General features: G+C 38.9%; 2 protein-coding genes across 2 annotated transcripts in view; one reads left to right on the top strand and one right to left on the bottom strand.

Moving 5' to 3' along the window:
• Positions 1-30754: 30754 nt before the first annotated feature.
• LOC135213897 (trichohyalin-like) lies at positions 30755-32599 on the bottom strand. Its single transcript, XM_064247993.1, has one exon. It carries the CDS (start codon positions 32597-32599, stop codon positions 30755-30757), a length of 1845 nt encoding a protein of 614 aa, XP_064104063.1.
• Positions 32600-69179: 36580 nt separating this feature from the next.
• The window catches only part of LOC135213686 (peripheral plasma membrane protein CASK-like), a 416049-nt gene continuing 413139 nt past the window's right edge, over positions 69180-72089 (top strand). The window contains exon 1 of the mRNA XM_064247775.1: positions 69180-69220. Coding sequence (XP_064103845.1) covers positions 69188-69220 — 33 coding nt within the window. The 5' untranslated portion in view covers positions 69180-69187. The remainder of the gene's footprint in view (positions 69221-72089) is intronic.

The raw sequence follows: 72089 nt of genomic DNA, 5'->3' as shown, positions 1-72089 counted from the left end.
ATAGACAGTAATGTTAAGGATTCGGTAGTGAGTAGTTTTCGCTGATGACACAAGAATAAGTAGAGAAATTACTTGTGATGAAGATAGGAACGCTCTACAAAGAGACCTTAACAAAGTATATGATTGGGCAGAGGTAAATAGGATGGTATTTAACTCTGATAAATTTGAATCAATAAATTATGGAGACAGAGAAGGAAAGCTATATGCATATAGGGGACCTAATAATGAACAATCACAAATAAGGAAGCAGTTAAAGACCTTGGTGTGATGATGAATAGGAACATGTTATGCAATGATCAAATAGCCATTCTGTTGGCAAAATGTAAAGCAAAAAATGGGAATGTTGTTACGGCACTTCAAACAAGAAAAGCTGAACACATGATTATGTTTCTTTATAAAACATATGTTCGTAGTCCACTTGAATATTGCAATATGATATGGTACCCACACTATCAAAAGGATATTGCACAAATAGAGAGTGTACAAAGGTCCTTTACAGCTAGAATAGAAGAAGTTAATGACCTAGACTACTGGGAAAGACTACAATCCTTAAAATTATATAGTCTAGAAAGGAGAAGAGAACGCTACATGATAATTCAGGCATGGAAACAGATAGAAGGAATAACAGAAAATATCATGGAACTAAAAATATCAGAAAGAGCAAAAGCAGAGGTAGATTAATAGTGCCCAAAACTATACCAGGAAAAATAAGGAAAGCACACAGAACATTAATCCACTACGCACCAGCATCGATAATGCAGCGTCTATTCAATGCGTTGCCAGCTCATCTGAGGAATATATCAGGAGTGAGCGTAGATGTGTTTAAGAATAAGCTCGACAAATATCTAAACTGCATCCCAGACCATCCAAGATTGGAAGATGCAAAATATACCGGAAGATGTACTAGCAACTCTCTGGTAGACATTAGAGGCGCCTCACACTGAGGGACCTGGGGCAACCCGAACGAACTGTAAGGTCTGTAAGGTAAGGTCTCTCTCTCTCTCTCTCTCTCTCTCTCATTGTTTTTGTACGAATCCCTCAATCGGAGACATTGTAACTTTTGTGTGAGTAATGTTGTGCTGTGTCTTATTTGAATGATTTTAATTGACCAAATAATTGTTTTTTGCTTTTCTATGTTAGCATAAATATTTATTGAATCATTGACAAATTTTGTAAGATCACTGATTGTGAGAGCAAATGTCCTTTATTTCTGTACCGACGGAATTGACTGGCAGTATTCCTGTGCTAATTCCATATCGTATATGTTAATAGCGATATATACTTTGTTTTAATGAATGGAAACTAATCATTTTTCTTATCATTGTAAGTTTGCCTTCATCGTGTTTACCCTCTCAGAACTGTATACGTTTTTGCGCTTCCTATCATGACCGACTTGATGTCCTGGCAAAATTCCATCATATTTCATTATATGAGTCTCTCTCTCTCTCTCTCTCTCTCTCTCTCTCTCTCTCTCTCTCTCTCTCTCTCTCTCTCTCTCTCTCTCTCTCCTATGGTCGATGTCGCCTAATATTTCCAAGTCGGCACTTTTTTCCGAAATGATATTCAAGTAATATTGAAAGTATTTTGTATCGTCTCACTTTCTTCGGCCTTGTGGCGTTTATTTTGCTCATTTTCACTTTTCGTCAGTTCGTTTTGGTCTCATTCCGCCCGGCTGTCCAACTTCATTAACCCTCCCATTGCTCTGGTGTTCACATATGAAGGAAAAAATCACTCGGATGAACCTCTTGAATTTGATAAATTATTTCTGTGCGTGCGTTTTCCTCCTCCTCCTCTTCCTCCTCCTCCTCCTTCTTCTTCGTAGAAGTTTGTGGACAGTTGGTTTGGTGCAACTCATCCACTGATGATTTATATAATTCCTTTTATATTATATATAATATATACTTTTTTTCATTCGTTATCAAAGATCTACATTAGTCATTCTGTATTAGTATCTTGCTTGTAACATGGCACTTAATTTGTGATTTTATTTATTTATTTTTTGGTATGTTATTATATCTGTATTTGTAACATCGTTCTTTCGACGAACTGTGTTCCTTTTCTTTGTAACTTTATGCTTTGGCTGTAACTTCACGTTTTGATGTATATAACATAAACCCTTTCCTTGCTACCTGGTTGCTAGTTCCCTCTTTCCACATTTTTGTCCGTCCTCAGATCTCAAAACCTGCTGAGGCTAGAGGGCTGCAAATTGGTATGCTGATCATCCACCCTCCAATCATTAAACACGCCAAATTGCAGCCCTCTAGCCTCAGTAGTTTCTATTTTATTCAAGGTTAAAGTAAGCTATGATCGTGCGTCTGGCAATGTAAGACAGGTCACCCCCGGGCCGTGGTTAAAGTTTCATACGCCGCGGCTCATAGTATTACAACGAGACAACCGAAAGGTAGATCTGTTGACGATGGCATTGATTATACGCTGCACAGAAAAACTCGTTTGGCATTTTTCACTCGTAACTTCACTGTACTCTCAAGCTTTGTTCTCATCACATCAGTTGTCCCGCTCGTATTTCACCTTATTGGTAACGTCACTTCTGCGCGGTAGCTTTTCCTCGTCACTGTTGCTTTGTGACATCAGTCCTGGTGGATAACATCACTTATTCCATGTAACATCCATTGGCTCTTTGTGTGTGTCTGTAACATCCCTTTCACCTGTCTCTGTTGAACTTTTAATGTTGACAATCAGATGAATACTATATTTGGTGGCATTTCCCTAAACATCACTTATTTTTCCATGGATAACTAAACATCCATGGTCTCTTTGTGTGTGGGCCATGTAACATCACCCTTTCAAAACTGTTCTCATCGGCATGTAGTTACATATCCGTAAGGGGAAAAAACAGATTCTGAATTAGTGTGTGAGTCACCTTTAAACTTTTTATAAACGACTTGACAGTCGTGCCGTGTTTCTCTCTCTCTCTCTCTCTCTCTCTCTCTCTTTCTCTCTCTCTCTCTCTCTCTCTCTCTCTCTCTCTCTCTCTCTCTCTCTCTCTCTCTCTGTAGCTGCGCATATACATTTCTTACATACATTCTACCAGGAATTAGGAAATTGATATGATGATTATGAAAGCGTGATTACTCGAATATGTCTTGCTCTGTGTGGGCAGTATTTACAGCCTTTGCTTTATGCTCGTATATGTGTGTAAGTGAATATATATGTAATATAAATATAATATATATATATATATATATATATATATATATATATATATATATATATATAGATATATATATATATATATATATATATATATATATATATATATATATATATGTTTGATTTCAAATCACGAAGAATAAAAAAAAACGTATTTATGATTCGAATAAAGTTACAGCCCCGAAAGAAAATTGAAACACTGGAGATGCTAAGCACTTCGTCTTATTACCAACACACACACACACACACACACACACACACAAACAAAAGTTAAAAGTAGTTTTGTGTAAAAGTCTACGGTTAATGAGCGCTGCGTTTAACTATAGATAAAATCCAGACCTGGAAAATCACACTATTTACTAGACCTGCTGACGTTCATCCCGCCGAAGCCTTATGCTCTAGGTGCTGTGTCCTGAAATGTAGTGTGCAGAATAAAGGTAGGCTGGATTTAGGCCTGGATCGACATCACAACGTCCCAAAAGGTCTGGAACTTTCGGTCTCGACGCGTGATCATTTTACCGTTATTTGTTCTGGTATGCCAACGCTATACTAGATAATGTATACGTTCTGTTAATATATACGTCTATGAATGGTATGAACATAAAGAAGAGATATTTAACATGTATGAAAGGGCACTTGTAATGGAAGCTTTCGTGGTATTTTTATACCGGTGGCGAAGCTGGAGACGATGATGCAGAAATCTTCGTCTCTTTGCTGATATATCCAAAGTCATTGTCTTAATCTAAAAGAGTTTTAACTCCCATGCTTCCGTGTCAGTACTGATTATGTTAGGTATATCATTTATTTTCCGAGTGTCAAATAGATTTGTCTGATTTTTAATAGATTTATTCTTACGTGGTTTAGTATTTTTTTTTTTTTTTTTTTTTTTTTTTGGCTCTCTACCTGCGGGGTCCACGTAGTGTGGTTGTGCCGTCAGTGCACCTCATTCGGTAGACTGTAGGCATTACTTAAGGGTCTTTGCAGCGTGCCTTCGGCCCCTAGCTGCAACCCCTTTCGTTCCTTTTACTGCACCTCCTTTCAGTATCCTCTTTCTCCCATCTTACTTCCCACCCTCGCCTAACAATAGATTCATAGTGCAACTGCTTCGAGGTTTTCCTCCTGTTACACCTTTCAGATCTTTTACTGTCAGTTTCCATTTCAGCGCTGAATAACCTCATAGGTCTCAGTGCTTGGGCTTTGGGCCTGAATTCTATATTGTATTCAGTTCAACCTGCAGGTTTGCAGAATGTTCTCCCTGCCTCTGTGTTTCCCCAGCCTCTTATAAAGTGGCGATTCAGTCACTTCTTTCGTGGTTGCATTCTCTCTCTCTCTCTCTCTCTCTCTCTCTCTCTCTCTCTCTCTCTCTCTCTCTCTCTCATTCTTTTTCTTCAAGCCGGGTACATTAAGATATTAAGGTGGCCCGTCCCAGGAGCCCTCACATCAGAAAAAAATTGCATATAAATAATTTATTTAGACGTGCTCATTTGATTTAATTTTCCCTTACTCGAGGAGTAGGCCTACAAACTACTATGTTCTTCTTCTTCTTCTTGCTGTTGTTGCTCTTGTTGAGGGGGTGAGAAAGATTCAGGAATTTTTGGATAGGATATTAATGATTTATTTATAAGAATGAAAATGTAAAAGATGAATAATTTGCCTGTTAAACAGTACAGAACAATTATTTCTAATAAAATATAGCTTATTTATTTTAGTTTTCGTTCTATTTGACCTTAGATTTTAGCACGTGCCACGAGCACTTTTTGACCTTAGATTTTAGCACGCCCCATGAGTAAGCTAGAGGTCGAATCACGCCTTGTTTTTATGCGTGACTTCAATAACTTCATTATATCCCTCATTATATACAGTCGGTAATTGAATATTCATTCAATTTAGGATAGAGATTTCTCCTGGGCATTGAGGATTTGGGTGTTTGCTCATTTCACGTAGTTAGACAATCAAAATAGCATTGCACTTTCTTCTTTAAGCCTTATGACTTAGACGCCATACTATGCCCAATGGATCTGTGTTATGCAACGTAGATCGTGAGTTGATTATTCTTTGGAAAGATAAAGAAATAAAAAAAAAAATACTCGTGACAGTCATGGAATCAATATTGTCTTTTGTAAATTCTTGATAAATGTTATATCTGATACCACCGAGAGCCACCCACTTCAAGAAAATTAGGTGGGGAAATATACTGAAAACATCGAGTTGTAAATATATTGACACTGGAAATGTGAAGTGGTAAATACATTGTTCACTCACGAAAGGACAAACACAAACAGCGAGGAGAGCGACTTGTTTGCTCAGACCTCGTGTGTGTGTGTTGTTTGTGGATGATGGAGCCCTCCCATAATCTCTTGTGATAGCCTGTATGTGCACAAGTACAGTCTTAATCTAGATTCCAGATCCTTATAGAGATTAATGGCACCCTAGGGGGGCCGGAGTTCCGAAGAGGTAGAATATCTCTGGATCCTGCTTCACTTCCTCATCCCCCAACCCTCTCCCCCTGCCCCCTCCCTCTTCCTCCTCTTCCCATCACCCACGCACTTTCCTGTTTGTCCTGATCCCATTCTCCTACGCCTCCTCTTCCTCTTCCTCCTCCTGGGGCGAGGCGGAAGACGGTTTGTGGCTGTGATGTTAGATCTTGTCTCTCACGGGCGTGGAATCATACGTCTGATTGTGACGTTGTTTATCTCACTCCTTCTCGTTTCATTCACGTTTTTCCCTGTTTCCTCCGGGTCTGGGCTAGTATATAGGGCGTCGAGTCGTCCTTCGAACTGGCATTTGATCTTGTAAGGTAATAATGGTACTACATTAGCTCCACACATCTGTGTTGTTGAGCGCTATTGGGAAAGACCAGGAATTAAACCATTGTACTGTATATTCTCTGGTTTAATAATTACAAATTTGCTGTAAGTTAGAGAGTTAAAAGCGTCCACAGCCCTTACAACGGTACGCTTTCCTTATTATTATTATTATTATTATTATTATTATTATTATTATTATTATTATTATTATTATTCAGTAGACGAAACCTATCCATTTGGGAAGATCACCAAAGAGGCCACTAACGACTTGAAATTCAAGCTTCGAAGAATATTAAGAATATTAGGAAGAATTAAGAGGAAGTAAAGGGAAATACAGAAATAAGAGACCCCACATATTTAAAAAAAAATATATATTTATGAATTGATAAATAGATACAAATGTATTAAAATACAATAAGAAATTATAGAGTAGTAACATCATCGTATTTTCGCCTGAACTTCTTGAGTTCCAACTACAATACATCCTCAGGGTAGCTATTCCTTTCGAGGATTCCCCACCACCCCTTGCACCCCCCCCCCCTCATCTCTGAGGATTCTTTTACCGTTCTTCTCTACCCATTACCCATTAACTTCCCCCCTCCCCAACCCCCTTTTTCAGCGGGTTAGTTTTCACTACCGGCTAGTGGAGGACGTAAGTCTTGGATAGTACCCTCTCCAGGTCAATAGGGTCTAAGGTTAAAGGTATTTGGACTTTTAAGAGTTGTTTGGGAGGGGGGTGGGGTGGATGGGGCCGCCTGGGAAGGGCAGGGGACTGCTGTACTTCTACGAATGGACCAGAAATGGCAGGAAAACCTTAATGCTTGTGAGACATTGTGAGACCTTCTCTCTGAGTGCTTCCGAGTCTTCATTATTATCCTGCTATGTGGCAATCCGTAGTCGTTAAGCGTGTTGTTTATATGAGAGCTCATATATATATATATATATATATATATATATATATATATATATATATATATATATATATGTGTGTGTGTGTGTGTGTGTGTGTGTGTGTGTGTGTGTGTGTGTACTTAATTTTTGCAAAGATATTTTGGATATCCAAAACCATTTCCGACCAGTATCCTGGGGCAGAGGGCCCTACTGATATACTGACCTACGGCAATACCCCTATACATTGCAAAAAGTTTTTTCCCATACCAGAAGCAAATAACCTATATGTTCAGCACTGAGAATTTTGCATGATAAGCGAATCGAAAGGTTAGTCATCTGTCAATGTAATACTATATACATACATTTACATATATATACATTAAGCTACAAATATCGTTTAATATCCAATTCGCTCTACCTCGGATTGATATATTTCATATCTGTTAACTAAGGGAATTCGTCCTCCGTGGATTCGAACCAGCGCACAGAAGAGAAATCAGGACTTCAGTGACGAGTCGGTAAAGACGTCACTGAAGTCCTGATTTCTCCTCTGTGCGCTGGTTCGAATCCACGGGAGGACGAAATTGTTATCAACTAAAAAATTTCCCTTCGGTTAACATATATGAAAATATATCAATTCCGAGGTAGAGCAAATTGGATATTAAAGGACATATGTAGCTCGATGTATGTAGATGGATCATGGTGATGTGATAAAAGTTCGTGGATTTACACTATATCTATCTATCTATCTATCTATCTATCTATCTATCTATCTATCCTATCTTATCTATCTATCTATCTATATATATATATATATCTATATATATATATATATATATATATATATATATATATGAATACTTCACCACATCACCATGATTCATATAAATCATTCGAGCTACAAATGTTCTTTAATATCTAATTCGTTCTACCTCGGAATTGATATATTTTCTTATGTGCCGAATTCCCCTTCGGTACATATATGAAAATATATCAATTCCGAGGTAGAGCGAATTAGATATTAAAAGACATTTGTAGCTCGAAAGATATATATATATATATATATATATATATATATATATATATATATATATATATATATATATATATATATATATATAATCTTGTTAGCACGTGATTCATTTATCACACATATCCACAGGTGAAAAATAAGAGACGGGATGTAGGTCCCGACGAAGGACTGATGGACTGTATATATATATATATATATATATATATATATATATATATATATATATATAATATATATATTATATATATATATATATATATATATATATATATATATATAGTCGTTCAGCGGAGAAATTATATAAGAATCTTCAGAGGGTGTCCATGATACCAGTTGTAAAATGATGAAGTTTATTATGAAACGTTTCGCACATAAAACATCTGTGCATCATCAGTCTGCAAGGAGCAATAAGACAATTAAATAACATATAAAGCCATAAAACACAAACAGAACTCACATGAATAAAATGGTCTTAAAATTAATCCAAAAAAAAAAAAAAAAAAGTACAAAGTAAAAACAGTAAAAAGAGAGAGAACACCCAAAACACTAACCGTCCATGAGGAGGAGAGAAGATGGAATGACCTGTCGTCAAAGGCAGGTGACGACGTTAACTATGCCAGGTGTAGAGTGGCTGAAGAAGTATTACCATTCAACGAAGGAACAAGTTTCTTAATATAATAATGACTGCGAAACGTTTCATAATAAACTTCATCATTTTACAACTGGTATCATGGACACCCTCTGAAGATTCTTATATATATATATATATATATATATTAGATAAGGATTTTTAATTTTTAGCTTTGACGGTTGTGGGAGTAAGTAATCAACTCGAATTATAGATTGCGAATTGCACGTAATGTGAAAAGCTTTTGTTGCTTACTCGATAGGAATCTCTCCTCTGATTGCCTCATTACGGAGGGCTTCTGATGTAAGCTTCGTTAATGGATTCTGATTTGCTCATCACCGATGGATTCTTTCTAAACTTCTCCCGGAATGCAATATTCGATTTTTCTCGTTTTGAAAGGTTTCAGTTTTTTTGTTTTTTTTCGATCGGCGATTGATGGATTTCGCAGATTCCGCTGGAGGGCGAATTCTTTGCTTTAATGTAGTTTATGTATGTGTATATATATATATATATATATATATATATATATATATATATATATATATATATATATATATTTCTTTTTCTTTCTAGTTCTCATAAAGGAAAACTATTGAGATGGCTATTTGTCTGTCCGTCCGCAATTTTATTTTGTCCGCAATTTTCCTGTCCGCCCTCGGATCTTAAAAATTACTGGGGCTAGAGATTGCTGCAAATTGGTACGTTGATCTTCCAACTTCCAGTCATCGACCATGCCAAATTGCAGCTCTCTAGCCTCAGTAATTTTTATTTCATTTAAGGTTAAAGTTAGCCATGGATCGTGCATCTGGCAGCGCTTTCCGAACGCGTGGGACGCTCCCTCACTCTACCGCATTCTGGGAAACAACTGAAGCGCTACATGTGCGTACAATGCAGGCCACCACAGCGCCATGGCTGAAAGATTCATGGACCGCGGTTCATGCAGCATTATACCGAGACTACCGGAAGATACATCTGCTTTCGGCGGGCGTACGCTGTACAGAGAACTCGATTGCGCCTAAAAAAAATTCTACCAATATTTGACTTGTTTAATACTGTGAGATAATATTTGAAGACATTCCTCACCTTCGTAAAGCCATTAGGAAATATTGATTTATTTTTTTTAGAAACCAAAACGAAAAGTACGACAGAAAAAATTCCAATAAGTCTTTCACAAGTTTTCTTGATTGTTTTTCCGATTGGAGAGTTATGGCGGCTCATTTGTCTTTACACGCCGGCTTATCCTGTTCCGTTTTTATTAGCTCTCTCTCTCTCTCCTCTCTCTCTCTGGGGTGTCAAGTGTGCTTCATTTGGAAAAGTATTATTTAACAGCTGCGGATTTACGTACTACCATAGTATAGCTGGTGCCAGCCGTCTGAATTGCTCTTCTTGTGTGTATACATACGTATATATGTGTGCTTGTATGTACGTATGTATGTGTGTAAAAATACCTTTCATGTTAATCTAACAAATTGATCTTGTGTGTATACATACATATGTATATGTGTGCGTGTATGTACGTATGTCTGTGTATAAGAATGTCTCACGTTAATCTAACTGTGATCATAAACACAGATATCCTATATGTATAGTTTGGTTTTTCTTGCAAACACTGTTCTTATGGGATTTTTTTTCAACTTCACACACACATTATATATTATATATATATATATATATATATATATATATATATATATATATATGAAGTTCTCTTCAAATTATACTGTTGTATTATAGTAAAAGACATTCATATATATATATAAATATATATATATATATATATATATATATATATATATTATATACATACACATATACACGTATTATTGTTGTTAATTTTGACCCTTACCAACTCGTCTTACCTGGGCTTGTACTCGTGAGAGAGAGAGAGAGAGAGAGAGAGAGAGAGAGAGAGAGAGAGAGAGAGAGAGAGAGAGACCCGTCGCCGTCATATAATTCTTTACAAAAATTTCTCATTTCCCAAAAAAAGTTGTGAACACGGGTGGTTCTCGAAATAGGTCTTGAGCCGGAGAAAGTTCCTCTCAAGGACCTCTCTTGATTTGACAAAGTTGCATGAGAGGTCTAGAAGAATGAAGGGTTTTGTCGCCATTGGTCTCTCTCTCTCTCTCTCTCTCTCTCTCTCTCTCTCTCTCTCTCTCTTCTCTCTCTCTCTCGTCTCCTCTCCTTCTCTCTCTACATGAGGGGAAACTTCCAGTTACTTATGTTGTGTTGCCTTGTTATCCAGGTTTTATCACATTTTAACTGCCTGGTGTTTTGTGAATGATGTTCGCGGGCTCATAATTGCTGTGTTAAGTCTTAACGTATTTATGTGTACTATACCTATGTTCTGTGTCTATTAGTGTAGTCTTGTATTTCGTTTTTTTCGTGTATATATATATATATGTGTGTGTGCGTGCGTGTAAGTGTGTGTGTGTGTGTGTGTTTTGTTTGAAACTTAGTGTCACTGGAGTGTCGTAGATTGACGAGACTTTTGCCTTTTATATTCTTTAGCCCTTTTTTATTCTTTGGCCTTGTATTATTCTTTTGTCTTTTAATATTCTTTAGCCTCTTGTTATTCTTTTGCCTTTTACTTTTCTTTTAACTTGTATTATTATTTGACTTTTATTATACTTTTGCCTTTTATTATTATTTTGACTTTTATTATACTTTTGCCTTTTAGTATTCTTTTGCTTTTTATTATTCTTTTGCCTTTTAGTATTCTTTTGCTTTTATTATTTTTCTGTCTTTTAATATTCTTTTGCCTTTTATCATTCTTTTGCCTTTTAATATTTTTTGTCTTTTTTTATTCTTTTGCCTTTTATTATTCTTTTGCCTTTTATCATTCTTTTGGCTTTTAATATTTTTTGTCTTTTATTATTCTTTTGCCTTTTATCATTCTTTTGCCTTTTAATATTTTTTGTCTTTTATTCTTTTTGCCTTTGATTATACTTTTGACTTTTATTCAACTTTTGCCTTTTATCCTTCTTTTGCCTTTTATTATTCTTTTGCCTTTTATTCTTGTCACCTACCCCTTATTCGCCTGTCCATGAGAAATTCTTATCGCTTACTCGGGGAGTAAACCTACAAACTACTTTGCTGCTGTTGTTACTGTTTGTGGGGGGGGGGGGGGGGTGTAGAAAAGGTCTATGGAGAAGCCTAGAAAGGTCTGAAAAAGGTGTTAAAGATACAGGAATTTTAGGATAGGATATTTATGATTTATTTATTGGAATAAAATGAAGAAAATAAATAATGTGCATATTAAACAGCACAGAACAATATTATTCTTAATAAAATATAGCTTATTTGTTTTAATGTTCGTCGGCGAAACTAGGCGCTATTTGAACGTAGATTTTAACTGGCGGTCGCATCACGCCTCAACCTTATGCCTCTAGCGTACCTTGAGGAATGCAAAGGGTTATCGGAATCGCCCCGCCCCCCCACCCCCAAATGGGGGCCAAACTTCGGTCGGCCGAAGCTGTAACATCAAAGGACGAGAGAGAGGAAGAAGACGATGGTTTCAAAAAGGCTCCGAAAGGATTCTTTGATGCTTCCGGAGTTTGGGAGAGAGAGTCTTGAAGACTCTGGACTTTATAAAGAAATTTTAAAAAAGGAGCCGATAAGGTTATAGAAATACGCAATAAAAACAACACCGGATACCGAAAGATTCTCAAGGGTATTCCTCCTCCTCCTCCTCCTCCTCCTCCTCCTCCTCCTCGCTCCTCCTCCTCCTCCTCCTCTCAGGTAGCTACGCTCTACATGCGTTTCTTATAACCGAATCCACAGGCGAAACAGAGGCTACATATAATTTGGGTTATCAAACCAGAGGATGTAAGTTACTCACTGTACAGTGTTGATACAGACGAGTGGCGAGTACTGTATATGTTCATATTCAGTCATGAATATTCACTTGTACACAAATGGTTCATTAAAATAAATGCATCTCAATAAGTAAAGAGTCGTAATTGTGTTTGCATTAATGCATGAATGTAAATTGTATTCATGCCCAGCTAATGAATAGACACTTGCATACAGCTATCGCGGACGGGTGAATATCAGATCATAGTTATTTTAGGTGTTCACAATTATACATTTCGCGACAGTTTTGGACAAGGGCTCTTACGTAATGATGATGAATTGTTGTAGTACCTCATAAACGTGTGTGTGGTGTTTGGTGTGTGTGTGTGGGGGGGGGGGGGTGCCATTACGGGCATACGCACGATTATGGACGAAAAAAAAATCCTATTTTTAAATTGTTCAGGAATTTGTAATTACAGATTACTATATTGATGGATAATAAAACATTGTCTGTGAGTGCTCGAGGTATGTCACCATACCAAGGGGAGAAGAAAACTTGTAAGGTTAAAAAAAGAAAAAAAAAATGCGCCAATCGAGTTTTCTGTCCAGTGATGGCCTCAGCCACTGCCCCCAAATCTCTCAGCCGCGGCCCATAAAACTCAGCCAATGTCCGGTGGCCAGAAGGACGATTATGGCTAATTTTAACCTTGCTAAAAATAAATAAAAAAACTACTGAGGTTAGAGGGCTGGAATTTGGTATGTGTGAGGATCGGAGGGTGGATGATCAACTTAGTAATTTGCAGCCCTCTAGCCTGAGAGAGAGAGAGAGAGAGAGAGAGAGAGAGAATTCAGTAGCCGATTTTGATTTTATTATAGTTTAAAAAAGTGGATATCAAGATAAATTTTATTCGATTTTTTTTGTGAAGTACTTTGTTTGAGTTGCTATTGCAGGTCTGTGCACACAGGCATGCTCTCTCTAGCTCTCTCTCTCTCTCTCTCTCTCTCTCTCGTCTCTCTCTCCTCTCTCTCTCTCTCTCTCTCTATATATATATATTATATATATATATATATATATATATATATATATATATAATGTGTGTGTTATATACATATAATATGTATATGTGTGTGTTATATATATATATGTATATGTGTGTGTGTATATATATATGTCTAAATATACGTGTGTGTTTGTGCGTCTGTTACTAAAGCCGGAAAGCTAATCTCCTGCAACCAGCCTCTTTAAGCGAAAAACACACAAGAGTTGTGTGTAGGTATGTAGTATATTAATCACTGTAAATTTAATCATTCATCTTAGTAGTGATATGTTTCCCTGTATCCCACAAAGAGCGCCTCAGTTGAGGAGTCAGAGATGTGTATTCCTGGTGATAGAAGTTCGCTCTCGACGTGGTTCGGAAGTCACGTCAAGCCGTTGGTCCCGTTGCTGAATAACCACTGGTTCCTTGCAACGTGAAAACACCATACAAACAAACTTGCATCCCACAAGAGACAAGGCGAATTAAGTAGAGTACCTGTGCTAGTTATACCTGGCCGAGTTTCCCCAAAAGTAGATCAAGTAGATCCCCTTTCCCGCGTCTGCCTCGACCACTTGCCCCTACTTACTTCCAAATGAAAATCTATTGCACCGACGTAATCAAATTTCGTCCACAACTCACTCGCCCGGGACGCGAAAAAGAGGTGGTAACCGCAGTGTATACGAGGCTACGGTTACTTTGGTCGTTCTGTAATTGTCGCTGGTATAGTGGTCAGTGTCGTGGCAGGCCGCTCGTATGTGGCGGGTTCGTGTCGCCCCCAAGGCGATGAGGAATCACTGGCTCCGTATCATGGTCGGTTAGTGCTGTTGTTTGTGGTGGGAGGTTGAAACCGACATTCTTTGGTGTGCATGATCCTTGTGAATGGGTTTCTTCTACTAAAATGATAATACTAATAATAATGGAGAAACAAATCAACAGTTACGTAAATGTACATGTATTTAAATTTAAACTGTAAAACTTTAAAGATAGCTTACGGGAATCCTTTCGGTTCCCCTTATCATTCTGATTGATAAGGGGAACCGAACAGATTCCCGAAAGCTATCATTGCAGTTTTAAAGTTTTAAATTTGAATATATGTACATGTTACATAACTGTGGATTTGTTTCTCCATTTGAAGGCTCGTGCTACTGTGAGGATATTTTAAATAATAATGATAATGGAAAAAGAATCCCACAAGATTATTGTGTATAACTTGTTTGCTTGTGAGTATTTACATAGTATTTGTGTTAATACTCCAGGACTTTCTTTTTCCATCTTCAGAAGAAAACTGAGAGAAATTGTTGTTTGGTTCAATAATAATAATAATAATAATAATAATAATAATAATAATAATAATAATAATAATAATAATAAACAAGTGCATGCACATGACACGCACACACAAGGATTAAGATATTGGCTCTCAAATACTCATGCAGTGAACAAGACTTAGATGTGAGCATAAAGTATGGCTTCTAAGAAACCAATAACACATAAAGTGCAGTGTATGGAATTTATTTACTGCCGTTCCATATAATACTATAATGCCCCACTTACATGCAAATATTCTCCACCCCGCAGTCGCATGCTTGAAGGGCCCGCCATTGACTTGTAGTGTGAGGGCACACGGAAGTGCACATAGATGACCAAGAGACACACACACACACACACACGAAAGGCAGGCTATCCCTTGCGGTCTCCAGAGCGTTAGCAGAGGGTAGTAAATAGTAGGAAACCCTACCATAAATGTCTAAGGGGCAGGTGCGTGAGTCTGCCACAGCCTTATTTGCTTGCTTGTCAACTCTCTCTCTCTCTCTCTCTCTCTCTCTCTCTCTCTCTCCAGCTGAGAAGTCTTCGTCCTTTTCCTTCACAGAAGGCAATGCCACACTTCTCTATTGAGTCTCAAGTCTAGCAGCTGAGGGCAGCAGCCTTCTCTTTGTAAACAAAAGGGACGTGTATCCGTATTTCAGTGTAGTAAGAGCGATATTTCTTGGATAAACAATGAACCCCACAGTAGACTTGCCGTCGTCCACCAGTCTGAGGCTGACCCCTCTTGTAAGTATGGAGATGACAGTTACACATTGTACGTCAGGACAGTGTGTTACTATGTGAGATCCCTCCTATGACAGTCCTTTCCAAACGGTGAGAGGACACGGTCCAAACGGTGAGAGGACTCGGTCCAAACGGTGAGAGGACACGGGCATCATTCTAAGGACGCCAAAAACCTCTCGAAATCGAATTACAGTCAGTGTTCAGAGGAATGAAATGGTATACCACAGTAGGATGAGTGAGTAGAGAGAGAGAGAGAGGGTGAGGGGGGGGGGGGGGGGGGTCGGCTGTACTCAAATTACCGCTGTGTAGGGTCGTTGTGGCAGTGGACTCTCGAATTTAATGATGTCCACTTCGGAGGTTTTGTCAAGTTTTGCTTTTGTTACAAGTCTCCTTGGTGGCCCTCGGAAATGATTTGATTTGTATTGTAGATTCACATCAACCGTGCATTTGATGTCTAGGCCAGTCCTTTACGACGCTCCTGATTGGCTGTTGATAAGCCTTATTACCCAAAGCCGTATGACGATGGACAGGCCAAATGAGTTTCTCTGAAGAAATTACGACTTTGTACCAGCAATTCGTATCTTTCCTAAAAACATACGGCAGTGTAGTTCTTACTCACTGATAAAGACATACGGCAATGTAGGTATTAACCTCATCAGTAAAAACATAGGGCAGACTACCAAGCATCTCATTATCAAGCTAAAAAAATAATAATAAGACAGCATACAAAAAAATACGGATTTATTAACAGTCAAGCAAATACTATAGTAGATTCATGTCAACCGGGCATTTGATGTCTAGGCCAGTCCCTTACGACGCTCCTGATTGGCTGTTGATAAGCCAATCACAGGGCTGGAAACTCTCAGTCTCACTCGAGAGTTCACATGGGTAGGATCTATGTTCCACCTCTCCTGAGGGATATACGTCTTTCAAAATTATCCCTCAGGAGATGTGGAACATCCATCCTGCCTATGTGAACTCTCGAGAAAGACTGAGGAAAGTTCCCAGCCCTGTGATTGGTTTATCAATCAGGAGCGTCGTAAGGGACTGGCCTAGACATCAAATGCACGGATGATGTGAATCTACTTTTTTATAGTATGTATTCGCTCGACTGTTAATAAATCCGTATATTTTTGTATGCTGTCATATTTTTTTTTAGCTTGATAATGAGCTGCTTGGTAGTCTGCCCTATGTTTTTGCCGATGAAGTCCATACCTACATTGCCGTATGTCTTTTCAGTTAATAAGATCATTTGTGCACACTGCCGTATGCTTTAAGCTAAGATACGAGCTGCTGGTACAAAGCCGTATGTTTTTTTTTCAGTGAAACTCATCTGTCCATCGTCGTTATGGCTTTGCGTAATAAGATACATTAAGATACATTAACTTCGACACTGCCATAGGCTTTTGAGATAAGAACTCGATTTCTCCTCGCTTTGACGACTCTGTATGTTAATGAAAAATTTAAAAATATTACGCGAAGTCTATGAAAATCAGCAATTGAGATCACACGAGGCCATTTTGAGGGCAGTGACCGAGTGATTTAGGCGAAACATGAAAGGAACTTTTCCAAGCAGATTCTGGAAGAGAATGACGTCTTGGAGATTAGGGGGAGAGCGTCCTCTTGACAGGGATGGTTGTCATGGCAACTGCCAACGACAGTCAAAAGAGGAGAGACTGCAGGAATTTAGTGATCGTGAAGGGACGAAAACCGATTGTTTGTGTCAATTCTAGGGTTGGACATTGATTGAGGGAACTGAATGTTCTATTTTTATGATAAATTGCCTAGCTGTTTTAACTGTGAACGAGAAATGGTATAGGATCATTCCAGATATCTTGGCTGAACTCGCACTTCGAAGGATTGTTTGTCCGATTATGATTTTAATATATAGTTCCTGGTGTGTACGAATGCCGACGTTTTATCCATGCTTAAAGGGAGCAACTCGGTGTGAGCTCCTTTTTTTACTATTATTTTGAAACTTACACAAAACATTCATCTATATGCACAGAATACCTCGGCCAAATTTTGTCGTCCGAAGTTGTGTAGTTTTTATTTTATTTATTTATTTTTCGTATTTTTATTTTTTGCTATTTTTTAAAAACTATCTCCTCCCTCATTTATGGATCGATTTAAAAAATTAAAAAAACCAGCATAAAGCTTATAGTATAGTAAATAGAAAAATCCTGAAAGTAGGTCTGTTCTTGTTTTTTTTTTATTCCTTTTTTGCTTTTTTAAAAACTATCTCCTTCCTTATCTGTGGATCAATTTAAAAAAAAGATAAAAACCAGCATAATGTTTATGGTAAATAGAAAAATCCTGAAAGTAAGTCTGTTCTGTTTTTTTTTTCTTTTTCCTTTTTTGCTATTTCTAAAAACTATCTCCTCCCTTATTTATGGATCAATTTAAAGAAATTAAAAACCAGCATAAAGCTTATAGTATAGTATATAGAAAAATCCTGAAAGTAAGTCGGTTCTACTAAGCTCTTACACGCACCATAATGAAACTGTCCCTTAAAGAGAGGAACCCTGTCCCTCTCTTAAGCTTCTGACTACTCTGTGACGTGTGACTCTGTACCTACCTGAAGATGGCACCAACCCTTTCGAGGTCTCGAGGGTTTTAAACATCTCACGGCACTGTACCCCAAAGACGGGGAACCTATTCGCCTTTCTTATTCATCGAGTGTGCTTGTGAATCCCCTTCTCCTCCCCCTCCCCCCTTGGATGAAAATTGCAAAAGAGGCCCCGCTTGCTTGTGGCTTGCAATGATGGAACTCTCTCTCTCTGGGAGGACACACACCAACCTGGTCGATATTGGACATGATATGGAATGAAGGTTACCTACCTTCCCCGGCGTATTGTTAACACGTCCATGTGCCACCCCGAGCGATACATGTTGCAAACGGTTGGGGGAGGGGGAGGCGGCCTGTAGGGATAGGAAGGGGAGGGGTTTATTAGGGGCCGGGGGGGGGAGAAGGAGGTGAGAGGGGATGTTATTTGGAGGTTCAAGAGGTCAGAATGGCTTCGTCTCCATCCGCCTTTCCATGTGGATTGTTGAAAACGGTGGGGTGGGGGAGGGGGGGGAGGGGGGGGGGCTGTAGGGATGGGGAAGGGTGGGGTTTATTTGGGGGGGGGGGGGGGGCGGAGGGGGAAAGGGGATGTTATTTGGAGGTTGAAGAGGTCAGAATGGCTTCGTCTCTATCCGTCTTTCGATGTGGATTATTGTCATTGTTTTGTGATGGGAAATTTATTAGTATTATTGGTTTTATTATTGTGCATGCTAGATAACTTAAAAAAGCTAAATATTATCATTATTATTATTATTATTATTATTATTACTATTATTATTGTTGTTGTTGTTGTTGTTTAATCGTTTTAAAAAGATAGCATTGATATGTGAGGTATATAGCGCTTTGACGACGGCAAATTATTATTACAGTTGGAAAGGGGTAAATTATCGTTATTTTTGTTTTTGCGGCTTGAAAAACAGCATTATTATTATTATTATTATTACTATTATTATTACGAGCCTGGATCTAGGTTCGGCTGTCACCCCAATCTTCCTGATACCCTTCCTACCCCGTCCCCACCCGGAACGGACAAGCAGGTTTGCATGAAGAGTGTGGATGTCTCCCATACCCTCCCATTCCCCTACCTACCTTGCCCCAACCCAGGGTGGAAAAACCGGTTTGCATGAGGAGGGTGGGTGTCTCCCATTCCTTCCCATTCCCCTACCTACCCCGCCTCCCAGGGTGGACAAACAGGTTTTCATTAGAAGGGTAAATGTCTCCCATACCCTCCCATTCCCCTACCTACCCTGTCCCCACCCAGGGTGGACAAACAGTTGTTTTGTAAAAGGAGTTGAATGTCTCCCATTCCTTCCCGATCCACTACCTGCCCCGCCCACCTGGGGCAGATAAACAGATTTGCATGGGGAGGGTGGATATCTCCGGTGCCTTCCCGATCCACTAACTACCCCGCCCCCAGCCAGGGCGGACAAATAGGTTTGCATGAGGAGGTGGATGTCTCCCACTACCTGCCCTGCCCACCCGGGGTGGACAAACAGGTTTGCATAGGGAGGGTGTATATCTCCCATGCCTTCCCGATCCACTACCTACCCCGCCCCCGGCTGGGGCGGACAAATCTGTTTGCAGGGGGTGGGTTGCTGTGTCATGCCTCCCCTACTGTCACCCTTGTGAGGGCAAACAAGATACTATACAAACACAACAACAATAATAAACTGACCTGGATGCTTCCACAGTAGGGAAGTCACATCAGCCCCAAACTGGTTTCAGTCCACCAGCCTTGCATGTTTCCAGAGCAGGGAACTTCCAGCAGCCCCCCAACTGCCTTCAGTCCACCTGACCTGGATGCTTCCACAGTAGGGAAGTCACATCAGCCCCATACTGGTTTCAGCCCACTAGCCTTGCATGTTTCCAGAGCAGGGAACTTCCAGCAGCCCCCCAACTGTCTTCAGTGTCCACATGACCTGGATGCTTCCACAGTAGGGAAGTCACATCAGCCCCAAACTGGTTTCAGTCCACCAGCCTTGGATGTTTCCAGAGCAGGGAACTTCCAGCAGCCCCCCAACTGTCTTCAGTCCACCTGACCTAGATGCTTCCACAGTAGGGAAGTCACGATCTCCACAGTAGGGAAGTCACATCAGCCCTAAACTGGTTTCAGTCCACTAGCCTTGCATGTTTCCAGAGCAGGGAACTTCCAGCAGCCCCCCAACTGTCTTCAGTGTCCACATGACCTGGATGCTTCCACAGTAGGGAAGTCACATCAGCCCCAAACTGGTTTCAGTCCACCAGCCTTGGATGTTTCCAGAGCAGGGAACTTCCAGCAGCCCCCCAACTTTCTTCAGTGTCCACCAATTGAAACCTTGCCTGCCTTCCACCCCCAGTAGGGGAAGTCCACCAAATCCCCCCCCCCCAGTCCCAACATTTGGGTGACCCACTTGCTGCTTCCACAGTAGGGAAGTCACCCATTTCAGCCCAAACCTTGGTTTCAGGGTCCACCGATCCTTTCTTGGTATTTGTTTTCCAGCAGGGAACTTCCAGCGCCCCCCAACTGTCTTCAGTGTCACCACATGACCTGATGCTTCCACAGTAGGAAGTCTCATCATGCCCAAACTGGTTTCATGTCCACCAGCCTTGGATGTTTCCGAGAGGGAACTTTCAGCAGCCCCCCCAACTGCCCTTCAGTGACATTTGACCTGGATGCTTCCACAGTGGGGGGAGTCCCCCCAACATCCAAAAGCCTGTCAGTCCACCAGCCTCCAGCAGGAACTAGCTTCACAAAAGAGTAAACAGTTCAGGGAAGTCACATCAGCCCCAAACTGGTTTCAGTCCACCAGCCTTGGATGTTTCCAGAGCAGGGAACTTCCAGCAGCCCCCCAACTGTCTTCAGTGTCCACATGACCTGGATGCTTCCACAGTAGGGAAGTCTCATCAGCCCCAAACTGGTTTTCAGTCCCACCAGCCTTGGATGTTTCCAGAGCAGGGAAACTTCACAAGACAAGCAGCCCCCCAAAAAGAAACTGCGTCAGTCCCACACCTGGTCAGCCCAACCACCTTGGATTTTCCAGAGCAGGGAACTTCCAGCAGACTGCTTAACGTTCCACATGACTGGATGCTTCCCCACAGTAGGAAGGTCTAATCACAAATTGGTTCAGTCCACCAGCCTTGGATGGTCCAGAGCAAGAACTTTCCAGCAGCCAATGCCTTCAGTCCACATGACGGGAATTGCTTCCAAAGTAAGGGAAGTCTCTCAGCCCCAACTGGTTTTCCGTTCCACCCACTTGGATGTCCAGAGGGCAAGGGAAATGCAGGCAAGCCCCCCAACTGCCTTCCAGTCCACCTGGACCTGGAAGCTTCCCACAGTTAGGGGAAGTCACATCAGCCCCAAACCGGTTTTAGTCCACCAGCCTTGGATGTCTCCAGAGCAGGGAACTTCCAGCAACCCCCCAACTGCCTTCAGTGTCCACATGACCTGGATGCTTCCACAGTAGGGAAGTCACATCAGCTCCAAACTGGTTTTAGCCCACCAGCCTTGCATGTTTCCAGAGCAGGGAACTTCCAGCAGCCCCCCAACTGCCTTCAGTCCACATGACCTGGATGCTTTCACAGTAGGGAAGTCACATCAGCCCCAAACTGGTTTCAGTCCACCAGCCTTGCATGTTTCCAGAGCAGGGAACTTCCAGCAGCCCCCCAACTTCCCCCAGTCCACCTGACCGGGATGCTTTCACAGTAGGGAAGTCACATTAGCCCCAAACTGGTTTCAGTCCACCAGGCTTGCATGTTTCCAGAGCAGGGAACTTCCAGCAGCCCCCCAACTGCCTTCAGTCCACCTGAACTGGATGCTTCCACAGTAGGGAAGTCACATCAGCCCTCAAACTGGTTTCAGTCCACCAGGGCTTGCATGTTTCAGAGCAGCTTCCAGCAGACCCCCAAACATGCCTTCAGTCATCCGATTGATGCTTCACAGTAGGGAAGTTCATATTAGCCCCAAACTAGTTTCAGTCCACCAGCCTTGCATGTTTCCAGAGCAGGGAACTTCTAGCAGCCCCCCAACCGCCTTCAGTCCACCTGACCTGGATGCTTCCACAGTAGGGAAGTCATATTAGCCCCAAACTAGTTTCAGTCCACCAGCCTTGGATGTTTCCAGAGCAGGGAACTTCCAGCAGCCCCCCAACTGCCTTCAGTGTCCACATGACCTGCATTCTTTCACAGTAGGGAAGTCACATCAGCCCCAAACTGCGTTCAGTCTCCACCAGCCTTGCATGTTTCCAGAGCAGGGAACTTCCAGCAGCCCCCCAACTGCCTTCAGTGTCCACATGACCTGCATTCTTTCACAGTAGGGAAGTCACATCAGCCCCAAACTGCGTTCAGTCCACCTGACTTGGATGTTTCCAGAGCAGGGAACTTCCAGCAGCCCCCCAACTGCCTTCAGTGTCCACATGACCTGCATTCTTTCACAGTAGGGAAGTCACATCAGCCCCAAACTGATTTCAGTCCACCAGCCTTGGATGTTTCCAGAGCAGGGAACTTCCAGCAGCCCCCCAACAGCCTTCAGTCCACCTGACATGGATGCTTCCATAGTAGGGAAGTCACATCAGCCCCAAACTGGTTTCAGTCCACCAGCCTTGCATGTTTCCAGAGCAGGAATTTCCAGAAGCCCCCTAACTGCCTTCAGTCCACCTGAACTGGATGCTTCCACAGTAGGGAAGTCACATCAGCCCTAAACTGGTTTCAATCCACCAGGCTTGCATGTTTCCAGAGCAGGGAACTTCCAGCAGCCCCCCAACTGCCTTCAGTGCCCGCCTGACCTGGATGCTTCCACAGTACGGAAGTCACATCAGCCCCAAACTGTTTTTAGTCCTCCAGCCTTGGATGTTTCCAGAGCAGGGAACTTCCAGCAGCCCTCCAACTGCCTTCAGTACACCTGACCTGGATGCTTCCACAGTAGAGAAGTCACATCAGCCCCAAACTGGTTTCAGTCCTCCAGCCTTGCATGTTTCCAGAGCAGGGAACTTCCAGTAGCCCCCCAACTGCCTTCAGTGTCCACATGACCTGGATGCTTCCACAGTAGGGAAGTCACATCAGCCCCAAACTGTTTTCAGTCCTCCAGCCTTGGATGTTTCCAGAGCAGGGAACTTCCAGCAGCCCTCCAACTGCCTTCAGTCCACCTGACCTGGCTGCTTCCACAGTAGGGAAGCCATATCAGCCCCAAACTGGTTTCAGTCCACCAGCCTTGATTTTTCCTGAGCAGGGAACTTCCAGCAGCCCCCCAACTGCCTTCAGTCCACCTGACCTGGATGCTTCCACAGTTGGGAAGTCATATCAGTCCCAAACTGGTTTCAGTCCACCAGCCTTGCATGTTTCCAGAGCAGGGAACTTCCAGCAGCCCCCCAACTGCCTTTAGTCCACCTGACCTGGATGCTTCCACAGTACGGAAGTCACATCAGCCCCAAACTGGTTTCAGTCCACCAGCCTTGGATGTTTCCAGAGCAGGGAACTTCCAGCAGCCCCCCAACTGCCTTTAGTCCACCTGACCTGGATGCTTCCACAGTAGGGAAGTCACATCAGCCCCAAACTGGTTTCAGTCCACCAGCCTTGGATGTTTCCGGAGCAGGGAACTTCCAGCAGCCCCCCAACTGCCTTTAGTCCACCTGACCTGGATGCTTCCACAGTAGGGAAGTCACATCAGCCCCAAACTGGTTTCAGTCCACCAGCCTTGCATGTTTCCAGAGCAGGGAACTTCCAGCAGCCCCCCAACTGCCTTTAGCCACCAAGCCATCTTGCTTGGTGAGACGTACCCGCGTTGAAGATCACAATAATCAACAGATATTACAAGTTTAACATACGACTAGATTTGAGAAATATCTAGAAGTGTTCGTGAACTATCGGTGATAAGATTAGTGTGAAAATAGTAGGATAAAGCGTCTTCTAAGTTAGTTTATCAAGTGTAATACTATAAATCAGAACAAGATGGCAGTAAGTTCCAACTGCGGGAAGAGGTGGCGTAATTTGGCGTGTTTAGCAGATTCGCAATACGATGAGGTAGCAGGAAGGGAACTGGCATTTCTCATCTATGAAATCAGCAACAGTCCTAACCAAAAGATACAAAAGCATTCATAGATATATTAGAAGGATATAATCCTTCAAACTGGAACAAATCTAATGAAAACATCTTGAAAATAATTGAAGAAGTTCCAAATAAAATCCAAGTGGTCAAGAGACTCATAAAGAAAATATACATAAACCAACATATTCCGACAAAGAAAATGAATAAGGTGAATCTTGTGAATATCCTAATTGATGCATTAGGAAAAAGAATGCCAAAAGCATGCAAACTGTGTAAGGTTTGGTATAGCATAGTCAATCCACAAAACCTAATCAGAAAATGTGCTGCATGCAACATTCCGACCCATCCACAGTGTGCTGAGTTAATACAAGATTTGAGAAAAGATACAAGAATTTTTTGTTCAACATGTCTATCATGGATAGACAATGTTATTAAATCAAGATTGAATGTACAAATAGTTGAGGATGAAGAAGAAGAAGAGGAAGGAAGAAGAAGAAGAAAAAGAAGAAGAGGAAAACGAAAGAGAAGTAAACAAAAATGAAATGACAGAAAAAAATAAGGAAAACAAAGAACAAGATAAAAGTATGGATGCAGAGATACTCATTGATACTACATATGAGGCAATAAAGCAGCATACCTACGAAGAAATAAATTACGATATGACAACAGAAAAGCAAATCCCGAAGAGGCTCTACCCAGATCTATACAATGACGGGAAAGAGGAAAAAATAGACAAGAAAGACAAAATCTGCAACCTTTTGAAAAGAGGGAATTGCAGATTTGGAGAAAGATGTTACTACAAACATCCTAAGATATGTCAAAACTATGAAATATATGGTAAATGTGCATACTTAGATGGATATGGGGATGATTGCAGAGATCTGCATCCAAAAATATGTAACAAAAACCTAAAGGAAGGAAAAGGATGTAAGTTCGACAAAAAATGCAAATATATGCACCCTGTAGCCATGAATCATAATCAAATAAATAACCAACCAAGTAATAAAATCCAAAATAAGAAAGAAACCAAATAAAGAGAGAAATCAAGAATATCAGGTAAAAGAGAAAAGCAAACCACCAATGAGATATGCAGAGGTGTCAGCAAAAAAATTTCAAAGCATCAGCTCCGAAATTCTACTCAAGAGATAATAACAGTATTTATTATGCAAGAGGATATTGCAGAAACGGAGAAAATTGCAGATTCAGACACAAAATTAATAATTATGATGAAGGAAGATCAATATTATGGAAAAGTTGGATTTTTTAATGTCAGAATTTCTGGAAATGAAAAAAAGAACAACATACCAGAACAGGAAAGAGACATGGGAAAATCCTTATTACTACCAGTATTAAATGAAGGAGAAACACGCAAACCATCATAGTGATGAATGCGCAGGGTTTAGTTACGAGTAACTCAAAAAGAAAAATAGAGTACTTAGAAGAACTAACCCAAAATGAAAAGAAAATAGATATAATGAATATAAGTGAAACCTGGTATTCCCAAGAGAACTGGAATGATGATCAAATAAAAGGGTTCCAAACTTATAGATCAGATAGAAAAAATAGGAATCAAGGGGGAACCGCAATATATGGAAAGACAAAAAACAAGAAAAAAATATATGAGAAATATAGTAACTCAGAATGTGAACTAATAGCGGTAGAATTTGAATCTGAAAAATTGATGAACATAGTAATATATAGAACCTCCTAATACTAAAGAGTTTGACTTAATAATTGAAAAAATTGGATGATATATGTAGAAATCACAAGGACTGGACTATTCTCCTATCTGGTGACTTCAACTTTCCTTTCGTAGAATGGAAAGAACGAATAGGAGATTGTGGTTGTACTTATACATATAAAAAAGAGAGTAATAGTAGTGCAGAAGATAAGAGGCAATTTGAAAAGCTATTAGATATGCTACTAGAATACAACATTCAACAAATAAATCACCTGGCCAACAAGAAAGGAAAATACTTTAGACCTAGTATTTGTGAACGAGATGAATTATGTTAAAGAAATAATAGTTTATAATGCGAGTATTTCAGACCATAATGTCATAGAATTAACAGTTCATTCCAAAGCAAGTGAAAATAGAGATAAGCAAGAAATGAAAAAAGTGGGAAGGATATGGAAAATACAACTTCTACAGTAAAAATATAAAATGGTCAGAAATTAATGAAGAATTAAACAAAGATTGGGATAACATTTTCGTAAGTGATGACATAAGGGTAAATACGGAGATATTATATAAAATATTGGAGATAATAGTGGAAAAAATATATACCGAAGAAGAAAAGTAAACATCATTCATGCATACCAAGAGACAGAAGGATCTTGTTCCAGAAAATCAGAAAGTGGAAAAAAGGTCTTGCAAAAGAAAAAATGCATGGAAAGTTATAGAACTAAAAAGTAAGATAGAAAATGCAGAACAAAAGATTATACAATCAAAAGAAAATGAAAAAACGGGCTTTGGACTTGAGAAAAACCCTATTAAATATCAAGCAAAACCCCAAACAATATTATACCTCATATGCGAAGAAATGAATGAAAAAGAAAAGAAAAATTTAGAAATAGGCCCTCTGAGAATTGAAGGGAGATTAACGAATGAAAAAAAGGAAATTTGCAACATACTGGCAGAACGATATAAGAGAGAATTCACCCCTAGAATAGATAATGAAGATAATGATATAGAAGTAAGGGATGAAAATAGTGAATATTTAGCTGACATAGATATTAATGAAGCTGATATTGTGCAGGCTATTAATGAAATTAAAAATGGAGCTGCTGCAGGGCCTGATGGAATTCCTGCTATTTTGTTAAAGAAAGTAGTTCATTCTATCGCAAAGCCACTTGCAATATTATTAAGACAAAGTGTAGTACAGGCAAGATATATGATGAGCACAAATTAGCATATATTACCCCTACTTTCAAAAGTGGATCAAGACTAGAGGCAAGTAATTATAGGCCTGTGATCTAACATCACTATTATGAAAGTGTATGAAAGGGTAACGAAGAAAAATATTATGAAACATTTAATAAAAAATAATTTGTTTAATAAAGGACAACATGGTTTCGTACCCACCCGGAAAAAGTACACAAACCCAACTGTTAGTCCACCGTGAAAACATATTCAAAAATATGAAAACGGAAATGAAACAGATGTGGTTTATTTAGACTTTGCAAAAGCTTTTGATAAAGACTAGACCATAATATATTAGCGAAGAAAATTAGAAAACACAATATCGTGGATAAAGTAGGAAGATGGTTAAAAGAATTTTTACACAACAGAAAACAGATAGTTATGCAAACGACGAGAAATCGGATGAAGCCAAGGTAATATCCGGTGTGCCGCAAGGTACGTGTTAGCTGCAATACTGTTTGTTATTATGATTGAAGACATAGACAATAATGTTAAGGATTCGGTAGTGAGTAGTTTCGCAGATGACACAAGAATAAGTAGAGAAATTACTTGTGATGAAGATAGGAACGCTCTACAAAGAGACCTTAACAAAGTATATGATTGGGCAGAGGTAAATAGGATGGTATTTAACTCTGATAAATTTGAATCAATAATTATGGAGACAGAGAAAGAAAGCTATATGCATATAAGGGACCTAATAATGAGACCATCACAAATAAGGAAGCAGTTAAAGACCTTGGTGTGATGATGAATAGGAACATGTTATGCAATGATCAAATAGCAACTCTGTTGGCAAAATGTAAAGCAAAAATGGGAATGTTGTTACGGCACTTCAAAACAAGAAAAGCTGAAACACATGATTATGCTTTATAAACATATGTTGTAGTCCACTTGAATATGCAATATGATATAGGTTACCCCACACTATCAAAAGGATATTGCACAAATAGAGAGTGTACAAAGGTCCTTTACAGCTAGAATAGAAGAAGTTAAGGACCTAATACTTAGAAATACGGAAAGACAGACTAACTTGGGAAAGGAAAAAAACTAAATAAAAATATTATAGTCTAGAAAGGAGAAGAGAACGCTATCATGATAATTCAGGCATGGAAACAGATAGAAGGAATAGCAGAAAATATCATGGAACTAAAAATATCAGAAAGAGCAAGCAGAGGTAGATTAATAGTGCCCAAAAACTATACCAGGAAAAATAAGGAAAGCACACAGGACATTAATCCACTACGCACCAGCATCGATAATGCAGCGTCTATTCAATGCGTTGCCAGCTCATCGAGGAATATATCAGGAGTGAGCGTAGATGTGTTTAAGAATAAGCTCGACAAATATCTAAACTGCATCCCAGACCATCCAAGATTGGAAGATGCAAAATATACCGGAAGAGTACTAGCAACTCTCTGGTAGACATTAGAGGTGCCTCACACTGAGGGACCTGGGGCAACCCGAACAAGATGTAAGGTCTGTAAGGACCTGGATGCTTCCACAGTAGGGAAGTCACATCAGCCCCAAACTGGTTTCAGTCCACCAGCCTTTCATGTCTCCAGAGCAGGGAACTTCCAGCAGCCCCCCAACTGCCTTTAGTCCACCTGACCGGGATGCTTCCACAGTTGGGAAGTCATATCAGTCCCAAACTGGTTTCAGTCCACCAGCCTTGGATGTTTCCAGAGCAGGGAACTTCCAGCAGCCCCCCAACTGCCTTCAGTCCACCTGACCTGGATGCTTCCACAGTAGGGAAGTCACATCAGCCCCAAACTGGTTTCAGTCCACCAGCCTTGGATGTTTCCAGAGCAGGGAACTTCCAGCAGCCCCCCAACTGCCTTTAGTCCACCTGACCGGGATGCTTCCACAGTTGGGAAGTCATCAGTCCCAAAACTGGTTTCAGTCCACCAGCCTTGGATGTTTCCAGAGCAGGGAACTTCCAAGCAGCCCCCACCAAATGCCTTCAGTCCACTGACCTGGATGCTTCCACAGTAGGGAAGTCACATCAGCCCCAAACTGGTTTCGTCCACCAGCCTTGCATGTTTTCCAGAGCAGGGAATTTCCAGCAGCCCCCCAACTGCCTTCAGTCCACCTGACCTGGCTGCTTCCACAGTAGGGAAGCCATATCAGCCCCAAATTGGTTTCAGTCCACCAGCCATGGATGTTTCCAGAGCAGGGAACTTGCAGCAGCCCCCCAACTGCCTTCAGTCCACCTGAACTGGATGCTTCCACAATAGGGAAGTCACATCAGCTCCAAACTGGTTTTAGTCCACCAGCCTTGGATGTTTCCAGAGCAGGGAACTTCCAGCAGCCCCCCAACTGCCTTCAGTCCACCTGACCTGGATGCTTTCACAGTAGGGAAGTCACATCAGCCCCAAACTGGTTCAGTCCACCAGCCTTGGATGTTTCCAGAGCAGGGAACTTCCAGCAGCCCCCCAACTGCCTTCAGTCCACCTGACTTGGATGCTTCCACAGTAGGGAAGTCACATCAGCCCCAAACTGGTTTCAGTCCTCCAGCCTTGGATGTTTCCAGAGCAGGGAACTTCCAGCAGCCCCCCAACTGCCTTCAGTCCACCTGACTTGGATGCTTCCACAGTAGGGAAGTCACATCAGCCCCAAACTGGTTTTAGTCCACCAGCCTTGCATGTTTCCAGAGCAGGGAACTTCCAGCAGCCCCCCAACTGCCTTCAGTCCACCTGACCTGGATGCTTTCACAGTAGGGAAGTCACATCAGCCCCAAACTGGTTTCAGTCCACCAGCCTTGGATGTTTCCAGAGCAGGGAACTTCCAGCAGCCCCCCAACTGCCTTCAGTCCACCTGACCTGGATGCTTTCACAGTAGGGAAGTCACATCAGCCCCAAACTGGTTTCAGTCCACCAGCCTTGGATGTTTCCAGAGCAGGGAACTTCCAGCAGACCCCCAACTGCCTTCAGTCCACCTGACCTGGATGCTTCTACAGTAGGGAAGTCACATCAGCCCCAAACTGATTTCAGTCCACCAGCCTTGCATGTTTCCAGAGCAGGGAACTTCCAGCAGCCCCCCAACTGCCTTCAGTCCACCTGACCTGGATGCTTCCACAGTAGGGAAGTCACATCAGCCCCAAACTGGTTTTAGTCCACCAGCCTTGCATGTTTCCAGAGCAGGGAACTTCCAGCAGCCCCCCAACTGCCTTCAGTCCACCTGACCTGGATGCTTTCACAGTAAGGAAGTCACATCAGCCCCAAACTAGTTTTAGTCCACCAGCCTTGCATGTTTCCAGAGCAGGGAACTTCCAGCAGACCCCCAACTGCCTTCGTCAGGTCCACCTGACCTGGATGCTTTCACAGTAGGAAGGGTCACGATCAGCCCCACCTGTTTTAAGTCCGCCAGACCTTGGATGTTTTCCATAGGCAGAGAACTTCCAGCAGCCCCCCACTGCCCTTCAGTCCACCCCCTGACTGGATGCTTCACAGTAAGGAAAGTAAGCACATCACCCCAAACTGGTTTTAGTCCACCAGCCTTGGATGTTTCCAGAGCAGGGAACTTCCAGAGCCAACTGCATTCACCTGCCTTCTTCACGTCCACTGACTGGATGCCTTTCACAGTTAAGGAAGCCTCATCAGCCCCAAACTGGTTTTAGTCTGCCAGCCTTGGATGTTTCCAGAGGCAGGGAACTTCCAGCAGCAGGGCCCCCCAACTGCCTTCAGTCCACCTGACCTGGATGCTTTCACAGTAGGGAAGACATATCAGCCCCAAACTGGTTTTAGTCCACCAGCCTTGCATGTTTCCAGAGCAGGGAACTTCCAGCAGCCCCCCAACTGCCTTCAGTCCACCTGACCTGGACGCTTCCACAGTAGGGAAGTCACATCAGCCCCAAACTGCTTTCAGTCCTCCTGCCTTCAGTCCTGTCTATTCTCTTTTTTTCTATGAATTCAAATTTTCCTCTTGAATTCTTCTTCCATACCCAAATCTCCTTTTGAGAATCTGTGGCCTTCGAATCTCTTTTCCTCTTTTTCCTACGCTCTAGCAGACCATTTCTCAAATACAAAGAGATCATTGCAGGATTCCTCAAAAAGAACCAAATGTAATCATGCATTTGCAATTCTACTTCAGACCCTTTGGGTTTTCGTTTTCTCCCCAGGTCTCTTTTCCGTCTCTTGAGATCTTTTAAAGCGCTCATTAGCCTCTTTTTTCCAAGCTTTTCTTTATTTTTCCTCTTCTTGTGTTCTTCCTCTAACTTGGCTCGTGTTTTTCTGAGCCTATCCTCTTCAGTCTTCAATTTGGCCTTCCTTTCCTTCAATTCTTGCTTGAAAGCTCTTTTTGCTTCCTTTTTTCTTTCTCGTTCTTCCATCCTCGCTTGATAGTCATACAGTGCCAAAGACCTGGCTTCTCTCTCTAGCCATTCTTGTTCAGCCCTGCGTTTGTACTTCATTATCTTACGTTCTTGCTTGACTAAATCGATCAAGTCTTTCAGTTTCCTCAATCTGTCGTCTCTTCTTTTCTGTTTCCTTTCCTCTAGTCGCTTCGTGAAATTTCTCTTGAGTGCGCTAATCCACCTTTTTTCAGCACCCCTTAGAGCCTTTCTCCTCTCCTTTTCTTTCCGTTGTGTAGAGCGTAATTGCCTCTTAATCAGCTTTTTATAGACCCTTTCGTTGGCCTTTCTCTTCATATGTTCCCGGATGACGGATTTCCAAGCGTTCTTTTCCCACCTTCTTTTAGAGCGCCTTTCAGCCTTCTCTTCCTTAATGATCTCTCTGATTTCCTCGATAATCTCTATATTTTCCAGTACATCGTCTGGTTCCCATTCGGGAGTCTCCTCTGTTTCCTCCTGACTCCCTCCTTCTATTTCCTCCTTTTCCACCTCAAGCTCACTATTGATAAACATTTCTTCCATATCCTGAAGTATGTCATTTATTTCATCCTCTGAAATGACCTGTGAACGAGAGTTTTTTTGCCAATCCCTTAACAGTTCTTCCCGAAGGTCATCCCACAGAGGATCGTGTTTCTCTTCTCGATTTAACCTTCTTTTAATTTTCTCATTCCAACGCCGCAATTTGTTTCCCTTCTTCTTCTCAATGATCTCTCTGATTTCCTCGATTATTTCTGGATTTTCCAGTACATCGTCTGGTTCCCATTCGGGAGTCTCCTCTGTTTCCTCCTTTTCCACCTCAAGTTCACTATTAATAAAAATTTCTTCCACATCCTGAAGTATGTCCTTTATTTCATTCTCTGAAATGACCTGTGAACGAGAGAGTTTTTGCCAATCCCTTAACAGTTCTTCCCGAAGGTCATCCCACATAGGATCGTGTTTCGATTCTCGATTTAACCTTCTTTTAATTTTCTCATTCCAACGCCGCAGTTTGCTTCCCTTCCGTATGGCAGTTTCGCGTTCGTCGATTCCTTCAGCGTCCCTAGTTCTTGTCGAACTTCGTGCATTCTCGTTTTCCTTCCCATGTTTATGAGTGCTCTTTCCTGAGTGGCTAGCATCCTTGTCATTCTTCTTTCCTGTCCTTACCTCCCTCCGAAGTTCCTCCAATTCCTCTTTCAGGTTCTCTATTTCCGTCTTTGCTTCTGCCAATTCGTGTCTGTCCTTAATCCGCTTCTTATTTACATCATTCAGGTTACAGATGATTTCTTCGACGCCCTGGTTAGAACTCCGTGTAGACAAAGATGGCGATTTTGGTTTCTCTAGCCAGGTAGAAATCATCTCTTCAAGGGTAAACACTGTTCCGAAGAACAGAGCCAACATAATAATAGTATTTCTGACGGGATCATATGTAATCCCGCAGCCAAAAAAGCGATGAAATTGGTTCAAGTTCATCTTAACACAATTTACAAATTTGTTAAACATTTTTGTATATGTCGAGTAAGACGCCTGTTCGTTAGGTTAGTTTTCAAAGCTGACACATGATTTCGATTCGTTCCGCTGGAGACTTCAAAGTCTCCTCCTTTCGCTCCTTCTCCGCTTCCACGATGGAATTCTTCAGAAGTTAACAATTGCGATGACTTGGGTCTTGGATCATTCTCCTTGACGGAGACGGAGTCGTCAGGGCCAGGGAAGGTCTTCAGGATCTGAAGACTTCGAACATCTCGGAATTTGTCTTTAGGGAACACAGTGAGTGAAAAAAAGAAAGAACTTAATCCAGATGTGGAAGAATAGACAATCTAGAAATGAATAGTTTGATGAATAAAAAAAAGCACATGCGACTAAGAGGCGCCGTTGATAAATGAAATATATATATATATATATATATATATATATATATATATATATATATATATATATGTGTGTGTGTGTGTGTGTGTGTGTGTGTGTGTGTATGTGTGTCTTTCTATATATTTTGCTATTATAAATATATATATATATATATATATATATATATATATATATAGATCTATATTTAATAGCTATATAGATATATAGATATCTATTTGTTCTATATATAGAGATATATATATGTTATATATATATATATATATATATATATTATATATATGTATGTATATAATATATATATATATATATAATATATTATATATCTAAATATATATATATATATAGAGAGAGATGAGACGAGAGAGAGAGAGAGAGAGAGAGATCTATATATATAGATTATATATAGATCTATATATATGTAAGAATAAATATTATATATAGAAAGCTATAAGCCACGAATGAAAAATAAAACAAAGGAGTGTCCTGCAAGATCTTTCGACTCAACGTCCTTTACTCAGTTTGTCTGCTGAGTAAAGGACGTTGAGTCGAAAGATCTTGCAGAAAACTCCTTTGTTTTATTTTTTCTTCGTGGCTTATACCTTTATTTATGGATTGATCACGTTCCAAACTTTCGTGATTCAGTTATTATATATATATATATTATATATATATATATATATATATATATATATATAGATATATATATTTATTTATTTTATATATATATATATATATATATATATATATATATATATATATAATATATATATATATATGATTACTGGAAACTTTGAACATCGAACTACGAGTTCCAACCTTAAACAACCATTCCTCTGTTGTCCCACATTTTTTAGCCTAATTATTCTGTCATTCCTTTTGCCTTTTGACGTTGTTTACTTTTAGTGTGTTTTTATCTTTGATGGTGAAAGGTTGGTTAAGTGTTAAGCTGTTTTTGGCCGTGGTTTTATGAATATATGACTTTTACTTTTTATTATATGTGTTGTAATTCTATGTATTTGTGTAATATAACTAAATGTTCTTCTCGTCATTTGTAAGTTGTTTGGTACTTTTGGTCTGTTTTAATCAAGTGTGCATGTAATTTAAGTGTGAGAGTTGTAATTTTACCATTAAACTGTTTTAACTTTTCAACTATTGGATCTTGTAATCAGCTCTTATTTTATGTTAACATATTATACCTTATTTTGTAGAAAAATCCGTGAAGATGTGGCGATGTTGTCACGAAACGTAGGATTAAAGCATAATGTGAATCTCTTCGTGTTCCTGCCCTTAATCTTCTTTATCGTATATATATATATATATATATATATATATATATATATATATATATATATATATATATATATATATATAAAATGGATGCGTGCATGTATATATGTTATGTACATATATATGTGTCTGTGCCAGCAAAATTCTGAAATATTTTGAGCAATGTCAACCAAATGGCTTTCCATCACGAAATGAGCGCTGTGGGCATAAGACACCACCATCCACAAAGGGCACCAAATGACACCAAAAAGGGTAGGTGTAAGAAAGGCTTCTCTTAAACGGTAGACTAAGTAACTAAGTTTAATTACGTAATTTATTTACCATTTTACAAAATACCTCCGTAGGGTACGAAAAAGTGGAGATGGCATTTAGTTTAAAATTGATGAAGCACGAACTATAAAAATTATTCCCCATTCACGGAAAATACCTCTTCCTTTGATGTACCAAAACTACCCATTTACGCCACTATTCCATATTTTTTTCAAAAATAGATTAGGAGACCGTATCAAGTAAATTATTGAAAGAGAGTTCGGAAGTCTCAAAGTTAATCTAATACCTATTAATCCTCTCAAAATAGGCTCACTTCTTAGTCATAAAGAGAATTTGCAACCGTTTATGCGATCCAATATAATTTACAAATTTGCTTGCCCGGGGTGTCCCGGTACTTACGCTTCATCGACGAAACGCTTGTTGCAAGTTCGATATTCTAGTCATTTGGGAGTGAGCTACAGAACTGGCCAGAGGATAACCAACCCTGAATTTTCTAATATAAGAAATCATGCAGCTCTCTGTAAAATTGAAATTAACAAAAAACATTTTTCGATAATTGACAATAGCCAGCACAGCCAATATATAACAATACTTGAGTCTTTACATATCAAGCACCTCGTTCCTTCCCTCAATTCTAGTCAATCCTCTACTCAGCTTTTCTTGGCGTAGTCGAAGTCTGGGCAAACGACGACGGTCCTAAAGCCATTCCTTTCTTATCCTTCGCTTTGTTAAGGTTATTGTTCCTTTCTAATCCTCAATTTCGTCAATTTTAATATCCCCTTGTCAATAATTTTAGTTTTTTTAGCTTTTAATAATAGTTCTCATGAATAACTTTAGTTCTTTTATGTTTTTTTTTAAAATATCAAGCAAACTTTAATTATATATTTTTTTTATAAAAGTTAATTTATTTTATATTACAGACTGATGATGTGTCAGGATGGCACGAAACGTATCATAATAAACTATTTAATTGATCTTCAGAGCTTCGGTAACCTTACTGATGACTATATATATATATATATATATATATATATATATATATATATATATATATATGTGTGTGTGTGTGTGTGTATGTGTGCGTATGTATGCGTATGTATGTATGTATTTATGTATGCATGTATGTATGTATATGTATCCATCCGTACACATATATTTATATTCACATTCCGTGCGCGCTAGACAGAGTAAAACTTACAACGCAACGCAGCGCTTTCGTAGGAATCACCTTCTTTCCTTCCTTTGCCTTCAGAATACAACATCTGCTGTGTTCTTTACAGGAAGGGAGATGGTCGGTCCCTGGAAGGCCCGATCAGTGTCCTCTCTGTGCGTTGTGGATTTGATTCTTGCATCCACGTAATATAAATTTAGACATTATACGACTTTTGAACACCTGAACGGTGTTCCTCAAAATTATGTCAACGTTAACACTTATGAACCGTGTTCGAAACTTCTAGTCTTTGGTTGTTTATTTTACATAGTGATATACTTTACTATTATCATTGTGGATTTTCTTTTCATTACACACATTATTATTATTATTATTATTATTATTATTTATTTTTTTTTTTTTTTTTTTTTTTTTTTTTTTTTTTTTTTTTTTTTGCTCTATCACAGTCCTCCAATTCGACTGGGTGGTATTTATACTGTGGGGTTCCGGGTTGCATCCTGCCTCCTTTGGAGTCCATCACTTTCCTTACTATGTGTGCCGTTTCTAGGATCACACTCTTCTGCATGAGGCCCGGAGCTACTTCGGCCTCTAGTTTTTCTAGATTCCTTTTCAGGGATCTTGGGATCGTGCCTAGTGCTCCTATGATTATGGGTACGATTTCCACTGGCATGTCCCATATCTTCTTATTTCTATTGTCGATCGTGATACTTATCCATTTTTTCCCTCTCCTCATCTCTTCCAACTCTGGTGTCCCATGGTATTACGACATCAATGAGTGATACTTTCTTCTTGACTTTGTCAATCAACGTCACGTCTGGTCTGTTTTCCGTATCACCCTATCCGTCCTGATACCATAGTCCCAGAGGATCTTTGCGTGATCGTTTTCTATCACTCCCTCAGGTTGGTGCTCGTACACTTATTACTGCAAGGTAGCTGATGTTTCTTGCACAGGCTCCAGTGGAGGGCTTTTGCCACTGAATCATGCCTCTTTTTGTACTGGTTCTGTGCAAGTGCCGGGCATTCGCTTGCTATGTGGTTTATGGTTTCATTTTTCGTATTGCACTTCCTACATATGGGAGAGATGTTATTTCCATCTATCGTTCTTTGAACATATCTTGTGCCGCTGTTATCATTCCTTCAGTTTCCTTCTTTAGCTCTCCCCTCTGTAGCCATTGCCATGTGTCATCGCTGGCTAGTTCTTTAGTCTGTCTCATGTATTGTCCGTGCATTGGTTTGTTGTGCCAGTCCTCTGTTCTGTCTGTCATTCTCCTGTTTCTGTATATTTCTGGGTCTTCGTCTACTTTGATTAGTCCTTCTTCCCATGCACTCTTTAGCCACTCGTCTTCACTGGTTTTCAGATATTGCCCCAGTGCTCTGTTCTCGGTGTTGACGCAGTCCTCTATACTTAGTAGTCCTCTCCCTCCTTCCTTTCGTGTTATGTATAGTCTGTCCGTATTTGCTCTTGGGTGTAGTGCTTTGTGTATTGTCATATGTTTCCTGGTTTTCTGATCTATGCTGCGGATTTCTGCCTTCGTCCATTCCACTATTCCTGCGCTGTATCTGATTACTGGCACTGCCCATGTGTTTATGGCTTTTATCATATTTCCGGCGTTGAGTTTTGACTTGAGTATCGCCTCGAGTCTCTGCATATATTCTTTCCTGATCGTGTCCTTCATCTCTTGGTGTTTTATATCCCCTCCTTCCATTATTCCCAGGTATTTGTATCCTGTCTCATCTATGTGTTTGATGATGTTATTATTATATTATTATTATTATATTTATTATTATTATTATTATTATTATTATTGTTATTATTATTATTCTGAAGCGAATTGAAAAAGGGTAGAAATTCATTATCGGTGTTGGTGCTGGGTGTGTGTGTGTGTATGTGTATATGTATATATATATATATATATATATATATATATATATATATATATATATATATATATATATTGTTCCTTACAGACGCTTGAACCCGTAGGGGGCTAGTGTCGTCAGTGCACCTCACGCAGTGCAGTGTAGGCATTACTTAAGGTTCTATGCAGTGTCCCTTCCTTCTACCCCTAGCTGCAACCCCTTTCATTCCTTTTGCTGTACCTCCGTTCATATTCTCTTTCTTCCATCTTGCTATCCACCCTCTCCTAACGTAATGATTCATAGTGCAACTGCTTTGAGGTTTTCCTCCTGTTACACCTTTCAAAATTTTTCTACTATCAGATTCCCTTTCAGCGCTTAATGTCCTCATAAGTCCCAGCGCTAGGCCACTGGCCTTAATTCCATATTCCATTCCATATAGACGCTTGAAAATTACACTCCCATATCTTTGTTTTTAGACGTTGAAATTCGACCGTTCCCTTCTAATTTCACTGTAGGTGATCGTGATTCGTTTATTTCATAATTACCTGGTGCGGTGACTAATTGTTTTTTTTTCTGTTGTCTATCTGCAGGTACGTAACTGAGTGGCCTACTGTGGCGCTAGGGTTTTTGTAAGTTGTCCAGTGAATTTTACTTGTACGAACTACGTATTTGTATATGTATGTGTGTGTTTTTGTGAATATATATATATATGTATACGCATGTATAGACGTGTATATATCTAATAAAAGGAGCCCATATAAACGCCAAAATATAGAAATTCAGTACAATATTTCAGAGACTGTACTGTTTCCCTCTTCTGGGCCCCTATTATCTTGTGGAATTCTATTGTACAGAACAATTTTTCCCAGTCATATATATATATATATATATATATATATATATATATATATATATATATATATATATATATATATATATATATATATATATATATATATATATATATATATATATATATATATATATATATATATATATGTGTGTATATATATATATATATATATAATATATATATATATATTATATATATATATATATATATATATATATATATATATATATAATATATATATCTGTGTGTGTACGTATGCGTGGCTGCTTTGTTCATGAACATACAAGTAGATGTTAGGGACTGACAAGAAAATTATTTGTAAAACACATGGCATTTGGGCATGTGTACGGAAGCATGCATAATAGCGGGCCAGACAGGTAGCTGCCCAAGAAAACGTCATGTATTTTTTGTCCTTCGGCTGTCCAGTGCTTCAAGTATCCCAAAAATATTAAGTTGGTCCTTACAGAATGTTAGAAATTTTTATTTAATTTTATTAGATTAGCATGTTAATGCAATTCCTGCATGTTGTTGCAAATTATTTAGGCTATGAATGTATGTTTACATATACGAGTATACGTATGTATATATACTATATCTATATATACATTTATATGTTTTAATAAGAATGAGTTCAAGTTTTCCCTTTTAGTGAAAGTGTCGATACACCAGGTTTATTCAGGTCTCGTGACTTTGCCATTACGCCAACTGCCTAATGCTGACAATCAATCCGTTTTTGGAAGAGCTAATCCTTGGATTAAAGGGATCAGTAGCTCTCTCTCTCTCTCTCTCTCTCTCTCTCTCTCGTTTTTTTTCTCCTTTTAACCTGACTCGTAGTAACCTTTCTTCCTGATTCCATTTCTTATTTTTATCTGGTTTTGGCTAAAAATAAAGCATTGAGTTACATCAGTTCTGTTGATTTAGATCTTAAAAAATAATTAATCATTTGGTGGATAGGAATTCGTGATTTTATTTAAAGGGCTGCTAATTTGTATGTTGCTCATCCACCTTCCAATCATCAAACATACCAAATTGCAGCCATCTAGCTTCAGAAGTTTTTATTTTCTTTAAGGATTAAGTTAGCCATGTTTGTGCCACTATGCGTGCCAACAACCCAGGCCACCACCGAGTCGTGGGTGAAAGTTTCATGGGCAGTGGCCAAGAGTTTTATGGGCCGTGGCCGTGAGTGGCATACAGCATTATACGCTGCACATAAAACTCGATTGCGCCGAAAAAACTTTTTTTTTTTTTTTTTTAGTACTCAAATAAATGTTCGAGTTTTCACTTCCCGCTGGAAAATGGTTCACGTTTTTATAGCTTTTCCTGTAATACTTTTGAAAGCCGGTACCATAATACTTCTTTTTATTTCCCCCCACTTTTTTTATATAAATTCTGCAAATTCCAAGAAGTTTTCGACCGCGTCATCGGTTTCCGGTATTTTTTCCCCCTTTTGAGAACACGCGTTTCTTTTTTGCGGGTAAAAACGGGGTTACTTCGACTTTGAAGTTTCCTTTGAATCATCCGTCCATCACGAGCCAATCGCCATAAATTCCAGTGGAAAAAGGCTCGAAATTAGAGAGAAGAGAGAGAGAGAGAGAGAGAGAGTTTCTGACGAACGAAGGCCACCTTGTCTTACATTCGGCATAGGTTAGAGAGAGAGAGAGAGAGAGAGAGAGAGAGAGAGATTCTGACGAACAGAGGTTACCTTGTTTTACATTCTTCGTAGCTCAGAGAGAGAGAGAGAGAGAGAGAGAGAGAGAGAGAGGAGAGAGAGAGAGAGAGGGTTCCTCTTGTCACCTATCCATAAATATTCCTCCAAAGCATTTTGGGACCTCTCTTCCGCTTGAGAAATATATTTTTTCCGTTGCCATTCATTGGTTTTTTATTTTTTTTTTTTATTTTTTTTTTTTTTTTTTTTTTTTTTTTTTACTTTCCCTTACGTGTTCGAATCCGCCCCCCCCCCCCCCCCCCCGATGGCCTATGGTCTTTTGACGAGTGTGTATACAGTTCTTTCCCACCCACCCGCTTTTTTTTTGTTTGGGAGGGGGGGGGGGGTGCGTGGTTGGGATATCTTAATGGATGAGGTTGTTGGTCTCTTTCCTGCACCGCCCCTTCCTCCACCTTCCCTCTCTTCTCTCTCCCCCCCCCTCTTTTTTTTTTTTTTTTTTTTTTTTTTTTTTTTATTACCGGCAAACGCTCGTAACCATTTGCAGCTGGGTAGGCAATAATCTGAGAGCTATCCACGGAGCTAACATATATATATAATATATATATATATTATATTATTATTAATATAAATATATATATTATATATATATTTATGTATATAAATATAATATATATATATATTATATATATATATAGATATATAGCTATTAATAAATAATATATAAAAGACCCCATAGCAATACACCACACACTGTTTATGGTCATATATCAATAGAAGACACCATAGTAATAATCTTCTGTACCAAGACGACACGTATTCGTAAAATTATTTACAAAATACATTTCGTCCTTCTAAATAAAAGTATTGCTGTGGATTCTTTTATTTGGTATTTGAGAAGTACGACTTGGTAGAGAGAGAGAAAGAGAGAGAGAGACATATAAAATGTCATGTATGTATGCATGCATGTAAACCGCCTACCTGTTAGAATTTAAATCGTATATTTGTCTTGTGTTCGTCTGCCACAATCCGATGTTGTGACGATGATGATGTCATCATCATCATCATCTTCATTATCATCCTCATCTGTGCCCAAGGTCTTCTTCCCTCGTTATCAGCTGTTCCTATCCTCCCTCCTCCAGAGCCCGACCACTTAATTTCTTCCCTTCCTTTCTTCCCGCTGGTGCTAGTGCCCCCTCCGGCCCGGCGTGATAGACACCCTAATTATTCATTAGGGCCAGACGGAATGGCTTTTGAAATTAATTTCGTTTTGGAGAAACAGCACAGTCACTCTGAGGCTCCGAATTCTTGCATAATTAAATTAATCTTGACTCAGCACCAGTCTTATATCAAATGAGGGGGCTTAATTACGTATAATGAAAGGTATAATGAAGATACAATGGTCATGTAACACGAGGAGCTTCATTATTGTTATAATGAGAGTACTTGAGACGCGTCTGTAATTTGTCCCCAGAGTCGGCTATTTTGTCTGTCCGTCCGCACTTTTGCTGTCCGCCCTCGGATCTGAAACCCACTGTGGTTAGAGGGCTGCAAATTGGTATGTCGATCATCCACCCTGCAATCATCAAACGTACCAAATTGCAGCCCTCTAGCCCTTGTAGTTTTCATTTTATTTAAGGTTAAAGTTAGCCAAAATCATGCGTCTGGCAACGGTATATTCCAGGTACTACTGCGAAGTGGTTCAAGTTTCATGGGCCGCGACTCATACAGAATTTTACCGAGACCACCGAAAGATAGATGTATTTTCGGTGGCCTTGATTATACGCTGTACGGAAAACTCGAATGCGCCGAAGAAACTTCGACGCATTTTATTTACTTGACTTCCTTGTTTGTGGAATGTCATTTTGAGCCATTTTCGTTTCCATTTCGTTTAGTTTCAGGTATATTGAATTTAGTGATTGGTAGAGATTCGTATATTTTAATTATGAAAATCGTAACATACTTAGGGAATATTGCTGTAAGTGGATTACGCTATTACTAATACTACTACTATCGTAGCTCTTGCAGCATAAATACAGTACAGTGAGTAATCTAAAAAAACACCTGTAAAAATTTAAAACTACAAAGAATTAGATGCAAATTAAGCCGTGTGAGATGACACCCACATATTACAACATGGGAGGAAATTTTGCATTGTGGGTCCTGTACTAATGACAAAAGGTAATCCTGTGAAATTGTGGAGGGAGATGTAGGATGAATACTTTTAAGGTCTTGATAGAAGTTATGGCGTTATTGGCAGAATCATTTGATTTTCATTGGACCTTATTACTTTCTTTTGAATACAAACTTTAGGGGATGTTTTCTTAAAGCTTTTGAATAGTATTCATATTGAGTCATATGAAAATGATACCAGATGGGCTATTTGTAGATTTTTTTTCTGAGTTCTTGAGTTTTTAATTAATTCTGCATTCATAGTGATGTCCCGTGCATTTTATAAATTCACAGCATCACTTGAGAACAAGTCATTGTAATCTGAACTACCATTACGTTTTTTTAAAGATTCTATAAGAATCTCTTAAATCATTGCAACTGCTTTTGAGGTTTTTTTACTGTCAATTTCCCTCTCAGCGCTGAGTGATCTCTTAGGTTCCAGCGCTTGGCCTGTGGCCTAAATCCTATATTCTCGAATCATTCTAACGAGTGGACAAACTGACAAGTAAAAACGTAACATCTTTGTCATGGGTAACTGCGAGAGAGAGAGAGAATAAAACATCCGTGCAAAGAGAGAGAGAGAGGGAGGTAATAAAAAAAGTCAGTACAGAGAGAGGAGAGAGAGAGAGAAGAGAGAGAGAGAGAGAGAGAGAGAGAGATGGTCGAGGCTTGTGGACAGGAAGGACGGACCTAAATATATACCTGTATGTGAACGCTTCCGCGCTATTGAACGAGATAATGGAGTCGTGTTGTGGAGTTGCGATTGGCAACCTCGCTAATGTGATAACTCTCTTTTAAAGAGAGAGAGAGAGAGAGAGAGAGAGAGAGAGAGAGAGAGAGAGAGAGAGAGAGAGAGAAAGTCGTCTTCCTGCTGCCGCTTTATATTTATGGGTTCGTCCTTCTAGTCTTCTTTTAACAGCCTGTGTATACGATTGCCTGAATCTTTCTTGTTGTATTTAAGCTTCTTAACCTATTTAAACAATGTTGACAGTTTCCTCTCTTGTTTATATAATTATTATTATTATTATTATTATTATTATTATTATTATTATTATTATTATTATTATTATTATAATACCCAACTTTCTTCAACTCGTTTTTTGCCATACTCCCACTATAGAACATAATTCATATATCCATTATGACGTTTTATGTCTCATTTCTACTCCCTGGTATGCAACATTCATTCGCAGTTTTATGGTCACGTTATACATACTTTATTCATACTCATACAATGGCTGTTATGTATCACGTGTTCATACGTTCTTTATTACGCCTTTTGAATCACTCTTTCTCCGGTCCTCCTCCTCCTCTGCGTCCTTGTACTCAACTATTCGTTCCCCTCTCTTTTAACGTTCGTTTCTTGTTTATTTACCCCTCATAAACTCATTCGCTCCCGTTTTGTCCGTTTCCCCTCTCTTCCAGACCTTTATTCCGGGTCCTCGACTTAATCTCTCTCTCTCTCTCTCTCTCTCTCTCTCTCTCTCTCTCTCTCTCTCTCTTCTTCTTCTTCTTCTCCTCAACTTATGAGGTCCTTTTGTTGTTTAACGTCCTTTCTATTGTTTCTTTCTTAGTCTTTCTCTGTTCCATTGTTTGTTAATCTGCCCCCTCGTTTCCTACGTTAATTGTCTGCCATATTTTTCCTTTAACCCTTTTTTTATCACTTCTTACCCCTATTAATTTTCACATGCCTTCCTTCCCATTTTCGAATTTTCTACTTTTTGTTATCAAGCTGCTAAAGGGTTTAATTCGCGTGACAAAGTTTTGCAGCTTACCGTTCTAGTAAATATTATAGAATAATCAGCCTCGGCATTTGCCATTTTTCTAGTTATTTTAAGGATTCTGGAATATTTTATTTTCCTTTCTCGTCGATTGGCTATTACCGAAATCGTGCGGTTGTTGATTTTTTTTCTGACCTATAAGCAAAGGGCCAGTTTTATTTGTTCGTATTACATACTTTTTATTTTATCGTTTTTGTTTTCGCCTTTCAGACATCTTAGCATTTTTATTATTTATTTATTTAATTTTTTTTTTGGTCTGAACAACGTTTCTCTCTCCTGGTGCAATTCATTTCACCTTATTTCTTTCTCGATCGTTCCCTCCTTCGTTTTTTTCTTTTTCCTTCTTTCCTCCGCGTCCTCATTCTACTTCCCTTAACTCTCTCTCTCTCTCTCTCTTTATTTTTATCTTACTTGGATTTGTGGTCTCCCTCTCAAGGTTCTTCTTCAAGTTGCGTGTGTTCTTCCAATAGACCTTTTACATCATTACCGTGAGTACTTTTGTATCCTGTTATTTAGAATACTCGTTCATCGATTTCTTTTCATGGTTAATTAAAGAATACATCCCCTTGATTTTTCGTGATTTTGTACCAGGATAACACTGAAATAGAGGTTGCTGTTGAAACGATAGTCGATTTAGTGCTCCTTTCTCGTCATACCTGATTTCCATACTTATATGCCTCGAATCTTCACAGTTTTCTGTTGGTTTGGATGGGCATTTTCACAGTCTCGAAATTGAACTTCTTAGAGAAGACTAGAAGTGAGTTAGAGAGATTTATTCCATAAATCATTAGAAGTGAGAGACAGGTTTTGTTGTACTTTCTAGGAGGAGTGTTCTCTCAGCTAGTTAAAAAGAGTCAAGTCTGTGTGTGTGTGTGTGTGTGTGTGTGTACACCATGTTTCCCCATTCCGGTTATTTTTTTGTATTAGCACTGAGGGTGATAAAAACAACAGAAGAGCAGTAACGAATACGGGAAATCCCCTTCTCCCCTAAAGAAAATGAAATGACAGCAGGGTGATGTAAAAGGTCCCCATATCAAAGCTCGCCATATCTTGGCTCATACAAGGGGAGGATGTTGTAAGGATTGTACACTGGATCTCGTAAGAGTCGAGACGGATTTGCAGTTCTTGACGGTACAGATTTTTGCGTCTGTTTTTAATAGCTTATACTTTATAGACTCGTCCTCTTGTGAATTAGTCTCTCTTCTTTTTTATTACATTATGGTTGGAATATAGTCTTAAAATCATTAATGCAGATCCCCCCCCCCCTTTTTTTTTTTAAAGACTGGGCAGCTGGGTTCCATATACAGGAGGGTTAGATGTCTCTATAGGTCTTAAAACATTGGTAGTAGTAATACTAAGTAAACTAATAATGCTCTGAAATTAGTTCCGTTTATTTTCTCTCCGTAGATGAATAAATAAATGAATATATGTATGTATGCATGTATATATATGCATATATTAATTGTATATATATACACTTTAAATAGATAGTTGAATATATATATATATATATATGATATATATATATATATATAATATATATAATATATATATATACATACACTTATCTACAGAGAGAAAGTAGAGGGAAACCTGACATGAATAGACGTTATCCATTGCCTACGAATATGTTGCTGGTCCCATTGTATTTATGAACTTTCGTATGTATCCATTGTCGGCGTAATTGAAACAATGTGATCATTTTACAGTGACATTCAGTTAAGCACATTTGAAATGCAGAATGTAAGAAAGACGTGAGAATGTAGCCCGTCTTATAACGTTGCCAGACGCACGATTATGGCTAAATTTAACCTTAAATCAAATTAAAAACTACTGAGGTTAGAGGGCTGCAATTTGTCATGTTTGATGATTGGAGGGTGGATGATCAACATACCTATTTGTAGCCCTCTAGCCTCAGTAGATTTTAAGATCTGAGTGCGGGCATAAAAAGTGCGGACGGCCAGACTTATAGCCATCTCAATAGTTTTCTTTTACAGCAAAACTAGAAATTATTTGCGTGAAAAGAAATGTAGCCTGTAATTGTTCAACATCGCAAATCCTTTTCAAACTTGTAAGCACCTGAGTTATATTTTTTTCTTTAAGGTTCAATATTAGGTAATGGGTCCATCGCGTTTCAACTTCTTCGATGATTTAAACTTCTTTATTTCTTATATTTTTAAATACGGCTGATTTACGGAGCCTTTGCAATTATTATCGCCATCTACGATTGTTTATTGCATGTTGGGACACTTTAATTTAGACTAATCCATTCCTTTCATTTGCCAATGGCACCAATTTATCGAGCGAAACTTGAGAATTTATATATTTACGCCATTTCAACTCGATCTACTTAGCCAGCAGACTCTTGAAGCAGTTGTGTATTTTCCAGTTTGCACAGACTGCAAACCTGGACGCAACTATTGTTCTGCATTGAAGGATTTTTTTTTCCAGGAACTGAACGAGCGGTTTATTTTTAAACTCCTGATCCGCTAAGACAAAAGAAGTGATTTCATCATGAATGACAGCTGGCGCGTAGTTGGCTGCGCGATTAAAAATCATGAAGGTGATAAGTGGGTAACATATGACAAGAGGCTTTGAGGCATTTTTGTTAAGTATACGGCATTGGTCAGGCGATTTGGAGCCGCATTCTGACTCTCGGTCTGTGTTAGTGAGTTAAATCCACGTAAGGGAGCTGCCATTTGATGCCCAAATGGCTGTTTGGGTCGCTTTCGGTTTGATGTTTGACCCTGGTATCTCCTCTTCTGCTGTTAACTATCCGTGTCGTCCCCGTAAGGGGGGTTAGTGCCGTCAGTGCTCCTCACGCGATGCACTGTAGGCAATACTTAAGGTTCTTTGCATCGTGCCTTCTTGAGGCCCCTAACTGCAACCACTTTCGTTCCTTTTACTGTACCTCCTTTGACCCTGTTATTGGCCTTTCTGCAGTTAACTATCTGTATCGTCCCCGTAGGGAGTAGTGCTCTTCATGCGGTGCACTGTAGGCCTTATTTAAGGTTCTTTGCATCGTGCCTTCCTAAGGCCCCTAGCTGCAACCACTTTCGTTCCTTTTACTGTACTTCCCTTCATAGTCTGTATCTTTCATATTACTTTCCACCCTCTCCTAACAATTACTTCATAGTGCAACTGCTTTGAGGTTTGCCTCCTGTTACACCTTTCAAACCTTTATCTGTCAGTTTCCATTTCAGTACTGAATGACTTCATAGCTCCCAGCGCTTGGGCGTTGGCCTATCTGCTACAACCAAGTCCAGCTGTGTCATTTTCACTGTCAATTGAGATTATGTGAACTTGGGTCTTTGTAGCACCTACAACGCCAGTAAATCATCCTCCAGTGTTTTGTTTTATTCTCTTGTCAGGGATATTATTATCAGAGGAACGTCGTTGCTGTCGCCCCCCTACATCCCGTTCCCCTCCTACCCACCCCGCTACCACCCGGCCGAGCAAACAGGATTGCAGGGGGGTGGGTGGTCGTGTCATGTGTCCCCCTACGGTCTACCAGGGGGAGGATGAACAAGATACATTCTCGGATGTTGTTATTATTGAAGAGAGATAAGAATCAATCGGCTATTGTCATGTAGATTATCTCTCTCTCTCTCTCTCTCTCTCTCTCTCTCTGTAATATTTTTCGGGGGAAATGAGGCGTGAAGATAAATTTCTTTTGGGTATATTCCATTATGTTCATTGTTACTTTTTAGCATTTTGCAGAGAGGAGGGTCTACATAATGGTAATGTTGAACTGTTAGAAATTTATAATTGTAAATGTCAGTGAGGTATACACACACACACACACACACACACACACACACACACACACACACACACATATATATATATATATATATATATATATATATATATATATATAATATATATTATATAGATATGTAATTAAATTCATCTGTTAAAACAGGATACGTCTCAAGTATAGATGCCCATTAAAACGCTCTGGTTTAAATATATATATATATATATATATATATATATATATATATATATATATATATATATTCATTTGAGGTTAAGGTTAGACATAATGAAGCGTCTGGCAACGATATAGGACAGGCCCCCAACGGGCCGTGGTTAAAGTTTCACGGTCCGCGGCTCATACAGCATTATACAGAGACCACCGAAAGATAGATCTATTTTCGTTGGCCTTGATTATACGTTTTTTTTAATCGTTCATGAACAGTTCGCTAAGTTTCAGTAAAGCCTTTTCATTATAGTCTTTTTATTTTAATGGTAGTACTAATTCTTAACGTGAATTCACACACTCATTTCATTATTTTTTCATTCTATATCTTATTCGTGCGGCCGTTTGTACTTTTTCGGGGTGCTGTTGTAAAGGCTTAAAGTTTCCCAGCTGCCATTCAAGCTGTTACTACTACTCGACTAACTACTACTTACTATGCTTATGCTTTCGGAATCGTGTATGATTACGCTACAGTGCCATCCTTAATAAGCAACCCGAACACAATAGGAAACTGTAATTTCCAAAGAAAATTCCGAAGCGGAGTTATTAGTTAAATTTACCTTCTCAGTTATGGATAAGATTAACGTAGGCTAGGATTGGCAGACGGTAGCCTACCTTCCCGTCGGGTTCGCCATCTTACCAGCTAGACTTGGCGTAGTTTAGTTATATTTTTATTTCTATTTATATATTCCATAGTGTCACGTGTATCATGAGGGGAATTCAGTTTGTTGTATAGCCATACACATGATAATTCAGTTTGTTGTATAGCCATACACATGATAATTCAGTTTGTTGTATACCCTTACAATTGATGATAATACAGTTTGTTGTATAGCCTTACACATGACGATAATTTTGTTGTTTAGCCTTACACATGATTATTCAGTTTGTTGTATAGCCTTACCCTTGACGATAATTCATTTTGTTGAATAGCCTTACATATGATTATTCAGTTTGTTGTATAGCCTTACACATGACGATAATTCAGTTTGTTGTATCGTCTTACACATGACGATAATACAGTTTGTTGTATACCCTTACACATGACTATAATACAGTTTGTTGTATAGCCTTACACAAGACGATAATTCAGTTTGTTGTGTAGCATTACAGATGATGATAATTTAGTTTGTTGTATAGCCTTACACATGATGATGATTCATAATGCAGACAACCTACCTGCTGATATTTTTGAACCGTGCCTAAAACAATCATATGTAGTTAAATGTGAACTTAATGACAGAAGGATTCTGGAATTCATAAACAGTAATAATTACAATGTACAATGAGAAAATAAATATAAGTAACTCTTACATATATTTAAACTACAATGACAGACGAGTTTAAGTGTGTTCTGTATATTTTACAGTCGAGATTACCCTAGATTTGGGATATGATGGCCTTGTCGTACTTTGTGACATTTTGAAGTATATGGTAATTTATGTTTGCGTGGATTCATTATGTTGGTCATCTCCACGTTATATCCGCTTGTTTTATAGTTGGAAGCGAAAGGGAAATTTTTACTGTAAACCATAATCACGGTATGCAGTTGATATGATTTTCCTGCTTCAAGTATGTGCTTTGAACGTTGTTTACTTTCATTTTGGAAGCAAATTAATAATGATAGAGATATGCCTCCCCCCTTATATCCTACAAATGTAGACAACGGTGGTAAAGCGAGGTTTATCGGCAGGGGAAAACACTAACAAGGAAATAAAATGATACATCCAACCTAACCTAACCCAACTTAGGACTCCAGGCCTTTGCCTTGCCTAACCTAACTTAAGGCAAAGTAAATTAGAGCTGACGAATTGCATGCAGCTTAACCTCACTCACCCAGGGTGGTGTTTCCTTACCTAATTGTTGAGGCCTTACCAAGGTGGGCCCCCCCCCCCCCCTCTCTCTCCTCAGGATCTCCCCTCCCCCCAACCTACATGACCTTGGGCACCAGGGACTCACTTTCCTACCGTGGTGTCACTTTAAAAACTTTCAGTAAACCTTACGGTTATCAGAATCACAGAATCAGAAGTATCATACAGGATATTAGCCTACATCCTTGTATTTCCGTATTTACCCACTGTGGTCCCCTTTAATTTTAGGACATAAGGATCTGCAGTTGTCTGAGCAAAGAACAAAGACAAAATCCACTGTAGTTTCAGTCTTTCACCTTCAAGTTTACTTCGAATAGGCATTTAAAATTTATTAAACTAGTTTTCACGGCGTCAGAAGGAATTTTAAGTAGTTTCCCACCAGGTGTGTCATTTTATAAGACTGGTTTGCTGTACTCGAAAATATTTCTGGAGTTAGGCCAAGGCAATTGCCCATACGAAGAACTACTGAAAACATTAGACTGTATAGTGCTCTCTCTCTCTCTCTCTCTCTCTCTCTCTCTCTCTCTCTCTCTCTCTCTCTCTCTCTCTCTCTCTCTCTCTGGTCTGGACGAATGCTGATGATTGGAAAAGGGGATTTTCTACTAATTGGTGGGATCTCCAAAATTTGCCTCGTCGTCCATCGCATATTAAAACCCAAAACGAGGAGACAAGAGTAATTAGGACTCAGATGGTGGGTTCGAAAAGAGAGAAGAAATGAGGTATCATATATATGGTTCAGTTTGTTTATTTATTATTAGTGTTATTATTATTTTGCTTTGAAAGTTTTAGTATGTTTGTAGCAATTAATGGAGAGAAAGGTACAATTTTGTAGACAGATAACAATGCAATTACCGTTGCTGCTGTTACATTATATTGGGATTTCTTATCCAGACTTGAGTTTAGCAACACGCAGCACTTAGTAGTACCAAAATGACTACACATTAATAAGTTTAGTTTTCCTTCTGGGTTTTATTTATGTATTTATTTTTTCTTGTCTGTCTATCCTTTGTAAGCTGAAGTGACAAGAATATAGGGAAAAGTTGTGCCTTTAGGGTAAGGGAAGCAGATATTGGGAGCCGATGTGGGTAAATGGGAATCGTATATTATAAAATAGGTAACGATAACATAGTGATGTTCCAGGCTGTATATTCCTGAAATGTAACCGAGTACTGGCCCTTCCCCCAGAAAGCGGGACGCCATATCTTAAAAACTAACCATAGAATCTTGTTCAAAAACAATCCCATTATGTTCCCCACACCTAAATTACCTGTGAGTGATAATTCGAACTAGCCTAAGCTAACCGAACCTAACCTAGGGGGCGTGGCAAAGAAACCGGGGGCTGGTGCAATACCAGTGCACATCCCGGGCTAACATTTAGGGGTTGGTTAGGAGCCGTTGTGCGCTAATGATGTATTTTTGTTGATATCGCGAAAGACCCATTAGGGAAGGGTTGTTGGGCACAGCAACGTAGAAATTTGTTTTGTGGAATTTTAACCAGTCGATGTAATTGTACTCGAACTTACTGAGATATTGAATCGAACAGCAAAGTAAATGGAATGTTGCTCTCTCTCTCTCTCTCTCTCTCTCTCTCTCGTGTTTTTGACACGTACAACACACACACACACACAGACACACAGACACATACACACACACACACACACACACACACACACACACACACACACACACACATATATATATATATATATATATATATATATATATATATATATATATAATGATGATTTTCCGATCAAATGCCTTCATCTGCAGAGGCCTTCTGAATACTGCTAGTGGACCCAACACTTTGAGAAAAATAAGATGAGTTGATGGATTCGTCCCCAATGCCGACTACGGAATTCTCAAGTTATGTAATGTGACGTGGGGTACATTTAAAGTTACCTTCAACTGGAAGGGAAAGTTGAAAAAATATTCGCTCAGAAGAACTGATAGATACCCCCACATGGGTGCAAATAGACATACTCATATATATATATATATATATATATATATATATATATATATATATATATATATGTATATATATATTTATGTGTGTGAGTGTGTATGTATATGTATAAATTTTATTTATCATATCACCGTGATTCATATACACGCATTAACCTACAAATGTACGTTAATTTCCAATTCGTTCTACCTCGGAATTGATATATTTTCATATATGTTAACTGAGGGCGAATTTTTTTAGTTGATGATAATTTCGTCCTCTCGTGGATTCGAACCAGCGCACAGAGGAGAAATCGGGACTTCAATGGAGTCCTCTTACCGACTCGACCAACGGTAATACGTCACTGAAGTCCTGATTTCTCCTCTGTGCGCTGGTTCGAATCCACGAGAGGACGAAATTATCATCAACTAAAAAAAATCCCCTACGGCTAACATTTATGAAAATATATTAATTCCGAGGTAGAGCGAACTGGATATCAAAGGACATTTGTAGCTGTATGCGTGTATATGAATCACGGTGATGTGATAAAAATTCATATATATGTATATATGTTATATGTATATACGTATATACATATACTTAATGTGCGTGTATGTGATTGTTGGAGCAAAGTATTATTTAGATCCTCCAGCTGACTTCATCCATTCAAGTTGAAGGCCATTTATAAGCTTTCCTGGAACAAATCAATGATCTCGCTCTGAAACCCCAACCTAGACCCATATTTGGTTTAAAAAAAAAATACGGCTCGCAACCTTTCGGTTTCTCTTTGTGGGAAGCCAAAGGTTACTTCGATGAAGAAAGCCAAGGGTTATCATGACGGAGAGGCGTCGAAAGTTACCTCGTTGTGGGAACAAAAAAATACTTCTGGCTTTAGGGGAGAGGAAGGTTATGTCAGCTTTGGGGTAGGTCAGAGGTTACCTCGGCTATACAGGAGTCAAAAGTTTAACGTTAATTGGTGGTTGTGTGTGGAGAGGGGCAGGCAAAGGTTATATCATTGTGGTAGGTTAAGGATTACGTCGGGTAAGGGTGTCAAAAATAAGTGTGTAGAGCAGTGGTTCCCAAACTGGGGGAACCATGGCCCCCTGGGGATCCATGTAGCAGAATGCAGGGAGTCATAATCTGAGAATATGTATGTATAAAACCATGAATTTTATACATACGTGGGTTATGCTTGGCTGGGGGGCAGTGGGCCGTGGACAAGTAACCTATATGAAAAGTCTGTAATGACCAGAAAATGTTTGGGGACAACTGGTGGAGAGGGTATGGCTGCTAGGTTACTTTGTTGGATTGGAGGGTTAAACAAAGGTCACATTTGTGTGGGTAGGTCAGTTGGTATGACACGGTCTGCTTATAAGTGTGGGCAGACAATGGTCAAAGTCAATGAGAGATGGTCTTGATTGGGGAAACCAGAGGTGATGTCGGGGCGTAAGGGCTAAGGTTACAACCGAGGTCATTCATGAGGGTATTTGATGGACCTCGGTATTGCAACTGGGAACGAGGGAGCTAAAAGCTACGTCGAGTAGGGGTATTATAAGTGACGCTGGTGCTTCAAAGACTAGTTTTATGTCACTGAGGAAACGACTAAGAGTACGTCTGTTTATCAGGAGTAAAATTGACCCTTCGTTATTTTTTGGTCTCCGCCCTCGATTTCCTCTTGAGGTCAAATTGTACCCTGGGGAATGGATCAAGTTATGTTCAAGTTCTTGATCAGTTTCCAAGGTCCCATGTCAGTAGCTAATGTGTCCTTCCGCGGATGATTTTGACATTCGTATATTATTATTATTATTATTATTATTATTATTATTATTATTATTATTATTATTATTATTATTATTATTATTCTATAACCAGACCACTGAGTTGACTATCAGCTGTCATAGGGGTGGCCGACATTCATGTATAAATTAGCTGTTTTGTTTTTATTTTTGTCTTTATTGAAGACAATTTTATGTTATTTCTGTATACACACACACACACATATCATATATATATATATATATATATATATATATATATATATATATATATATATATATATATATATATATATATATTCAGCGCCTTTGTATTGCATTATTGCATAATGACCAGAACCCTGTCTAAATTAGGTGAATATGTAGTTATCTGTACTCGAACATATTTTCCCTCCTTAGCATAATGAAGATTCTTAGAACTGTTCGAACACGTGTCTCTACTCATTCTATGAGGTGTACTGTAGGCATTACTTAATAAGGTTCTATGCAGCGTGTGCCTTCCTTAGGCCCCTAGCTGCAACCCGTTTCGTTCCTTTTACTGTACCTCCTTTCTAATTCTCTTTCTCCTATCCTACTTTCCACTCTCTCCTAACAATTATTGATGTATGGGGCAACTGCGATGAGGTTTTCCTCTTGTTACACCTTTCAAACCTTTTACTGTCTGTTAATTTCCGTTTCAGCGCCGAATGACCTTATAGGTCCCATTGCTTGGCCTTTATTAAGCCTAAATTTTATATTCATTTCAATTCAATTCTCTTACTATTTTCCTCCTGTTCTATCTGTTGTACCACAACAAATTACGAAAATTTGAAACTACGAGCATTTTGTGGGATATTTCTGTATTTGATCTGCATTTTGGAGGGGGCGAGATATTCACGCCGTGTGCTGCTGGATTCGCAGCTGTGGTCAGCGGATAAGTCTTATTTAACCATTTATTTGCTCTCTTTAAGAGATTATAAGTGTTTGAAGAACTTGTCTGTGCCTTAGTTATTGATTTCCCTGTAGACATGCGATATATGTATGTATATATAATATATGTATATATATATATATATATATGTATAGTGTGTGTGTGTGTGTGTGTGTGTTTTGTGTGTGTGTGATTTCACATTACCGCGATTCACATATACATAATCGAGCTACAAATGTCCTTTAATATCAAATTCGCTCTACCTTGGAATGAATATATTTTCATGTACGTTATCCGAAGGGGAATTTTTTTTAGTCGATAAGAATTCGTCTATCGACTAAAAAAAATTCCCCTTCGGTTAACATCTATGAAAATATATTAATTCCGAGGTAGAGCTAATTAGATATTAAAGGACATTTGTAGCTCGATGTATATAAATGTGTGTGTGTATGCGTATCTGTATCATTGTGTGTATATATATATTATAGATATATATATATATATATATATATATATATATATATATATATATATATATATATTTATTATGGCGTGTTTGAGAGAGAGAGAGAGAGAGAGAGAGAGAGAGAGAGAGAGAGAGAGAGAGAGAAGGGCGAGTGAGGGGGGAGAGAGAGAACGTGCGTGTGTATGTATGTGCGTGTATACGTACACTAGTTTTATGAGGAGTTGAGTTGGGGTGAGAAACACGATTTCCACATTATTACCTTTAAAAGCTGGTGCCCTTTCAGAGCAATACCGTGACCGCCCATATATACCTTCCTTCCGTCCATTTAACCCTTCGTCAGAAGCTGTAGTAGATTCACATCAACCTTGCATTTGATGTCTAGGCCCGTCCCTTACGACGCTCCTGATTGGCTGTTGATAAGCCAATCACTGGGCTGGAAACTCATACTCTCTCGAGAGAGTTCACATAGGCAGGATGTATGCTCCACCTCTATTCAGAGATGGCGTCTTTCAAAAGTATCCCTCAGGAGAGGTGGAACATACATCCTGCTTATGCGAACTTTCGTGAGAGACTGAGAGTTTCCAGCCCTGTGATTGGCTTATCAAAAGCCAATCAGGAGCGTCGTAAGAAACTGGCCTATACATCAAATGCACGGTTGATGTGCATCTACTATAGTACACGGAACCCTGGAGCTTTCTCGTTTTGATAAGACTCTCTCATTAGTTTTTCTGAAGACGAATGTGCCGACTAGGACTGTCCGTCTGCACTTTTTCTCTCCACCCATTAATCAATGAGAGAAATGAATTTGATGACGTTTGTAGGTTTTTGGTTTTTCTTGCTTTCCAGAAAGGTATTAATTCAAAATCAAAGCTTTTTTAAAGCCTTTTTTTTTTAATATACTTGGTAATTTTTGGACTTCCTTGTTTTCCAGAAAGGTATTTATCCAAAATCAATGTTTTTTTTTAACCTTTTTTTAATATACTTGGTAATTTTTGGATTTACTTTTTTTCCAGAAAGGTATTTATTCAAAATCAATGTTTTTTTAAAACTTTTTTTAATATACTTGGTAATGTTTGGATTTTCTTGTTTTCCAGAAAGGTATTTATTCAAAATCAATGTTTTTAAAGACTTTTTTAATATACTTGGTAATTTTTGGATTTACTTGTTTTCCAGAAAGGTATTTATTCAAAATCAATGTTTTTTTAGACTTCTTTTCAATATTCTTGGTAATTTTTGGATATGAAATGTTCCATAGAAAAAACCACGCGATAGGACACACTTGACTACTGTCATATCCATTCCTCTAAAATCCATGATTCTGTAACGACAAGGCGTGGTCCGACCTCCAGCGTACTTGCGACTCGTGCTGGATATTCCCCTCAGGTGTAAGTTGTCAACATTATTTTCCTAACTTTTGACGTAAATCTAGGGTAAAAAAAAAAGAAGTATATCTTAGCTTTACCAGACCACTGAGCTGATTAACAGCTCTCCTAGGGCTGGCCTGAAGGATTAGATATTTTTACGTAGTTAAGAACCAATTGGTTATCTAGCAACGGGACCTACAGCTTATTGTGGGATCCGAACCACATTATATCGAGAAATGAATTTCTATCACCAGAAATAAATTCCTCTGAGCGTTGGCATCTAGGGTCAAATAGATCCTTGTTTCACCAACGGGAATTAAAATGAATACGAGATGTTCTATTAGAAATAATTGTTCTGTACTGTTTGATATGCAATTTATTTATTTTTACATAATTCTAAAAAATAAATCATAAATATCCTATCCTAAAATTCCTGTATCTTGAACTCAACGCGAAACACCTTTTTCAGACCTTTTTAGGCTTTTCATAGAGCTTTCCTACCCCCCCAACAAGAACGACAACAAGAAGCGAGAATTCGGAACTAACGTTCTATGGTAATTGCTAACAAATCATTCTCTACGTTCCTACAATCGGAAACCACTTTAAGCTTTTTTCTCTCTCTCTCTCTCTCATCGCTCTCTCTCATCTCTCTCTCTCCTCTCTAGCGCCCCTCCCCCCCCCCCCACCCCCTTACCCTACTAAATAACCCATAAGGAACAAATGAGAAATTGGGCAAAATACCGCCCATTTTTATGGCTCCATCCGACGTCCACTCTGAGATTAGTGCACGAGAGAGAGAGAGAGAGAGAGAGAGAGAGAGAGAGTAGAGAGAGAGAACTTTTGAGAGACAGAGAGACTTTTAAGAGAGAGAGAGAGAGAGAGAGAGAGACCCAAAAGTTTCTGGCTGTCTTTTTTTTTATGCGAGACTAATTAAACAACCAAACAATCTTCCCCCCCCCCCCCCCCCAACCCCCCAACCCCCAACCCGCCCTTTTTTTTTTCGCTCTGGGTCTAGGACTGGCTAGAGGAAGTTTGGCTGTGGAAGGCGTAACAGTCCCAGAGACAAAGCGAACAATGGCCAACCGTTGGAAGTAATACTGATGAATGCTCGTGTGGTCGGAGGACGCTACTCTCTGCTGCTGCTATCCGCTCCTTGGAAGTCTACTCGGTGTGTTTTGGGGGCTGTGGGAGATGTTATTATTTTGAAAATTATATTTTATCTTTTATTTGATTATTATTATTATTTTTAACCATTATTACTACCTATTTTTAGTTTTATTTTTTTTATAATCAATTTTAATTTCTTTTCTATTATAAAGTAATGATAATTAAAAATAATAATAGAAATTAAAATAAAATCATAAAAAATAATACAAAATTATAATAAAAATATAATTAATAAAATTATTATTAAAAATGAAAATAAAAATAAAGTAATATTAAAAATTAAAACAATTAATGAAATATTAAAATAATAGAAATAGTCAATAAAATGATATTAAAAAATTAAAATAAAAAACAAAATAATATTAAAAATAAAAAAAAAACAATAATAAAGAATATTAAAAAATAAAAAAATTAAAAATTAAAATAATAAAATAAAAAATAATATTAAAAATGAAAACAAAAATAATAAAATAATAATTTTAAGAATAAAAGAAATTATAAGAATAATATAAAAATATAAAAATAAAAATAGTTCGGAGGGGGGGATGTGTTAGGGGCGAGGTGAAGCATATAAAACAAGGGCGAAATAGTGGGTGTAATGACAATTTGGGCCGTGAAGATGGATGATTTAGAGAAATGGAGATAGTCGATGATAAGGTCCTGGCTAACAGGGTGACGAAATGTCTTGATGGGCGTGTATGTCAAAACCTTTTATGTATAACTCTAATCGGAATTATTTAATGATGTCATTTGAAAGTGTAGGATTAACATGGCTGAAAAATGAGAAATCTGGATGACAATAGCAATGGAAACAAGTAAAGGATGCGTCGAAGTTTCTTTGGCCAAATCGAGTTTTCTGTACAGCCGTTACTGCGTATAATCAAGTACACCGATATATCTATTGGTGGTCTCGGCATAACGCTGTATGAGCCGCTGCCCACGGAACTTTAACCACGGGCCTGGTAGTGGCCTGGCCTATATCGTTGTCAAAACGACGATTCTGGCTAACTTTAACCTTAAATGAAATCAAAACTACAGAGGTTAGAGGGCTGCAATTAGGTCTGTTTGATGAATGGAGGGTGGATGATCAACAAAACCAATTCGCAGCCCTCTAGCCTCAGTAGTTTTCAAGATGTGATGTCGGACAGAAAAAGTGCGGACAGACGGATGAAGCCGCCACATTAGTTTACTTTTCAGAAAATTCAAAACGTGATCAGGTGAAAATTCAGCGCCCAACGATTGAACCACTTACCGTATGATGCACATGCTGAAATGTAGGGAACATTTCACGGGAGATTTTATTGATGAACCGATGTTTACGCCCGACAGAATCCCAGTTCCAACCCCTTAAAGGTGATAGATCTGAACAGGCGACGCTGAGAAATAAAGAAACATGGCGTCATCGCGTCGTGATGCAATTGGCAGATTCGAAACGGTGTGTGTTCATTGATGAGCGAGCTGCGGATTATTATTTTGAAGAGCTAAGGCCAGAGCGAAGGGCATCAGCCTCGTGTGCCCTATTTTACCCGCCGGGCAAGTAGTGGAAGACCTGGAAAGGGCTCGTATCAGATAGAGGGATATACACACCGCTGGGGAAGCGAGCTGAAAGTCAAGTCCGGGAAACAGGAGCGGGAAGAGAATTCCAAAGCTTGGGGAGATTTATATATACTCGCATGTATATTATATATATATAATATATATATATATATATATATATATATATATATATATATATATATATATATATATATATATAAGCGAGAATACCACGGGAAATGATAGACAGGAATCCAAGCGCTTTCGTCTTTATTCAGACATCGTCAAGGAGCTACTAAAGTACAATCGGAGAAGAAGGCCTCAGGTACAAACAAGATCAGGAATACCAGATGGTTAATTATCAAAGGTAAAAATTAAAAATTGAAGGGATAATCCAGGATTATCGGATATCACACGGTCACAAACTTAAACAGATTCTGACCCTAACCGAAATTACAAAGTATCTTTTACAGTCCAAAACATGTAACAAAAACTGAATATATTAATTTTGTTGCTTATACTTATCTACAACTTTTTTCATTATGAAAGCATCAAGTTTAAATAAACCAAGACTTAAATTTAGAACATTTCTATTATTTGACTTGATAAAACAAGATTCAATGATATTCCTTTTAACTGTGTCATTACATGGGACTAAGGCTCTTGCTTGACTCCAGTTAATAGGATGGTCTAAATCTCTCATATGTACAACTAATGCATTCGATATTTGCCCAGTTCTCACAGAATATTGATGTTGCTTAAGACGCTGTGAAAGAGATTTGCCAGTCTGTCCGTAATAGATTTTATCACACTTTTTGCAAGGAATTTCATATATGCAGCCTGGAAGATCTTTAGGAGAATTTTTGATTACTAAACTCTTGACATTAATATTACTGAAACAACATTTATGTTAAAAAGCTTTAAAATTTCTAGGAATATCTAAAAACCTTTCATCATAAGGTAATTTTTAGAATGTTTATGCTTACTAAATTCCATTGTGAATTACTGCATCAGAATATTTTCATTTAAAGCTCGTTGCCAACTTCTATCTCTCTCATCCGCAGTGTATGGAGAGAGTTACGTAACACTCGCTGCTTCAAAAACCTATTTCTGTTCTCTCTATCGCCAACCGGTATAAAAACTATAACAGGCGGAGATTTAAACTCATTATTACTCGTTTTTATTAGGCAATCCAAAAGGGTTGGCCGCAGTCATTTTCCATTTTATAGTGATTGTGTTGTGGCACCATTTCGTATAATTTACCAAAAAGGTAATTCACATTTTCGTTACCCATAAATATTCTGGGTCCAGGAAAATGCATGTTGCTCCCGGCGTGGTAACTAATAATACACGAATGCTAATATTAGTCCCGGGTTCATAGGTAGCTGGCACCCCTAGCTGCAACCCCTTTCGTTCCTTTAACTGTACCTCCTTTCATATTCTCTTTCTTCATCTTACTTTATAACCTCTCCTAACACTTGATTCATAGTACAACTGCTTTGAGGTTTTCCTCGTGTTACACCTTCCAAACCTTTTTTATTGTCAATTTCCTTTCCAGCGCTGAATGACCTGATAGGTCCAAGGTTAACATTTAGAATCCTGAAGGAGTGCGAGTAGATGTTATTGGACTTTCAGAGCTGAACATCATGACGCGACTGCGAAATTGCAAATCGGGTCCTGAGGGATTTATACGGAGCTAATGAAGCCATTGACATTTCGCTTTGTAATCAGGCTGGAATCCTCTTCCTCTTCCACTTCTTCTTCCTCTTCCTCTTCCTCCTCCTCCTCCTCCTCCTCAACGGCGTACATGATATGTTTTCACCCGCTTCGTATTAGGTACGTGTAACTGCCAGTCTTTCGCAAGGGAATCAACGGTCATCTTAATCTATCACCCCCATTCGCATCTGCTGAGAAGTGAACCTCCAAGATTATGCCTCTTCTTAACTGGACTCACCCTCCCTCCCCCACCCCCCCCCCCCCCCCCTTTCAGTACCTCACGTTTCTGAATTCTCTTGTTATTACTATGTATTTCTCGTTCTCTCTGTTCCTTTCTTCCAAGCCCTTCTCCGTCCTGTACTTTGCGCCCCTTTCCTGTTAAGGGTTTTCTTCGTTTCATATTATTCTTCGCCCTTTTACCTCCCATATATTATAGCTGGTTCACTTAAGGTAGAGTCTTGGGTGAGCCCTATCCCTACGAGACGTTTGTTTGGCGGGCGCTGATTGGCTGGGAGCTGCATACCTTCCCGTACCAGCCAGTCAGCGGCCGCCAAACGAACGTCTCGCTAGCATATAGGGCTCATCCAAGAATCTACCTTAAGTGAACCAGCTATTATAGTACTTGGTGCCGCCTATACCATTTGTCCCCCTGCATCTGACGACGTTTGGGTTTCTTTTCGTCGATGTATCTCCATCCTCTTACCTCAGGATCTCCTCCTCCTCTTCCTCTTCTTCCTCCTCCTCCTCCTCCTCCTGCTCCTCCTCCTCCTCCTCCTCCTCCTCCTCTCCTCTCCTCTCCTCTCCTCTCTCTCTCATGATGTAGCTCTCCATACATCGTCCTTTGTTCCTCCATCCTCTTACTTCTGAATCTCACTTCGTAACTCTTCCTCTTCCTCTTCCTCCCCCTCTCTCTCTCTCTCACACAACTCATGACGTATCTCTCCATACATCGTCCGTTGTTCCTCCATCCTCTTACTTCAGAATCTCACTTCGTAACTCTTCTCTTCTTTCTCTCTCTCTCTCTCTCTCTCTCTCTCAACTCATGACGTATCTCTCCATACATCGTCCGTTGTTCCTCCATCCTCTGACCTCAAGATCTCACTTCGTAACTCCTCCTCCTCCTCCTCTCTCTCTCTCTCTCTCTCACAACTCAGCTCATTCATTCATTCATAGGTTACAACACGTAGGAGATGCTTGGTTCATATCCGTAGGTGTTCGGTTTGTTGTTGTGGTGTCAGGGATTACGATACATGCCCCGATTGGGTGTCGGAAGTGGGCACAGCTGGACGACGCCACATTAATGTTACATGAGGAGGACTGGCGTATATTAGTCGTAGTACGCGTGTGTTTATTGCATAATGTGTGTGTGTGTGTGTAACGATGAAATGACACACCATCGCTTGAACTTCGTAGCTCGGTCTGTTGGGAATGATAAATATGTAAATATTCTTTATGCATTTTTAATTTTCTGTAGAAGAAAACGATTGAGATGGCTATTTATCTTGTCTGCCCGACCGCCCTCAGATCTAAAAAACTCCTGAGGCTAGAGGGCTGCAAATTGGTATGTTGATCACCCACCCTCCAATCATCAAGCATACCAAATTGCAGCCCTCTAGCCTCAGTAGTTTTGATTTTATCGAAGGTTTAAATTAGCCATGATCGTGCGTTTAAGAACACAGGCCATCACCTGGCCGTGGCTGAAAGTCTCGTGGGTAGCTGCTGAGAGTTTTATTACAGCATTATACGTTGTACAGAAAATTCGATTGATAACAGATATGGATAGGCTTTTCATTGCGAATCTTCGATCCACCGGTGGAAGCCTCTCTCTCTCTCTCTCTCTCTCTCTCTCTCTCTCTCTCTCAGCTGATGCCTTTTCTATCTGTGCTTGTCATTGTTTCTTGTCCTCTGGTCTCTTTCCTTGACCTTTCTTTATCCTCTCTTCCTATGCCCCCATTTATATGAAGGGTCTTGTTCCCTTTTCTCTCTCTCTCTCTCTCTCTCTCTCTCTCTCTCTACTTTCTTTCATCTTCCGTGTTGTTTGTCCCACTCTCCGCCCACGGGTTTGCTGACGCAATGCATATTGCCTTTTCAGTACCACCCACACACACAAGTTATACCGGTTATATTTAGGTTCATTTTGTGAAAAGAAGGTCGTATTTATCCCGCGTTTGAGAGGAAGGCCAGTGCGCGCGCCCGCGCGAACATTTAACGCGTTCTTAAAGTCCTGGTGTTTGATGAATGGAAATGCCGTCCGGTCTATTTATGTCATTCGGCTTATATATCTATATATATATATATATATATATATATATATATATATATATATATATATATATATATTATATATGTATGTATAGTATGTATGTATGTATATATATATATATTATAAGCTTCAAATAAGTCCGTCCGTTAATTTCCAATTCGCTCTACCTCGGAATTAATATATTTTCATGTATGTTAACCTAAGGAGAAAGTTTTAGTCGATAATAAATTCGTCCTCTCGTGGGTTCGAACCAGCGCACAGAGGAGGCCTAGTCGGTAAAGACGTCATTGAAGTCTTGATTTCTCCTCTGTGCGCTGTTCGAATCCACTAGAGGACAAAATTGTTATCAACTAAAAAATTCGCCTTAGGTTAACATATACGAAAATATATTGATTCCGAGGTAATGCGAATTGGAAATTAATGCATGTATATGAATTCACGGTGATGTATTGAAATTCATTTATATATATATATATATATATGTATATTAGTATATTAATTAATATATATATATGTATATATTATATATATATATATATGTTTATATTATTTATATAATAACATATCAATATCTATATATATAAGCGAATACCACGGGAAATGATAGTCAGGAATCCAAGCGCTTTCGTCTTTATTCAGACATCGTCAAGGAGCTCCTTGACGATGTCTGAATAAAGACGAAAGCGCTTGGATTCCTGACTATCATTTTCCCGTAGTATTCGCTTATTTATGAGTCACGTGCATCTACTGTGATTTTTTAAGCTATATATATATATATTTTATATATATATATATATATATATATATATATATATATATATATATATATATATATAGAGAGAGAGAGAGGAGAGAGAGAGAGAGAAGAGAGAGAGAGAGAGAGAGATAGATAGTATATATTATATATATATATATTATATATATATATATATATATATATAATATATATAATGTGTGTGTGTGTGTGTATGTGTGTCGGAAGTCTGCTAAGCATTAAACCTTGAGAGCGGAGCTGGCTACTACCAGCCCACCCAACAACCGAAACAGTTTCTCTACCTAAATAATACGTCGTCAGTGACTGTAGTGGTTGTGACGCCAGATAACTCACAATTAGTCTTGCTTAAATAATAAGAAAATTGAAGGGTTAGAGTAGCTTATGCTTTATTTTGGCAACGAATCTCTCTCTCTCTCTCTCTCTCTCTATCGTTGAATTTTTTTTTTCCAATTTATACTTTTTTGTTTTTTTGCAGTAAAATACCTTTCATAGTGTCTAGCGTAATCTCTCTCTCTCTCTCTCTCTCTCTCTCCTCTCTCTCTCTCTCTCTCGTCAAATCTTTGTGGAATTTATATTCATTTATACTTTTTTTTTGCAGTAAAATACCTTTCATAGACGTCTAGCTATAGTGTCACATACACTCTCTCTCTCTCTCTCTCTCTCTCTCTCTCTCTCTCTCTCTCTCTCTCTCTCTCGCTTTTTGGACCTTTTTTCTAATTTACACTTTTTGTTGCTGTAAAGTACATTTTTCAGTCTCTAGTATAAAGTCTCTCTCTCTCTCTCTCTCTCTCTCTCTCTCTCTCTCTCTCTCTCTCTCTCTCTCTCTCTCTCTCATGGACCTCTTTTTTCAGATTTACACTTTTTGTTACATTATAGTACATCTCTCATAGTCTCTACTCTAATAAAGCTTGTCTCAAACTTTCTCTGCTCTCTCTCTCTCTCTCTCTCTCTCTCTCTCATGGACCTTTTTGTTTGAGATTTACACTTTTTGTTGCTGTACAGTACATCTCTCATAGTCTCTACTCTAATAAAGCTTGTCTCAAACCTTCAATGATCTCTCTCTCTCTCTCTCTCTCTCTCTCTCATGGACCTTTTTTTGAGATTTACACTTTTTGTTGCAGTACAGTACATCCTTTCATAGTCTCTACTCAATAAAGCTGTGTCTCAAACTTTCAATGCTCTCTCTCTCTCTCTCTCTCTCTCTCTCCTCTCTCTCTCTCTCTCTCCCTTAAAGCAGCCCCCTGAACGCATTCTTCTGTAGCGTGTGTAATTCTCGAGTCCTGCCCCAAACACTGGCAAATCCTCTGGACCCGCTGGCGGGCTGCCAGAGCTTCTCTGAAAGTTTGCAGATGACAGATCTTATTATCACAAAGTGGCCATGTCTGTCCGCTGCCGCTTGGGAGTTTGACGGTGTTTTTAAGTTGTCGAATCGAAGGTATTATTGTTCTTTTACGGGTAGCTGTTACTGCTGATGCTGATGCTGCTGCTCTCTGTGGGAAATCATTGCTTTTTTTTTTTTTTTCTTTTTTTTTTTTTAACTTGTAAGTGTCGTGGTCCTCTTCTCTAAAATTTGCATTATTCTTCTAGCAGTATTTAGGCTGGCATATCTTTTCAGAGTCGTTAGCAGAAAGCTTGTCTGAAACTCTCTTCTCTCTCTCTCTCTCTCTCTCTCTCTCTCTCTCTCTCTCTCGTGAAACTTTTTTTTTAAATTTACACTTTACCCTCTTGAAGTAGTCGTTAGCATAAAGCTCTCTCTCTCTCTCTCTCTCTCTCTCTCTCTCTCTCTCTCTCTCTCTCTCTCTCTCTCTTGTGAACCTTATTTTGAAATTTACAATTTTCGTTTTTGAAGTAACCGTTAACATAAAGTTGTTTCTCTCTCTCACTCTTCTCTCTCATCTCTCTCTCTCTCTCTCTCTCCTCTCTCTCTCTCTCTCTCGAGCATAATTCTTACCATCCCATGCCCCGGGTACCCAGTGGGTCCAAATGAATTGAAGCTTTTCACGACGTATTTTTCCCATTTAGATTTTGGGGCGTAATTGCCCGTGAGGAAAAGATAGCATGTTTTTTTGAGTGATCATCTCCCATTGGCCAGCTTCGTGTGTCGTTTGAGCTGGACTTTCTTCTTCTCGTCTTTTTTTCGGCGACATTTGAAGTCAGTGCTGCTTTCGAACTTGTTTTATAACGTATTGAATATTCTCTCTCTCTCTCTCTCTCTAGCTCTCTTTCCCCTAAACTAATAAGTCAGTATCTCGTCTCTCTAATCAAAACAATTCACATCATAGTTCTTAACTCTCTAACGGTAATAAGTGATGTCGTTTGTAATGAAAAGAATTGACATCATAGATTTAACTCTCTCTCTCTTCTCTCTCTCTCTGTTCGTCCTCTTTGGGAATTTTTCTGTTTCTTTTTTCTCTCTATCTCTCTCCGTCCTCTTTAGCATTTCTCTCTCTCTCTCTCTCTCTCTCTCTCTCTCTCTCTCTCTCTCTCTCTCTCTCCTCTCCTCTTTAAGAATTTTTTCTGCCTTCCTTTAAAAATTTTTTTTTTTTTTTTGTTTCCTTTTTTTGTCGGTCAAGTGCTTTAGATGAGCCGAGAGATCTCCCAGTAATAGTCGGCAAACACAAGTGGAGGTTTTACTTCAGCGAGGTTAACCTTGAAGGAGGACTAACAACGAGGAAAGTCATATCTTGGAAGGAAAAGTGTAGGTTACTAAATATAACTCCCCGAGTTTCTTATACCTAAGAGAGAGACAGACAGACTTCATCTATATTTGGTCTACAATTTTGCCTGTTCAATATATGCTCTAAAGTTCTGTATACTTGAGAGAGATAGAGAGAGAGAGAGAGAGAGAGTGAGAGAGAGAGGAGAGAAGAGAGAGAGAGAGAGAGATTTCACTTATATTTGCTCTACAATTTTGCATGTGACTATATGCTCTTAAGTTCTGTATACTTGAAGAGAGAGAGAGAGAAATTCTGTATACTTGAAGAGAGAAGAGAGAGAGAGAGAGAGAGAGATGAAGAGAAGAGAGAGGACAGAAAAGAAGAGAGAGGGAGACTATCTATATGTCATACAAGTTTTGCATTTGAGCTATATGCTCTAAAGTTCTGTATACATGAGAGAGAGAGAGAGAGAGAGAGAGAGAGAGAGAGAGAGAGAGAGAGAGAGAGAATGCGTGCGTGTGTGTGCACTTCGTCTATATTTGGTAAGCGTTTTTACCTGTAAGTATGCCTACTTTTTTATATATACTTGAATCAAGAGCGCTTCTAAATTTAGTCTGTCCTGGACGTTATTCTTAGAACTCATGTTTGTCAAACTGCTCCCCCCCCTTATTTTTTTTTTTTTTTTTTTTTTTTTACTAATTGTTGTAACTGGAATTTGCTCTTTTGTAACACGACCGACCTTTGGAAACAATGCCTATGTGATACGACCTTCATAAGTGTTCGTATTTATTCGTGGGTTTCTGATCGTCTGCCCCTCCCCCCCCCCCACCTTTTTTTTTTGTTTTTTTTTTCCTGTTTACTTGTTGTTGTGATAATCATTCCTGGATAAAATAGGAGCGTCATCGCTATCATAGCTGGTGCACTGTAGGCATTACTTAATGTTGTTTGCAGTGTCCCTTCGTCCCTCTAACTGTAATCCCTTCTGTTCATTTTACGGTACCTCCTTTCATATTCTCTTTCTTCCATCTTACTTTCCACCCTCTCCTAACAATTGATTCGTAGCGCAGCTGCTTTGAGGTTTTCTTCCTGTTACGCCTTCCAAACCCTTTTGCTGTCAGTTTCCGTTTGAGCTCTGCATAACCTCATACGGCCCAGTGCTTGGCCTTTGGCATAAATTATGTGTTTTCTAGTCTATTCCACATCATGATGATGATTATTATTAATTATTGATGTTTTGGACATCGATGGTTTGATTGACGTGGGCGTAATTGTTACTAACATTATATTTGTAATTTTTCGTGAAGGAGTAACACATTATTATCATTAAATGATCTTGTATAATTAACGTTATTCGTGTGTTGATTGATATTGATAGATTGATTGATAGCTAACCGGAATGACGACTGTTTATTATTATTATTATTATTATTATGATTATTATTATTATTATTATTGACAAAGAAACCCACAAAATCACTTTGTAACTAATTGTTACTTAAAGTATACATTTAGTGTTTTTACTAGAAGTAAACAAGTTACAAAGTGATTTTGTGGGTTTCTTTTTCAATCTTCAGAAGAAACTGAAAAGTTTTTTGTTTGGTTCAGTTAGTTATTATTATTATTATTATTATTATTATTATTATTATTATTATTATTATTATTATAGCTGTCCCATCTTATATGACGGCAATGTTCAAGTGATTTTGCCCATAAGTCAAAAGTAACCATGGATTTATGACTTATGGGCAAGTGATTTTGCCCATAAGTCATAAGTAACCATGGAGTATATTACGCGCAGAAGAGATAGTAGAGGAAAAGTAAATCTGAAGATGTATGTAGCGCGTATAAATAATTGGACCAATATTGGTTTGAGACACAGATGCAAAGGTTTCCAATATCTTCTGCACGTCACGTTCTTTCTGTGACATGCATTTGATACGTATTCGAATTCAAGTTTTTAGTTTTCTGTAAAAGAAAGCTGTTGTGCTTTTGTCGGTCTGTCCGCACTTTTTCTGTCCGCCCTCAGGTCTAAAACACTACTGAGGCCAGATGGCTGCAAATTGCTATGTTGATCAACCAACCTCCAATCATCATGCATAACAAATTTCAGCCCTCTAGCCTCAGTAGTTTTTATTTTATTCAAGGTTAAAGTTAGCCATAATCGTGCCTCTGGCAACGATATAGGGTAGGCCACCCGTGGTTAAAGATTCACGGGCCGCGTCTCATACAGCATAATACCGAGACCACCGTAAGATAGATCTATCTTTGGTGGCCTTGATTTTAGCGGCTGCACAGAAAACTCGATTGCACCGAGGTTACTTCGGCGCATTTTGTACTTGTTGTCTTTGTCAGTTATTAAGTTCCTCGCTGGGCGAGTCGGTTACCTGCTCGACTACTAATCTCAGGATACGGGTTCCACCTCCCCCCCCCGCCCCCCCCCCCCTCCCCCCCCCCCCCCCCCCCCCCCCCCCCCAGCTCTGTCCAACAAGGAATCAGAGGAATTTATTTCTGGTAATGAAAATTAATTTATTTTTGTCAGTCATTTAAATTGAACCTTTTTTTTTTTTCCTTCCAGGTGAGTGCTGAGGATGTATCAAACCCCACAGTGTCGTGCCTGCGCAGTGAGTATAACTCTCTCGCTTACTAACATCACTAATCTTAAAACTAACATTTAAGGCATTTGCTTGGGGCCTTGCAGGCTATAGTGGTTACCTAGTATTAAGGTGCTTGATTGTGGGTTTTTGTTAACTCATTATTTATTGTTTTTTTTATCTCATTATATATTGTTTTTTGTTTTATCCTTATCTATTGTTTTTATCTCATTATCTATTGTTTTTTTATCTTATTATCTATTTGTTTTTTGTTATCTCATTATTTATTGTTTTTTGTTATATCATTATCTATTGTTTTTTATCTCATTATCTATTGTTTTTTATCTCATCTATTTTTTTGTTATCTCCTTATCTATTTTTCATTATTTCATTATTGTTTTTAGTTATCTCATTATCTGTTGTTTCTTGTTATCTCATTACCTATTGTTTTTTTATCTCAATATCTGTTGTTTTTTGTTATCTCATTATCTGTTGTTAGACGATTCCATTTGGCTTAACTACAGTAATTATTAACCTGTGCTAAGCATGGTAGCTCATAAAGATAAAAGTACTTGATATTATGAGCGTGGTGGGGTCTTAGTGTCGCTAGCTATCACCTTTAGTTTAGTGTTTTCTTTGGCTAATTTTCACTAATAAATACGTAGATGCTATAGTAGATTCACATCAACCGTGCATTTGATGTCTAGGCCAGTCCCTTACGACGCTCCTGATTGGCTGTTGATTAGCCAGTCACAGGGCTGGAAACTCTCCTCAGTGTCTCTCGAGAGTTCACATGGGTAGGATCTCTGTTCCACATCTCCTGAGGGATACATCTTTCAGGAGAGGTGGAACATACATCCTGCCTATGTGAATTCTCTCGAGAGGAGGAGAGTTTCCAGCCCTGTGATTGTCTTATCAACGGCCAATCAGGAGCGTCGTAAGGGACTGGCCTAGACATCAAATGCACGGTTGATGTGAATCTACAATAATTACTTGCTTGGGTCATGATAAAGGCAGTCATTATTGCCTGTTAATACGATTGCTTAGGTAATTTTGCTGTTTGTGTATTTTTAAGGAATGTATTTCATTTAGTATTTTCGATGTTGTACCTTTTTGTGAAATGTTCATATTGTTGTTGCATGATTTATTTTACATGAACGTACATGTCTTCATTTTCACCGTGTTCTCAGTCAGGGTAAGTGAATATAACGGTAATTCGTCGATCGATTTTATTCGAGAAATATGTCTCATGCGAGTTTTTTTCAATGTTCTTTTTAGGGTGAAAACCATCTCGCCACATTTTTTTGTTGTTTTTCGGACAGAAACTGTAATGGGAACTTGATCTTCTCTGCAGTCTTTCCCTTGGTTCATGAATTCGTCCGTAATTTTATCGAGTTCTTAGGATTTCATTCATTTTTTTATAAACTGTATGTTAGTTAGTACGTATTTTTTTTGTATTTCTTTCCATATTCCGGGGTAAAAGTAAATTGGGGGTGAGGGAGGGGGTACATTCTTGACGATTATTAGGAAGCTAGTCTTTACAGAATTATTGTGTGCATCTTTATCGAATGAACTTCGTTCTCAGAAATTTTTGTTAGTGAGATTATGGTGAGATTTCTTGGGAGATTAACGGCTTGTTCTTTTGCCGTGTGTAAATGCTCGTCCTCTATTCAAAGCAGCTATTTCGCTTAATAAACATTCGTCGTAAGGAATTTTTAAATTTGCCATTCTCGTATGTTCATGGCGACCTATGTATGGACGTGTATCATTACTCCCTTTAAAAATTTTCTAATGAATATTTTCATTCTTCGTCTTTACTTTTATATCAACAACAACAACCCCCCCCCCCTCCACTTCGTCCTATTTTTATGGCGATATTTAAAGCGACAATATAGCAAAATTATCCATTACGTTTGTCCTTTGTATTGTTAAGCTTTCACGTTGCATTTCTGTATATTAATTATGCATAAGCGCTATAGTCCTGTATATATTAAACATGTATATTGAATTTTAAGGATATTATTTAAGGATATGCTGTATATTCCACTGTATTATGTAAGCATTGAAGTTACAGTCCCGAATCGCATTAATGTGTTCCAGCTACAGACCTATAAATATTTGAGCATACTAGTTTCAGACCTGTATACTCGTATTATTTGAAGCATATGCATTACAAACCTGTATATTAGTTATGAGAATGCATTACAAACATGTGTATTCTGTAAGCAATATGCATTACAAATAATTTTATTAGTTAAGTATAGGCATTACAGACATGTATATTATTTAAGCAGATGGATTGCAAACCTGTATATTACTTTAACCGTATGTGTTACGAACCTGTATATTATTTTAACCATATGCGTCACAAACCTGTATATTAGTCTAGCAAAGGCATTAGAAACATATATGTTTATAAGCACATTCATTACAAACCTGTATATTATTTTAACCATATGCGTCACAAACCTGTATATTAGCCAAGTATAGGCATTAGAAACATGTACGTTATTAAGCATATTCGTTACAGAACGGTATATGTATCACGCATACGAGTTATATTCTCTTGTAGATCACAATCATATCAAGCAAGCACGTTCCATTATCGAATACGCCTTCGTTGCTCCATCTGCCTGCTCGCAGGTAACCCAGCGCTGTCTATCTACTCCAATGCAGCAGTGGAAGAGGTCACTGGCATGGGTGCATTTCCACTGACCCAAAATTCCAGGTGTCCTTCGCTGTAATCATTTCTACGTAACGCAGAATACAGAAAGGCAATACTGCGGGGTCGGACTCAGTTGAATGATTTGCCAGTAAACTTGTGGTTTTAGCTCGGTTTGTTTGGGAGACCGTGGAACAGAAGTGTACGATGGTCTCTGGAATGTATACGCGCTATTTC

This window comes from Macrobrachium nipponense, chromosome 43 (genome assembly GCF_015104395.2).
Source record: "Macrobrachium nipponense isolate FS-2020 chromosome 43, ASM1510439v2, whole genome shotgun sequence".
NCBI lineage: Eukaryota > Metazoa > Arthropoda > Malacostraca > Decapoda > Palaemonidae > Macrobrachium > Macrobrachium nipponense.
Note: the sequence above shows the minus strand (reverse complement) of the source record. Positions and strands in the feature narration are given on the sequence as shown.

Excerpts from the sequence above, each read along its gene's own strand:
- LOC135213897 (XM_064247993.1), bottom strand. The coding sequence starts at position 32,599 with ATGATTTCTACCTGGCTAGAGAAACCAAAATCGCCATCTTTGTCTACA.